At 39.0% G+C, this 72,089-nt stretch overlaps 2 protein-coding genes across 5 annotated transcripts; both read left to right on the plus strand.

Annotated features, from left to right (window-relative positions):
* Positions 1-2,800: 2,800 nt before the first annotated feature.
* RAB27A (RAB27A, member RAS oncogene family) lies at positions 2,801-30,435 on the plus strand. 4 transcript variants are annotated; one of them, XM_053462524.1, is made up of 7 exons: positions 2,815-2,913; positions 8,873-8,984; positions 20,443-20,615; positions 21,979-22,064; positions 23,981-24,084; positions 28,733-28,856; positions 29,265-29,510. In XM_053462524.1, the coding sequence occupies exons 3-7, from the start codon at positions 20,463-20,465 to the stop codon at positions 29,461-29,463; spliced, it is 666 nt and encodes a 221-aa protein (XP_053318499.1). In that variant the 5' UTR covers positions 2,815-2,913; positions 8,873-8,984; positions 20,443-20,462; the 3' UTR covers positions 29,464-29,510. The 4 variants fall into 4 exon arrangements, with proteins under 4 accessions (XP_053318500.1, XP_053318499.1, XP_053318501.1 ...); XM_053462526.1 differs by lacking the exons at positions 2,815-2,913; positions 8,873-8,984 and adding exons at positions 15,178-15,330; positions 29,996-30,435 and having other exon boundaries at positions 29,265-29,357; XM_053462525.1 differs by lacking the exon at positions 8,873-8,984 and having other exon boundaries at positions 2,801-2,913.
* A 4,885-nt stretch (positions 30,436-35,320) lies between these two features.
* On the plus strand, positions 35,321-39,747 carry RSL24D1 (ribosomal L24 domain containing 1). Its single transcript, XM_053462527.1, has 6 exons — positions 35,321-35,473; positions 35,856-35,969; positions 37,185-37,257; positions 38,946-39,009; positions 39,105-39,190; positions 39,508-39,747. Exons 1-6 carry the CDS (start codon positions 35,393-35,395, stop codon positions 39,579-39,581), a joined length of 492 nt encoding a protein of 163 aa, XP_053318502.1. The 5' UTR covers positions 35,321-35,392; the 3' UTR covers positions 39,582-39,747.
* The last annotated feature ends 32,342 nt before the right edge of the window (positions 39,748-72,089 follow it).

The following is a 72,089-nucleotide window of genomic DNA, read 5'->3' on the forward strand; positions in this document are numbered from 1 at the left end:
TTTAGGGTTAATTTAGGAGCAGCTGTGGTTAATTGGGTGTTTGGGGTTAATTTGAGGCAGTTGTGGTTAATGGTGTGTTTAGGGTTAATTTAGGGGATGCTGTGGTTGATGGGGTCTTTAGGGTTAATTTAGGGGATGCTGTGGTTAAGGGGGTGTTAAGGGTTAATTTAGGGGCAGTTATGGTTAATGGGGAGTTTAGGGTTAATTTAGGGGAATCTAAATCCTGGGGGCAGTGAAGTGACATATCTGGGGGTATAAGGCATATACATTATATAAGGCATATGTGGGGAGGGCAGTGTGGCATGTCTGGGGAGGACGGAGTGGTGTATCAGGGTGTACAAGGCATATCTGGGGGTAGAGTGGCATATCTGGGGGTAGAGAAGTGGCATGTCTGGGAGGCAGGGTGGCATGTCTGGGGAGGATGGAGTGGGGTATCAGGGGATATAAGGCGTGGGAGGCAGCGTGGAGTGGCAGATGTGGGAGGCAGCGTGGCATATGTGGGAGGCAGCATGGCGTGGCAGATGTGGGGAGGGCAGGGTGGCATGTCTGGGGAGGATGGAGTGGTGTTTCAGGGGGTATAAGGCGTATCAGGCACAGTGGCATGTGGGGGGTAGAGTGGAGTGGCAGATGTGGGAGGCAGCGTGGCGTGGCAGATGTGGGAGGCAGCGTGGCAGATGTGGGAGGCAGCGTGGAGTGGCAGATGTGGGAGGCAGCGTGGAGTGGCAGATGTGGGAGGCAGCGTGGAGTAGCATATGTGGGAGGCAGCGTGGAGTAGCATATGTGGGAGGCAGCGTGGAGTAGCATATGTGGGAGGCAGCGCTGCATGTCTGGGAGGCAGCGTAGCAAGCCTGGGCTCAAATGTGCATATATTGGGGGGCTGGTTGGGAAATAAAGACAAGAAATGTATTATCAAAGTTTTTTTTATTTTGCTGTTTGTATTTAACATCATTTGTTTAGTAAATTATTTTAAATAAATGAAAAATTTACATTCATTTTTTTTATCCGATTAATCGATTAATCGAAAAAATAATCGGCCAACTAATCGATTATTAAAATAATCGTTAGTTGCAGCCCTAAATAAATGTTATTTTGGACTTTTACGACTTTAAATATTGTTTTAACTTTGTGTAACTGGTATATAAGATTGTTTGAGTGTATAGCAATGTCACTGGAGTGTCATCACCATGAAGACAAACCGAACAGAAAGTTTCTTAGCAGTGCCCAGGATCCCTTCCTAGTGAAGAATTTACGTGCCAAAGATATGGATAAATCTGTTCCGATGTCTAACCCTTTAGATTATTCTGCGTGTCTTCAAAGGCTCATTTTCAAGTGGTTACATTTCTTGTAGCTAATCCAGAACAATACAAAAAAAGAAAGTCGGCATTTGTGTCTCCTTTTTTTCATTAAAATCTCTGGTACTTTTATAGGAAGTTTGCTAGATATTGTCTTATACGTGTACACCCCCATAAAAGAAACATTGTGAAGAATAGCAAAATTTAAGGAAGATACCAGGTTATAAAATATGTCATGACCCAGTCTTTTTATACGTTTCTTTGCATAGGGACAAGAACTGTATGAAGGGATCCTTGAATGTTACAGCGGGTGGCCAATGGCTATATATTATGTATATATGTGTGTGTATGTGTGTGTGTGTGTGTGTATATATATATATATATATATATATATATATATATACTGTATATGGGACAGGTCCCGTGTTGCCTTTTTATGCTCGTGCAGATGGGCGCTGTAGCAGATTAGGCTAGTATGGAGTGCTGTCTGCCAGCGACCCAAGGGTAAATCATCCTAGTACTGGCCAGGCCTCCTCCTGCTCAACTTCCGAGATATTACAGGATTCAGTGCATTCAGGCCATAATTGTGTAATCATTGGCCTGTTGTGTCAGATGGCCAGTCCCAGTCAGGTTACAGACCATGCATAAACTTCCTTTAAGCAGTGCAAGCCATGTTTCTGGTTCTGTCTTAAATAATGTGAAGCAGGGGATTGGTCTCCCGCATCCCCTATGGTCTCTCTGCACGTTCCCCAACAGACACCATTTACTTATATGTTCTGCGTAACAATTAGAGAAACAAAAGGTGAAGGGTGACCTTAATGCTTATGAGCTCACATCCCGGATTGTAAAGAAACCCCTCCGTGAATCTGCATGAAAAAACGGAGCTATAAGTGGACAGCTGTCCAATGTCATGCGCTCCTACAGCTTTATCCCCCAGCAGTTGGATGCAGCACCCAGATCAGCAGTGTCCAGCCTAATGGGCTCTAAGGCTGGGGGTCAGCGGAAGGGACATTACACAATAATCTGCAGGGTAGGAGGGGGCTAAAATGAAATGTTTTCATCAAAGCAGCCAAATAAAACATAAAGGCATGTATGCAAACAATTGTTGCTTGAAAAGGACGAAGCGATTCCCTTCAGAGTACTCAAAATAAGGAAATCCACGTGGAATTACACACCTGCCCTGTGCTGGACCACAAACTAACACGTAATGTGTAATAGCCTAGTATTTATAGACGCGCACACTCAAACTTAACAAATTACACCGGAAGAAACAGTGTGCAATCCATTCCAAATAACGTTACAAGACTCTCGAACTAAGTGTTCCACACACCACGCCCCAGATAGGCGTGGCACTGGAAAAGGGCGCGGCCTCCTCGGCATCATGGAGCTGTTTCACAAGACCTCCTACATGTATGGGCGTGTCTCTGTGCTAAAGGGCGTGGTTTTCTCGGCAGCATGAAACGGTTTGACAAGCTCGCCTACATTTGTGGGCGGGGCCTGTCTTGGGGCTCGGGAAGTGATGTCCGTGGATTCTGGACTCTGCGCTTTTTCCCTTTTTTGGGTTGTTTCGCAGAGTGCCGGCGATGTGCGCTGGTGACGGTGGGAACTCCGGGCAGTAAAGGTAAGTGGTCCGGGGCAGATATATGTGGATCGTGCTGGTGGAGATTGAGCGCTGAGCATGCTTCCTCTGCGTGCAAGCTGGGCATCTATTGAGTTTCTGGGACACAGGCGTTCTATCTACATGTAATAGGTTACTTTTACTTCTCACTCTATTATGATGACTACTCATTTGGAGGCATAACCTGGCTGAGGATGATTGGAATTATAGTCAGCAGCAAGAGGACACTTGCTGAGGACCCAAATATAGAAGGAGCAATAATAATAATAATTATTGTTAATAATCTAATATCCCATACAGTCCCCCAGGTAAAGGTTCTTTATAGCGCCTCCAATTACAGAATATATTTCACTTTATCCCTGTTGACGGCAGCCTTTCCGGCTCCCCAGCACTTACTTTCCTAGGTAAACACTCCATGACGGCCCCTCCTGTGGGTTCTGTGCCCTGTATAGCCACATACGTTGCCTATATGTGAGACCGGTCCTGCATATAGTACACAGACATCCAGTTTAGAAAACCGTATCCTTGAAATTTGTCGAGACGTATTACTGGTATTTCCAAGACTGGAAAACAGGTAATAATGTTCCAATAGTTTTAGTGCTTCACGTAAGGATTATTTGGGTATATCCGTCAATGGCTTACAGAAACCACCTTTTATGTATATTGCCATAGAAACCGTTAGAATGTTCCACGTCTGACCATTCCGCTTGTGGTTATAGTGATATTAACAATTTGCGCCATGATCCGTTTTTTTAATTATTCCAAACTCATCATAATGTACTCTTTTAAATACTATTGCAGCTTTAAACAGTGACATCACTTGTAATGATCAAGGCATATGTTATTTATAAACACTCCACGAAACTTCTGCCTACAGGTGTCTCAGTTCCATTATTAAGCGTGCCTTTGAAATGCAAAGCATTCTCGGCACATCTGAACTGTCAGCTGTTTGAGAGAATAAAGATGCTTAGCGTGAATCCCTGACTTGAGTGGGTCCGTAATTTGACATTTTAATCAGCATTATGCAAAGAAACTGAGACTGATATATATATAGCTTTTGTAGAATTGAGTAAACATGTCAACATGTTAAAGTAGGGGTCAGAGAAGCCAACCTTGGGTGACCACATTGGCCATGTTTTCCAGGATACATATACATATCATTGTAGGGCAAATGTAAAGTGCTGCCCTACACCTTGCCAGATGTAGAAACCTCCTATGCTGTGGTGCACTATGTCCCTGGTCCACAACATGGGAAGTCTATATGTATCAAAAATGGCTGATGTTTGCTTCAATGTTGCTGTTCCTAAGGTAACTTGCCTGGTGCTGGTTATTTAGATGGGTTAGTGTTTCTGCATATGTAATAGACATGAATAGTTCCTCATCCATGAATTCAGCACACAAGTCCCCGCTAGGGAAGCAGGGCAATGGGGGCTTGATGTTTTCTGAAAACAGAATCATTGCAGTATGAATTACTGAATGAATCCCTTGGCCTCCTGCAGTCAAGGCCACTTGCCCCAGTGCATATCTTTGTGGGTGGCATCCAGATTGCATTACTAAGATGAACCACTGTGACACTGTAAGTATCTCCTTGCAACAACCCCTTTTAAGTTAAAATTATCCACGTGAAGACATCTAAAAGACAATCTTACAGGAGAAAGGGTGGTAAGTTTTTGTAACATAATGGTTGCCTGCCAGGGGGCTAGCGTGTAGAGATTATCTGATCAGATGATCTTTCGCACTGTTGCCTGCTCTCTGTGTGTGACTGATCCAGCATGCAGGAGGTGACATCACATCCAATTCCTGCATGCTCGATCAGTCTGAACACAGCACAGAGGAAGAGAGAGACACACTGTGGGCAGGGGAACAAGTGGGCTGTTTGGGGTAAAGATAGCGCAGGCAAGCTGTTTGGGGGCACTGATGGCATAGTCATGCCATTTGGAGACAAAGCTTGCACTGCAGGACATGTTGCTTGGTTGGGTGGGGTGAAGTGAGGGGTCCTGTGATGTGTGTGTGTTTTTAAGTTTTGGAAAGTTTTGGTGGAACAAGAGATTTCTGTAACGCTACTTCCTGTAATTGTCACAGAAACATAAGATATGCATAATACATGCTAAACATTGGTTGAGAACACATTCCTATTTTTTGGTGTAAAGCATTTTCTTATACGTGGCTGAAATGTCCTGCTGGATAATGATGCTTGAAGTGAAGTCTGCTCACAAAGTCACATTGGCAGACAAGGATGCATCATGTGGTTTTTAAACGGGATTATGTATATATTGTGCATCTAGTTTGAAGCACAAAACCCTATTCATTTTTTCTTAGTGATAATCCCTACTAGTCCCAACATATAGAATAGATTAAAAGCTTGCTAGTAGAAGATATATATTAAAAACCCACCTTGTGTGCCTGGCATTTATTCCAAGTTTTACTTTGCTATTGATATATAACCTCTGTTGGATTCACTGTATTATCTTACGCAACATGTTGACAAATAAGTGTGTATGTATGTGTAATATATAATATATAATTAGCAGTGCATCTCTGCCCTATTGTTGTTGATCGCTTCAGGCAGCCTTTGTAACGGAGACATCTTAAAGGGCAAAATAATGGATAATGGCTAGTGCTGCTGATCTCGGCTTCTATGGAATGAAAGTAAATATCCCCAAAAGAAGCTATAGGTAGAGTTAATGAATTTGATTTGCTTTTGCTAAAAGCTGTGTAGGTGACAGCTCATGTTTAACTCAGAACCGTACAGCAGTTTGCACCGGTAAAGGGAGTCTGCCGGTACTTTAGTGGATGTGCTTACAGTCAGGTATCAATATCTGGAAACGGCTACCGTCAGCTTAATTAAAATAAAGGGGATATATTGTGTACTACGTAGCAGGAGGAAAAAAGTATTTTAGCCAAGGGGGCTACTGCCTTAATGCAGCTATTTCTCAACATAGAAAATGATTTAATGCTAACAATTCTGTATAAAAAGTGCAGTTATTTCTAACGTGGACAAAAAAATCACAACATAAAAATAGCTTTCTGCTTGAGGACAAAAAGTATTTTCTATAGGCACTGGCAGTTAACCCCTTAGCATCTTTTGATGTCTGCCTGATTTTCAAGCTACATTGACTCCATCATGATGATCCCTACTGGCTCACCAGTGTTCAATCCCCGTTTCTCCTTGCCCTACTCTGATGGCGAGGCTGGGAGAGAATAATACTTTTTCATTTTCCTTTTATATTTTTTTTCTAGTAATGGTACATGTGTGTTTCTACACGTGCTTTTATAAACATGAATAAAACATTTTTCTTTTCTTAATAACTATGTTTTCACCCTAAATTACCAGCCAAATATGATAAGTGACTATGGTACCAACACAGCGCAGGCCGTCATGATGGCATTATGTAAACAGCTGGAGAAGTAGATGGAAAATGAGTTTAAAATGTTCGTGTGCTTTTTATACATTAAAAAGTATGTTTTTATATACCATATTTACACACACATATATTAGTATTATGGCATGATAACTGTTACTACGCAGGGACACTGCTAATCCATTGCCTCAATGAAAACACTACCTTGTTTACTATTTCTTTTTGTCACACAATGGTTGGTGTTGCATGTTGCTTAACTATTAACAAATCAGATGTTCCAATCAGCTTTGCAAAATGAGTTAAGAGCAAGTGTGTTATCACTTTGAACCGCCTGTGGCGTAACAGGAAGCTGTGGCACAGAGAGGACAGTCTTGTGTTAAAGTTTCCACAGATAAAAACCCCAGCCTTCCATCAAATTATTGCAAAGACTTTTTGTCATTTTAATGACTTAGAAGGGCCTGGTAGCTGGGAAGGTATAACTGGAAAGTGTTTGTTTCTCAAGGAAACCAATATAATCTTGCATTTGCTGATCACATTTTTAAGTACTTTTTAATTTCCCTGTGCTAATTATTTTCAAACCATGTGTACCCACATCTCGTATGTGTTGGTGTATAAATAAAGCTGCACATGATCTCCAATCCTTCACACAAAATGGCTGCTAGTTGGCATAGATGATCCAGCCAGCCGTACATGTGCAGCAAACTACTGCTAGCTCTGTCCTATGGCTTATAACCACTTGTTGAAATAGTTTTTTAATCGCTCTTTTAGTGTCTCCCAATGTTGGCATCCCCGCCCTTCTTTCTCTGTGTCGAGTCCCTCAAAAAATCCACTTGTGACACAGAGCATATTTTGGGTTTCTGTACTACAGAGTTAATTATAAAAAGTGATTTTCTCACCCACTTGGGCCATTTCATTGGTTGCTAAAATACTGTTGCTCAAACTGTCAAAATCACTTTTTTTTATACTTAACCCCACCTGTGTTTCTGGCCCAACCATCAGGTCACCATCATCATTGCATCTTTTGTGTCTACCATTACTTAGCCCTCAGATAGGTTGCTTCCAGTTGTGGTTTCAACTATTGTACTCGCCTGTGTCTGATTGTTTCCCTGATAAATGGGACAGAAATCCCAGCTACATCTGAGGACCCAAATATAGAAGGGTAAGAAGGCTTATAGGCTGGCTTGGCTCCAGTCAGGTCCAAGGTTCAAGTCTACTCCGGCTTGCTGGGCTATAGTATGTATGGATCTGCTGTAATGGCATTTATATGGTTGTAAACGGAGTTCAGGACTTGGATTGATTTTTTTTTAATAATTCTCTTATTCCATGAATCTGCTTAATGCAGTGAGTTCTATGTATTAAGAAATTTCCCAGTATTTCCTTCCAAGCATGACCACAAAAGTTTGCGTTCACACACAACTTTTTGATCCAAACATGAGGAGGTATTTGCACAAGATGACTTGGGTTCTGCAATGTCACATCCCACTTATATTCATTTTATTTGTACAAGGAACTTCTTAGTGCACATCATGCATCCTTTTCCCACACTGTGTAGGAACATATTTCTTAATCCTTCACAGGGAGGGACAATTGAAAGAAGAAAGAACAAACAGAACCACATTCATATGTGTATAGAAAGAAAAAAAGGCCCATTATGTTTAATACAATAAAACATGTTACCAACCCATTCAGTATTTAGTCTTACTAGTTGTTCCCACTTTACTTTTGATTCTCTAATTGTGATAATTTCTGGACCCAGAAAAATGAAATTATAAATGGGATGCTTCTGCCATCATAACGCACATGAAATCTGAGAGTTTCCTTTTTTTCCCCAACTTTCATCCAAATCCACTCTATTATTTTATATAGCACCATCATATTGCACAGCGCTGTATAATGGGGTATGCCATTGTCCTCTTTCCCTGCACCCTCATTTGTGTCAAACACAGCTCTTGCATACCAGTGTGCATGCAAGTTATAGTCTCCATCAGCCAGTTAGAGTGCAAACTAGATGCCTGAGCAGGTATTGCGCTGCAGCTTCTTCCAAAGATAAGCCCCTCCCACTTTTAACAAAGCTTATCAAATACTTATACTTTTTTGTTTTTTGGGGGGCTTTATAAGGCACTGGAGTGTCCCTTTAAAGGCAAAATACAGAATTTAAAGGTAATTCATAGACTTTGCAAGGGATCAGACATGAGCATTTACCATCCAATGGTTAAGAAAACCTTAATTCTGTAGCATATTTTAATAGAAAATGAGATAAACCGGGTACGCTTCAGGGTGTGTCATTGAATTTAATTATTGGTATTGAGTACAGAGTTTTGTCTTCACATTTAAATTTATTTTAAGCTTGGAGCATCCTTTTTCTGGAGACTCAGAGTAAATTACACAGTTAAGGGAAAAATGGATTTCATTGCTAAGCTTGTGAAAGGAAAATCACTTGATCAGTCAGCAAAGGCACATGACAAACAGCTGAGAAGAATTAGATGGACTTTGTAGCAAGAAAGAATGGCATTTATGCATTTCTATAGATTTCCTGCAAACTTCAAGATCAGATGCTGTTATTGATATATATTTTTTTTCTTTTTAACTGTCTCTACCAGTAACAGTGAAGCCAATGTTTTCGATACTGATATGCGGCATGTATACGGAACTTTAAATAATTCTACGAACTGGAGCTAAGGACGTAAAGAAAATTTCTCATTTTAAACACAGGTTAGTTATATAATCTGTACTAATCTGTGTGTGTGCATATGTACAAATATGTGTATGTAATAAGTATTATAGTAGTATAATACAAATTACAAATATTATTTGAAGATGAGTGTTAAATCTATTTTATAGATGGGTTTGGTACGTTTTTATATTATAGAAATGAAAATAAATCTGTTACAATAGGTATATTATGTTTTTGTTAGGATTCTTTATTTAATTTTCATTCAAGTCTACTTGGAAATAAATATATAGATACATAGAAAGCTAGATATATGGATAGTTTGATAGGTTTGATCAGGGATAAAATTGCTCCTGCATTAAACAAATTCAGTTTTTACTGGTTATGCTGCTGAATGCCTCGTTGCCGAGACATTCAGCAGCAGGGGCGCCATGTGACTACTCCCCCAGATAAACCCCCGGACACACTGTGACCACTCTGGAGAGCAGTCACAAGTGCCACTGCGAGAGATTTTGCCTCTTGCAAGATAGCGGTGTCCTTGAAAATAAATAAAATAAGTTCTCAAGAGTGTCTCTCCAGACCCTCCTGGGAACTCTGGGCTCTGCAGATTGAATACAGGTACTGCAACCATGCAAGTCAATGGAGCCCAGCTTTCTAATCACAATGTGATTAGCAAAATTAATTTATTATACTTACTATATTTTTTATAAGAACAAAAATAGCTTTAAAAAGGTGTAAAAATATTTCCCCATTGATGTCACCATCAGGGGAACTTTCCAGTTCCAACAAAATGTAAAGAAAATATAATACAAAAGTTTACTTTTATGAGCCGATAATAAAATGAATGCTATATCTTCACAAAAGTTCACTCATGGAACAGGTTAAAAAAAAACTAGCATGTTTAATGCCCATGAGGTGTCTGGGTTAAGTCGAATTGGCTGGGTTCAAAGATGTCCCAAAAATAGGACATGTGCAAAGACTGACCAGATGTCCAAATTCCCCAAAATTCACACCTTACAAAGGTGGCCTTTTACCTCCCAAATAACCTGAGGAACCCATGGCATGGGTGTTATTACTTAAGAAATGTTGCTGAACACATATTGGGGTGTTGTTTGATACAATAAATTCATACCTGAACAACAATGTGTGTGGAAATGTTTGACAGCGACATATAGCAGGAACAATAAAATCATATCTGAAGTACAATGTGTGTGTTTGTGTGGGGGGGAAACCACAAAAATACCGCCACAAATTTTGACAAAGGCTGGTGGAAAAATTAGTGAATGGAGAGAATTAAAATACTAGCATTTGAAATGCCCTGGGGTGTCTAGTCTTTTAACAACATATGGTTTGATGGGGTGAATTGCATTGGCTGGCTTTAAAGATCTCCTAAATAGCATATGGGGCAGAATAACCAGATTTGGAAAAAATGGTTTTGAAATAGCAAAACAATACTTGTACTTATTGCCCTATAACTTGCAAAAAAAACCTGTGAAAACATTTTTAAATTCAGGACAAATGGACAAATAGTCTCATTTTTTCACCATACTAAATACTTTTTGATAGTATATTATATGATACAATAAAAAATGGCATCTAAAGAAAGCCCTTCTTGTCCTGGAAAAAAATATTATATTATTTGTATGGGTTCAGTTAATGAGAAGATTTTTTTTTCTAAAATCAGCCATTGTAACTGAAGGGTTAAATTAAGATTTCAAGTATAGAAGGGAAAAAGCTATCCAACTCTACCTGGCCGTATGTGAAAAAGAATTTGCCCCCTTAGTTACTAAATCAAACAATTAACCAAATGTAACTGATAATTGGGTTCAATTTCACTAAACATACACACAGGCATGATTACTACCAGCCCTTTGAATCTAACCATCAATTAAATAGAGCCTGTCTTGCAACGTGTAAAGTAAATTAAATTAAAAGGTCTCAAAAAGCAGCACATGATACTGCAATCTAAAGAAGTTCAACAACAGATGAGAAACAGTCATTGACATCCAGCAGTCTGGAAAGGGCTACAAAACCATTTCTAAGGCTCTGGGACTCCAGCGAACCAACGCCAGAGCCATGATCTACAAAGTCATTAAACTTGGAACAGTGGTGAACCTTCCCAGGAGTGGCCGGCCTACCAACATTCCTCTAATAGCTCATCAACTCATCAGGAGGTCACAAAAGAACCCAGACTAACATGTAAAGAACTACAGGCCTCACTTGCCCCAGTTTGAAGGACAGTGTTCAGCATACCACAATAAGAAAGAGATTGTGCAAAAATGCCATCCATGGGAGAGTTGCAAGGCGAAAACCACTGCTGACCAAAAAACATCTTGATGACCCCCAAGACATTTAGGATAATATTTTGTGGATTGATGAGTCAAAAATGTAACTGTTTGGAAGGCATGAGTCCAGTTAATGTGCCGGGGCTGCCTCATCACCTCTGGTTTGGCTCTGGTTTTTGTAAGTGTGATGGAGGAAGAGGGAGATAACCGTAGGACAGAAAATGTATATAACATGCTAGCCACCTGATCATATTTTACCCATCAAGAATGTAAGCTTGCGAGCAGGGCTCTCTCCACCTAATGTATCGGTTTGTCTTAGTCTGTCGATTCTTGTCTTGTCATACCCCTTGAATTTATGTATTGTATTAAGCGCTGCGTAAACTGTTGGCGCTATATAAATAAAAGATAATAATAATAAACACACTTTTGTATTTTAATTTAAATATTTGTTTGAATTTTTCAAAGTATGGAAAAAAATAATTCTATTTAGTCACGTTAGATGTTTTGTCAATGTTTGGAGCATTCCTACTTTTAGTAGCGCTTATTTATATGACATCTTTGTGTATTTTTACATTCCTTTCTTCATGAGCATTTCTACTGTTCAGTCCTTGATGTCACAATCCGGAGTCACAGGATCAGGCTGTGGGAAAGTGTTAGAGTTTTGACTTTCTGCCAAAGGGATTGTAAGGTAGGGAGAACAGAGCGCTCCACAGTGCAGTAGGAGATAGACTCGCCTAATTAGCTTCTGTATTATGTCTACATCATTAATGTGTCTCAGACTTGACAGGAGTAAATCACCAACGTATTGGCCACTCTTTCTTCTACTTCTATATATCGTTTTCTTACAATGATTTTATTATGAAGTGTCGTATATAATATAGTAATGTAGTTCTATTCTATGTCACCATAAAGAGAAACTCCCGTCATTGTATTACTAGTATCAGATTAAAAAAAAATCTATATTTTTGAAATGTTGCAGTTTTTCAAAATTAAATGGGTTCCAGATCCCTGTATGTTAGTAATTTGTATGTGTTTTAACTCTGTAATCCTTAGTCTACTAGACAAATAGCCTGACTCTGTATCACAAAAAATACAGAAAGAGAAGCACACCCTAAAAAGCATACACATTCAGATTCCAGGGTGCTGCTGAAATGACCACACAACACATCAAGAGATCAGCGCACACCCAGCAAATACAAGTTAACCCTTTGGCAACAATTGACGCGCCTGCCACATCATGTGTTCATGCGGGTGTAGAAAGCAACCTTACTTCTCCCAAAAAGTATTGCTGTAATGCCTCAATGTTGAATTCATAGTGGTGCCAAGAATTGTGCCACACATATATTTAACATTTTTTTTTTAAATGTATTTATAAACTTTTGTTGTATTTGCAATTGCTTGCTATCCACGAGAGTATTTTTGTGTATTTGAAGAAAAGATCAAAAGGTTGATACTACAAAGACATTTTTCACAGACGCCTTTGCTCATATTTACTAAGGATGCCAATATTTGTGGAGGGCATTTTGTGTGTGTGTATTTGTAATATATATTCATACAAAATATACACACTGACTCTAACTCACATTGCATGAGGTGAGAGCAGTGAGGTCGTACGCCCTGATGGCAGCCCTGGTGTTGGCATAGAATGAGTCATCAAACCTGTTGTGGTCCTGCTAAAGAAACAAGCACTGCATATTATAGTGAGACTAACAGTTTCCTTGCATTATAAAGTAATTTAATAAGTATTTATTGTACCTGTAATTACATCTATTCTGCAGGACAAGCTGTAGCGCAATGCCTCTTGCATGGTCTAATATTTTGCACCGCTGATTGGCAGCTTGAAGTTAAAATACAGAAAATGTTGTTGTATAAAAAAAAACCTTATCAAATATGATTGTTTGTATTTATGCACAGCTGACAATATAAAAGAAACTAAATGGCAATATACTCTTGTTCCAGTGGGACCCTATCATCATGATCATTACATTCCTCATATCTGCATTAAAATCAGTTAAACTAATGTTTTCTTTTTAAGGATAATAGAGCTTGATACATTGTATGCTCCCACTAGGAGGGTCCTCTTCTCCTACTGTAGTAGCGTGTCTTAATGTGGTCCATTTTTATCTGCCTCATTGTAATAGCGTCATGAATCTGCTGGCGCTATAAAAGTTACAAACAAGTGTGCTAGAAACCACTAGATGGCATTGTAATTATCTGCAAGGGGTAAATATCACACACACAAGCTATGTAATTTGTATGGTTGTGACTTCCATTCAAATGCATAATCCTATAAGTACTAATTTAAGGGTAGATTGGTCATTTTAGGGCAAAACATTGATGTATAATGTATAGCTCTAGGATATAGATTTTACCCCCTTGATACCAATAGGTATGCAGTAGGTGTATAAAAGAAGCAGCGGGTGTATAAAAGAAGCATCAGTGCTGCCCCCCCAAAAAAAAAAATCACAACTGCTGTGTTTTCAGTCTCACGTGGAATTTGTGCACCTAGTGCAAAGCAGTTTGGACCACAAATTTTGTATGTGGAGTCACGTGGCTTCTCCATTAGGCAAGCTATCAGACTAGACCGTAAAGCGGGGTGGCCTATACTATGAGTAGGTAAACCCAGGTCAGGAAGGAAGTATTGAAGAGTCTACTTCCAGTAGCGGATGTGCTGGTCAAAATGTCTATGGCAGGTATTGGAAAGTGTTTCTGTTCATCCATCTGGTGGTAATGGGAAGACCTTGCTCACTCAGAGCTGATTGGACCTGTTCCAAAGATGATTTTCTGTGGAAGCAGTGCTTGTTCCTGTGACATGAAACATGAGTATTCTGCAGGCCTTGACAGTTAGATTCAGCAGAACCTTTGCCTTTCTACAGTGATGACTCCAAGCTGTACGATAAAAAAAAAAAAAAAAGTGGTCCTTGCCATCTTATGTTTAGTAATATCACAATAGTTATCAAAGGATCATATGACTTGTAACATAACACCATGTCTGTTTTATGTCTTTCCTTTGAGAGAAGCTTGTAACACCCACACAGTGCATCAGTTGTTTAAATGTGCTACACCCCAGCACACAATGGAAGGCTGTCCGTGACCCTGCCTTACATTTCCAGAGACAGGCGCATTTATCTTCCGGCTATCAGGTCCAGGCTGGCTTCATACTTGACGGATGTGAATAACCAACGTTGAATGAAACATTTTATTCTAAAACTCCTGTTATTGAATATGTGTGTGTGTGTGTGTGTGTGTGTATATATGTATATATATAATATATATATATATATATATATATATATATATATTTTATTAAGATTGAGGAGACGTGCAGAAATGCTGAAGACCAGGTTGTGACTCTCGCTATTAACGAGTGGCAGCTCAAGTGCCATTAAGTTAAAATGAATGGCCTAATAATGTGTACCTTGGATCTGCCAAAGACTCACAATGTTTTAATAATGAACTTTCTAATCTGGAGAGCAGTAAAATGCCTTTTCCTTCTGTTTTATCACATGAACTATAAGAACGTTGGAATTCGCTATCGCCATGTGAACACTCAATGGACAGCCTCGTACTTAGATGTGTGAAAATTGAAAATAAGTATTTTATTTATTTTATTTTAAATCGGCTGGAGCACATTTTGTCCTTACTGTGGATTCATCAAATGTTTTAAATATATAATGGGAAAACTAAAGTTAAAATATTTATTTATTGTTAATTGTACGTATTGTCCATTTTACTGCGATTGAAAATTTGTATTCTCCCGTATTGTATGGAATCTGCTGATGCTCCTTAACTATATATATATGATCCTGACTATATAACAGAAGTAGGCTATGGTGACACTGAAAGAGTTAATCGTAACCATCTGTAGAATCTGGTTATTTCACCTTTTAAAGTGACAGGAGCTACCCGTATAGCGACCAGTACGGCTTACATGCAGCAGGCACACCTATAGCAGCACAGAGCCCGTCATCTGTGTGAGCAGGTGACACGTAGGCTGGCTGACTGTGTGCTAAACAGGTGGAGCGAGAAAACACTTCTGATTAAAACTTCCACCTTAGATTACAGCCCAGCTGGGGTTTTCCTCTTGGTTTCCAGAGTGGAGGTGAGTTCCCAAATTGCTTTCTTGGGACTTGGTGCATTGCGTGAACTCCCACCCCAGCAATCTGCGGTGCGGATAGATGCCAGGGTGGGCATTACACTACAATCTGAACCCGTGCATTTTATTTCCATGGGGATGTGTTTTATATTATACTCTATCAAGTCCAGGGGCTTGAAAAAAAATTGTTTGTAGAGCATGATGTGGTTCAGTGCACTGAGCAAACAGTTCTGCATGAAGGCGCCTTCGCTTTGCTTAGCTCTAATATAAGTGAAAAATGCAGTATCCAGTAACATTGCCGATGTCACAGTGTTAACCCTGTCTAATGGGTGCATGTGTTTCGTATTGCATTGAATGTGCGGTGACGGTGCGCGGAGACAAAAGTGCATCCTTTATCGTTTTCCACTGATTCATTTCTACGGAACTTTTCAATGTAAAATGATCTGTTGTATATACCTTGCTGTTGCTACAGTCTAAAGATCCACTGTCCTGTACATGCACTGTTAATTGTAAGTGTACAAGCTACTCATCTAATGTCTTAGTCTGGCTTGCTTTAACATACCCTTTGAATGTATGTAATGTAAGAAATGCTGCATAAATGTTGACTTGGCCACCAGCTCTCCAGCTGTCTTGGCTGAGCCTTGAGTAGTTGCTGGTTTTGCTGCCGGCTTGGAAACTCTTGGTGTTTTCTCGTATTGTTCTCGCTATTAATCCATCTTGGATCTAAAGAGTTAAATACAAGAAAGGTTGAAACATCAACTTCACTTGTAACACACATAACTCAACCACCCATCTTTTTTTTCTTTCACTTAAGGACATCAAAAGGTGGAGAGGCTTCTAGTATTTGTGTAAGGAGGAGTCGTGGTTTGATTGTTCTGGATTTTACATTCAGGATAGAAACAATTTGTCAACTAGCTAAAGGAATCTCGGCTGCAAGAGGGAGGTGACTCTTTAGATTATACATGGGGAGGGGGATCCAGTGAAAGATGTGTTAATATGAATATAATCCCCCTAATAGATGCATTCAGGGGTCCGTTAACAGTAGACATCATAAAGGTACCATTGACTAAATATATATATATAATTTAAGTAAGAACCATTTTCTTTAGAAGATATGTTAGTATAAAATCTGCCTGGAAAGACTCTCTTTCTTGCCTCAGCAAATAAATTATAAAAAAAGGACTTTACATTTTTCCTTATTTTGTGGGTCAGGCTTAATAATTTCCTGCGTATCATTTTATATTTTTATCTTATGAACTACCAAGTGCAAACATAGCACTGAATTTTATTAATAGCTAGGAAAATAAGTAATCATTTCATATAGTGCCAGCGCATTTTGTAAATATTAGCCTATTTGGTTCCACTTCACAGGTAGCCTCAGAGAAATCTCCTTATCATCCATGCATTTTCCTTATCCCCCAGTTTTGTGTATTTTTGCCTAGCTGTAGAGTAGTACTTTGCAGATTGATATCACAGTAAATGCCTTTTTGTAGATCCAATTTGTAACAACCAATTGTTAACAGTTGACGATAACATGCATTTGTCATCGGGAGCATGTGAGGGTTTCTTTATTTTTTTTTTAATTTTATTTTTGTATCGTTCTAAGAGATACCTATTATAGTGATATAAACAGTTCCTCGCCTTTGTGATCGGAGACAGAGCTTGGCAATGAAAAGTTATAATGCAAAATAGATGCGTTCTATGTAATATTACTCAGCCCCTGGCTGTACATAACTGCATAATTACATAGTTAATCAAGCCAAAGAATACACAAGTGCACTTTTTTATCGCCATATGTTAAAATTTTAGATGAATGCTTATTATATTACTTAGAGGTAGATAATATCAGTCTAAGTGTTTCTAAAATTGCATGATATTGCGTAAGCCACTCCATTTGCTGCGACTGTATTAATACCTGATGTCTTGATGTAGTGGATATCTCCTAAATCTTTAGCGCACCATAACAAAGACAGAGCATCAGAGGGTTAAATCCTGTAGGTTACAAGTTACTTAGGGGTGCACATATCAGCTCTGCTAGGCATTAGTGTTCATATAAAAATACTATAAGCATTACATGCTGGCACATAGGCAATCTCAAAATTTAAAGTGTTCTTAGTGGTATTAACCCTATTAGTGAGCTCGCTCTGAAATGGTTAAGAAGATTTATAATTTTACAGTATTGCCTTTATTCTGGGGCTTTTTATTCTTGTTAGTTCCTTGTTAAGTGGTAGAACTTTGTTTATTCATGTTCCGTGGTTGAATTCAGAGAAGCACAGACATCAAATAGGATACAATTGGTCTTGTGTATCCTTTTGTTACTGTGGTTAATTTACCATTATTAGTAACTTACCTGGTCTTTTAGAATGTATTGATGCGGTCATGTTAACAGCATACATATAATTTAAAAGTTAAGCCGTCTGTTGTCTAGAGGAATTAACTTCAAAACTATTTGGGAGGCTTTTCTAAACTCTACTTAAGGCTACTTTAGTTGTTGCTTAACTTGTTTTGTGACTTGCGGCTAATGATTAACTATTCACAGTAATTTCAACATTTTGCTACTGGTTGGTGAAAATCCTGTTTTCAATGCAACAGAGGGGATCTGCTGTGCACGGCTACACCCAGCAATCATAGGTGAAAAAATGTCCCTATGTTGTCAACTTACATTTTCTTCTACAAAGGAAAGCAAATAAAACCGTTTTTTTATTATTATTATTAATTTCATTAATACGTGTCACCATAGCACTGTTGCAGATATGTGTTTTATATACATATTTGATTTGTGTATGATTGCAATACTAGTTCAAAATGTTCAAGGCTACCTTCTGGCCTGGGTCTCAGGATATGTACTCGACTGTAAGTGTAAATGGATACATTTTAGGATCACAGTCTCGCATCCTATTGTGGCTTAATATATAAAATATATATTTTCTGTAGGATACAACACTTCCAAAAGTCTCAAATTTGCCAGGACAATACCGATGAGGTTTACGTCCTGGTTGCCAACTTTTATGTAACTTGGGACTGTCATCAGATTTTGCATGCACGCTGTCCCAATACCCTGCATGTTAGAAAAACAAAGAGATGGAGGGTTCTGAGGACTGAAAGCCCCATGATGTAACACTACCCCCTACTTAATGTCACTATGATGCCCAGTCATGGTGAGTCATGTCATTTAACTTTAAGTCATAAAAGTATAGAACTTCACAGCAGATTAGAACCCAGGCTATCTAGTTTACCTGTTTTTCCTGATGTAAAGACTCAGACTTCATTCTTCCAATCTATACATATCGCGCTCCCTTAGTGTTTCCTTATTTTTACCCTGCAAACCATTCACCATTTCTGTAGCCCTCCTCTGAACTCTACATTCAATATTTTTCTACAGATGAGCTCCAGATCTGTCCACCCTACCTCTGAAGAGCTTCTCTCCTTCTGAAACTAATGTCTCTAGCTATACAACCCAGCACCCTGCTTGCTTTCTCCAACACTATGTTTTATTGCATTGCCTGCTTATGGGGCATGCAACAATTCTTTCTTGTGCCTCTTTGCTCCTGTGAGTTACAGTGAATGTCAAAATTGAAAGCCATCCTTGAATTGGAATAATTTAATGTAATTCAGAATATCTTCACATCCTAACAAGTAACGTTTGCTATAAGAATTATTCAGAATCTGAAGCTTTATTTCTTTATTTACACGTGTGTGTTATGTACCCATAATACAGATGCATGCCATCACCATCATGTACCACCAGAGGGCATTCTGGTCTATTACCACCATAGGAAAATCATTGGACATTTATTTATTTGGTTTGCCATCCTGCTGATATAATATCAGGGTGCATATATAACCAATTCACTGGCATACTTGTATTTATTTGAATACTTAACCCACAGATATTGGCTGAATTCTCATCCCTAGCAAAACTGATCTGTGTGTCCCAAAACGTCATATATACGTAATATTTAACCTTCTATCTGACTGTTACTTAGTCCCTGCAACTGTATTGGCTGAAGCAGTGTAGTGCAATTTTAACAAGTCCTGTATGAAGCGTTATGAAGAGCTTATGCGGCTATGCACAGCCAGATGCAGCCCTTGTTTTATTAGTTGGGGTTGGAATAAATTGCTAGTTGGTGGTGGAATAAATTGACTTGTTAGCAAAATTGCGTGCAATGTGCATGCATAATTGATAAGTTCAGGTGTTTTAATGTAGTCAGATCATTAAACATGTCCAAATAGGGTTTTTTGTTCTGTGCTTTATTTCCCCATAAACAAGTAGTAGCGGACATTTTAACTCTTGATGCAATTTTCAAAAACCATCCACCAAGTCAGATTTTTGTTTCTGATGAGATGCAGCTGGTGGCCCTGGCACATTTTTCATAGTCTTAAATAGGATGGCCAGGTACTCCCCTGAAGCTCGGAACTTATAGTACACTATTCAGTATAGCCAAGATATTAATGCAGCCCTATAGTATGAATATTTCAGGTGTGTAACTGGTCAACGTCACCCACATGTTATAGAGACTGTTATTACAAATTACATGTATTTACATTGCGTCAGCAGATTCTGTAGAGCTGTTACAATCCGTGGGATAATTGAAAGTCACACATAATAACATTCTGGTACAAAAGGAAGAGGGTCACATGAGCTTACAATCTAGTAAACGCTAGCAGATGACGTTTCTCTTGCTCAAGTATCCCAGGTGAGGTGGTCCTGTGGGAAAATTGAGGGCCAAGCATTGCTTGTTGTCTAACATTTTAAAGACCTCTGATCAGTGATCACAATCTTTAGTCATTGTACAGCTGCAGTAAGAGGATTGCTTGTGAAGTCATTACCTTTAGTAGTCATTAAGACATAAGTGCCATAGCTCAAGCAAATCCAAATTTCAGGATGTCCATTTGTTTTGTTGTTTTTCTTTTTTTTCTCCTCCCCTGTGACATCTAACCCACTTTCATTCTACAGGACGATCGTCAAATAGCGTACGTGGTGGGCAAGCAGCATTAGGCAGCACCGAAAAACATGTTTGTAACAGTGCCAGACTTTTACTGTATAATATAAAATGCATGGAGAAGCATAAAAGACAGTCTTTCTGAATCTAATTTTCTCTTTGATTTTGTTTGCAGGTCACCAACTAGTTTTCACAATGTTTGATGGGGATTATGACTACCTCATCAAATTTTTAGCGCTAGGGGACTCTGGAGTTGGAAAGACAAGTTTTCTCTATCAGTATACAGATGGGAAATTTAACTCCAAGTTCATCACAACGGTCGGCATAGACTTCCGAGAAAAGCGAGTGGTGAGCTATAATTAGTTTACTTTTAGTTTGCATAAAATTTTACATGTTTGTATTCTGTACAATACCCCATGTGTTTACGAGGAGGACGTTGTGGAAATTAAGGGCGTATGATGGCTGTCTTGTCCCCTTAACCATCCTTTGGAGGTATAGTTCAACAATGATTGGTGAGCAGTATACTAAGCAGGGTAGTTGAAATAAGTTATTTGTTTCATTTCCTTCTGGCAAGAGAAATTGATGAATAAGGCAATAACCCACCTGTGCAAAGTATAACCTTCAGAGGGATACTGTGTTCCCTGTGGGGTATCTTTCAGAAACCTTCCATGTTTTTTTTTTCCCCTGAGAAATATATATGATTTCAACAATCGTTTATCTTCCTTAAGAGCATGACCATGAACTATTTGTTTGAAAATACATTGACGTTGTTTTTCCTGTGAAATATTTGAAAAACGGAATATCTGTGAGGTTATGGCTTACGTTGCAGGCAAAACTATACCTGCCCACGCAACAGCCTGTATAGAAGCGTAAGGTTCTTAGAACGTTTGGAAGCTTAGGTAGCGTTCCTTGCCTTCTCAGCCGAAGCCGTTCTGCAACTGGTTGCCTAAGTATAAGAATTGTTTCATAGGGGACTGTTATAGAGCAAAGGCTGTTTCCTGTAACTCAACAGTTGCTATGGCTCTCTGAATTAACCAGTCCAGGATGATGGGAAACCACAAGCTGTGAGACCATGAGTTAGTTTCCCTGTCATTAATTTGTCTTATCAGGAAACCAATTCAAAAAGCTCCCAAGGCAGCAAGTACAGGCAATCTAGCTGCTGTCACTCTCCCTCTGGTGTAGTTAGTGGGAAATAGTGCATTCGTTTGATGCCTTGTTAATTTAGCTCGTACTTGTGAAGCATGTCTTGTTAACACCAGCCACTGACTACAGTTAACAGTTGGTTGCGGTCTTAAGGGTTTCAGCCATGTGGGACGTTTCTGCAAATTACTTCGCATCAGCTATTCTAAACTATTCCATCAATAGTAGACCTCAAATCAAATGTTTCTAAGTCTTGGTTATATATATGTGTGTATGTATGTGTAAAATATTAAGTGTATGTTGGCTATCACGCATAATACCTCCAACAAACTGCACTCTAATTGGACCATTGCCTCAAGCCTCGCCCAGTGTGACCAACCATTCCCACGATGGCATGCCGTTTACATGTATAGGTATTGAGGTAGCTATGCTGTCTAATTGGGAGTATTGAAAATACAGTTGCGCCTCTATGTACCTTGTAATATCATTGTTTCATTGTTATTGCTTTAGTTGATGCAGCCACACTTCCCATACAAGCCTGCATATGATTTTGTCTTTTTTTTTCCCTTAGGTATATCGATCAAACGGTCCCGATGGCATGACCGGCAGAGGACAAAGGGTTCACTTACAGTTATGGGACACTGCAGGGCAGGAAAGGTGATTCTGATTGCATATTGTTCATTTAATTTCAATGATGAGTATTATGTAATGGCATCTTTATAGCTTCAATGAATGATAAAGAAGAGATGAAAATATCACAGAGCTGTTTGCATTTCTGTGGTTATGTGGCTAAGCATGACCCTTCGCTGTTTCCCACTCAACATGTAGTCTTCAGATTCTGCAGTGCTGCAAGACCTCAAGTTGAACCTTAATCTTTTCTTTGTGTGTTGGCTTGCTTTAAGCTTATGCTGCACACACTTCTTTTCTTTTTACTCATTATATCGGTGCATTTCAGCGGAAGGCTAGAAAATACAGCAAGGTCCAATTGTTAAACACTTGCACTGGGATGATACTTGTACTTTGATCAGACCAATGTATTTCTAAAACCTACATCTGCTCTTTGATGTCTCTCTGTGCACAGCTTTATGGATAGATTTTGCGCTGGTGGCAGATGTAAGTTAAACCTTCTTTCAGATACTTTAAAGAGAGTACCACTTTGGTTTTTAAAAACTCTTGGATATTGTTTTTGTAAACTCTTTTGTAAAGATCTGTTTACAGATTTAGATGGATAATTGAAACCTAATATATTGATCTTAATTAGAGCCATTTTTATTGAGAATTCTCTGTGGAGTTGCAATGGTCATGGACCATATCAAAAGTGCATTAGTCCCCCTTGCTCAAGTTGATTATCCCCATGGTGAAGCTTATCAGGTGCAGCTCATCTAGTCTTAGTAAAAGGATCCTTACAGTCTGATAAAGTTGAGGATACTCTTGAATCTTGATAGCTGTTCAATGTTCCTAAGCAGTCACCTTTCCATACAAGAAGACACCAAGGTTAGTTGCATACATTAAGTGATGTCGGTTTTAATTTTGTTCTTGCGTCTAGATGTTTTAGACTTATAACTATATATCTGTCCCCCTTTCTTTTATAATGTATGTCTATAACTGTGGTACAATTTGTCAACCTTTCCGAGCGTTCTCCTTTCGTATATTTGATTCCCGATTTTCCTCAATAAGCAAGACACTGTATGATAAGATACTCATAGAATACCTGCTTGTCCTTTTGGGGAAGATAAAGGCAGTACCCGTGTGAGGCTGAGGAGGCAAAGCGTTTTTTGAAGTCCCCAGGATAGGTCCATCTGGGCACTCTTTACTGTGGGGTGATGGGTAGGGACTGGAAATGCCATAGTGGTGCCCAGTGCCCCGAGACTCTGCTTTTTGGTGCGAGGTATGGATTTACCTTTTGACACATCAGTTGTTCTCCTCTTTGTAGGGGGACCAAGAACATCTGGCAATCCCTTGGTTTTAACAGGGAAAAGGAAAAAATGTTGGTGTGCTAAGCTAGTCTCAGGCTCAAATAATACAAATGTATAATGTGAGGCCTACCAAACAGGTGTAAGCATGCTGCAAATACAGTGTGTTGGCTGTACAATGTATACAAAAAAACAAAAACTGTCTAATAAAGTTGGCAACAAATATATAAACATAATATAAATGAGAGGTTTTGGTTATATGAATTGGCCAAAGCATAATTAAGCTCACCCGCCACGTCCCTTGGTTTTGCCAGAGAGGGTAGGAAGGGGCTAATTATCCTTTCAGGGAGTCTGGCCCACGAAGAAGACTGGGGAACTGCTGTTCCTCTGTGGCCTTACAGTGGTACAGACACCTATCGCATTTTCTTCGCTGATGTAGTAAAGTATGACACCTTGGGCTTCTAACTTAAATCCATTTGCCTGCATGGTTTCAATTTATGGTGGTTGGAGTGATGCATGCTCAGCAATGGATAAGTGTTGCTCCAGCGTTGGTAGACTATTATTTGACAGCCAGATGGTGTTCCATTAGTCTGCTTGCCTTTGCCTCAAGCTTTCACTTAATGCCCCCACTTAAACTGTCTTTTTCTACTTGTTTTATAGGTTTCGCAGTCTGACAACTGCATTCTTCAGAGATGCCATGGGTTTTCTTCTGCTTTTTGATTTAACGAATGAGCAGAGCTTCCTCAATGTCAGGAACTGGATAAGTACGTGTTTCTTCTTATAAAAAAACAAAAAAGAAAAAAGAATTTGTGAACTTTATAAGGCTGTGGTTTAAGGTATTCATATGACATTTCTTAATACTCCAAGCTTCCATAGTGTTTCATGTTCACAGTGAGGGTTCCATGGCCTCTGGAGAGCTGGAGGTAGAGGAGATGTAGTGGCTGGATTAAAAGCACCATTATGCCAGAGCTTGCAGCGTTTCTGTTTGCAGGCTTTGGGATGACAAGAAGCTAGCAAATGGATTTGACATGTTAATAAACCATTAACAGAAAATATAATTTGGAGGGAAGAGGGGGGAATGCTTTTTTGGGTTCACATTTCTGGTTTTCTACCGTTTATATTATGTTTGAAGATTCATGTGAGATACCTTGATTGCAACCATATTATGGTTTATATAAACGAACACAAAAGAAATACAAAGTAACCTTGCATGAACGAGAGTAAAAATGAATTTGCAGCATCGGGGGTAAATAAAGTGTAATCCTTTTGAACCTACAATGGATAGTGGGTTTATTTCTGGATTCTGCATATATTCAGCATCTTTGTAGGCTGCATCTTTTGTCTGTTGTGTCTAGCATCTGTGAAAAAATGCCACACATTTTAACATAAAAAAAGAGAAAAAAGTTCTGCCACACTATTTTTTCATATAAAACCTGCAACTCTGGGGTTAAATCTGGATTATCTATTCACACATTGAATCTACTTTATCTTAATCTTGTTTGTTAAAGGAAGCTTAACATTCTCTGGACTTTTCTTTATGAATATAAAGGAACACCCTTACCTTCTGCAAACATCTTGCTGTCTGAAAATCAGTATAGATTTCCACCCAAGATCAAATCTTACATGTTAGGTATGGAATGTGGTAGATCAGCAATGTAAATTCATTTAAACCATAGGGGCTCATTTACTGCTAGAAATACGAGAATTTCCGTGTTTAGGTCTATACTAGATACGGTGGGTGTTTTAGCCATTGTATCTTGGGAAACTAACAGTATTTTACAATCTTGGTTGTATGGCAGAGGGAAGGCTGTAGCTACTGCTGGAAGCGAAGTAACAGTCCTCTGCAGAGGAAAGGTTGTAGTACCTATTACTGAGAGGCTGGTTGAACTTATTAACAAAACTTTCCAAAAAATGTTTAGCTTTGGTGTTCATTGTACTGTGTGATTCCTTTAATTTGTCGGGATTGGAAAGTACTGTCACTTAAGCTTGTCAGCGGTGGTTATGGGTGACAGGCTGGGATTGTAGTACTAAAACCCAAGACTCAGTTGAACAGACCAAAGGAACAAAAATGATTTGGATGAATTGTCCACTTTGTTTTTGGTCTGCCTTTTGGCTTCTCTGTTTTATTCTTACTCTGGAGTAGAGGACTGCATTGGGAGGCAGGTCCCGCCAAAAAAGTTGCGGGCGGTCTTGCTGGGATTGCGGGCGGTCAGGCACCCGGTAATCCTGCGCGGTCCCGCAAGACTGCCTTCTTGCTGCTCCCTTACAGTGTCTCCTCTCTTGCTCCGCCCAGGAACAAAGCAGAGTCACGTGATGGGACGTCCCTTCCCGTGACTCTGCCTTGTTCCTGGGCGGAGCAAGAGAAGAGACGCTGTGAGGGGGCAACTCGAGGGCAGCCTTGCGGGACTGCGTGGGAAATCTGCAGTTCAGGTAAGGAGGTGGGCTTGATTGGCCACAAATGTGGCGGGAGCGGGCGGGATTGGCCACAAATGTGGTGAGAGTGGAATACTCACATTGCGGGAGCGGGCGGGATTGGGCAAAAAAAATCAGCGGGAGCGGGATTTAAAAAGTAGTCCCGCGCAGGGCTCTACTCTGGAGCTCCTCTTCTTGATCTCCCGGCTCTCCTCTTCATTATCCTTGCCTTGAAGAGATACGATTGGGCGGAGCCTCTCTGCACACCATGTGGACAGCCTCCAATCAGGGAGAGGGTGTGCGCCAAAGCTCTGCCCTTTTGCGGAAGTACTACATCAGGCCAGAATAATGCCGAAGGATCCGCGGAGGAGCGTTTATGCACTTCTCTCTCCGTGAATCTCTCCGTGAATCCGTCTGCATTATTCTGGCCTCTAACTTGTTGCAGAAACACTACATCAGGCCCGGATAATGCAGCAGAGACATGGAACAAACGGACCTCCAGAGAAGATAGAAGAAATGGAGAACAAAAAGCGGAGTGAAGGAGAAGAAGCAGCAAAAATTTTATACTAGGGACTAAGTAAATTTGAGATCAATCCGAATTCTCGAGTTTAGTCGACAGGGTCCTATCTCTTACTGTTACCTGTCAATCTTTAAGACATAGAGGTCATGATTTTATAACTCAGCACTCTGAGACTCTAAAATATATATATATATATATATATATCTATATATATATATATATATATATATATATATATATATATATATATATATATATATATATATATATATATATATATATATATTCGTACGTATCTCTACATTTAGCTAGACGTTGCAGACACCTGATGCTTACTCCATTGTGCAGGTGAATGTGAGCATAGACATTGTGGAAGGGAGTCTTGAGGACGGGGGCCTCATCAGGATTTAGTTTTCCCCCTGCCTTAATGACGCAACATAAAAAAAGAGTTCTGTTTAGAACTGTATAAACATTAAAGCTGCAGGTTCCTGCAGACGGGGACGTAGTGTGGTTTATGATGTATTAATGTTGTTGCTATTCCCTCATGCATACAGATTCCCAGAGGGAACATACAGAACTTGACAAATTGATGGTCTTTATGTGACCCTCTGGAAATACAAGGTTTCATGAGAAATGCATGTGAACCTTTTATGGATGTTTTCGGGCATTTCTTTCAATGGCCTCTTGGTGTTATTGTCCTTTATGGAAAAAGCTTACTCAGATACCCTTCTAAACAAAATAACCACATACGATATGCAGAAATAAAGTAGCCATCATCTAACCTTCAAGATGTTGCTGCACCAGAAACATATTTTCTATCCGGCATTAGTTCCTCGGCTTTGCTATAAATATGTACTGTGTATGAATAGAACCCAATTAAGAAGTTCTCATAGTTGCATTATTATTTTTGGAAGGGTCTGGCCATTCGATAGCACTGGGAACGTTAAACTTAGCAGAGTAGATGGAACATCAACGTTAAAGGAACCCACCCGTGTAAAGGCATATTGGGGGGGGGGAGGAAAGCCAGCGCGCACTCAAAGATTATATCATGATTTTATTACTCAGTGGTGTATTTGCCTTTGGCCCCCAGCCTCCTCCTCTGTTACTGCCGTATTCACTACAGGGTGCTGGGATATGACGTTTTATCCTGGCATGGCCTCCATCGTTTATATTGGACTGTTGGGGCCAATATCAGAGGTCCGAGATTTCCCCTGTAACCGGCCCATTAAACAGCAGCACACCGGGGTGTCTGATCACCCTAGAGGACAAATGCCACCCAGTTTTGCAGCAGGGTGACTGCCATATTAGGCTCAATCAGCCTAGGCTAGTATACATCACTGGCACTAGTGCCTCCAAAAATGTATTGGTATATAACTATGCTGAGCTTATGATAACTCATGTTACAGGGCACATCGTGTAGAAGTATGCAATCTGCCCCGCTCTGTACCACTGAAAATATAATTCATTTATTGTAGGAGAATTAATTTATTTGGCTTGGCATGTATATTTTGTTGGGTTATATATATATATATTTTTTTATCGTTACCCTTCTATCATGATTGATGCGCAGTTTGTGTTATGAAGCAAAACTATGAAAATTGGCACCACCCTCCCATTAGTAAAAATGTGTCTGAAACCCTAGCACTGAAGGGGTTAAGGCAGACATGCTTAGATTTTAGGAAAACATATCTGCTTGTGTATTTACTTCAAGGTTAGAACTTGCGCATATCGTTTATCTGATTGTTTTATGGGGAAGTTTCACATTCAGAGGAAATGTTTTGAATAAACTGCTCCAACCTGAGTTATATTGGGGATTATGTATGGTTGCATTGTGTATTTCTTACATGGAGTCCTCCTTATATAAATTAGTGATGCAAATCCGCTGATGTTGGCTTTTCATTGTGTACCGTTCACTGCATAAGGGCTTCGTTCATGAAAGCTTTACAGCTTCAAAGGGTCGATCACCGGGGCAGATGCACTAAAGATGACAAAAAGCCCTAACACTCACATTGGGTTATGATTCAGGAAAAGGTAATAGAAATAGAATGTGATATATAAATTATTTTAGATCTACGTTACTTAAATTACATTATGTTCCTGACCTAAGGTCTGATACCCAGATTTCTTATATACATACCTGGGAACTTCTTCACTGGCGGGACTTGGGCAGAATTGCCTGCTGACGTCGGCGGGAAAGCCCCCCGTTTAAAGGGAAAATTGGCAGGGAGCGGGTCAAACCTGGAGAGTTCCCAGGTTTATATAAGTGACTTTGTTACACAGATATTTTAAACGCAATCAGCACACAGTTACCCGCAGCGGTGATGGTGATGATAAAGTTTCCAATTTTACCTCACAAAGTCAGACATGGCAGAGTTGCAGGGCTATAGTGGCAAGTTGACTCTAGTTAAAATCTATACCAGCTCTTTCCTGTTTTTTCTCTTTTTATTTAGTTAACCATTGCTTATTTTCTTTCCCGACAGGCCAGCTGCAAACCCATGCATACTGCGAGAACCCAGACATTGTGCTGTGTGGAAATAAAAGTGATCTGGACGATCAGAGAGTGGTGAAGGAAGAGGAGGCTAAGGAATTTGCAGAGAAATATGGGTGAGCGGTTTCCTTCCATGTATTGTTCAGTCGGAAACAGAGCATGCCTGCTTGGTCTGATTACTAACTGGGTACAATGTGTTCGGGGGAGGAAATCTGAAATAGTGATATATTATAATAGATAGATATATATATTTATTATAATATATGACTGCCAATGAACAGTTATGTAACGTATACTTTCACAAATAATGCTATTATTCTTATGATTTCTGAAAGCACCGACATGAACAATGCTGTACATCAGACTACCACTTCCCAATACTTTCGTACATGCTCTTCATATTACACGTTAAAGTAATGTATTTGGGAAGGAAGAAGGTGCTAGAACATCCCTTTTCACTGATACAGGTATATTTTGTGAAATTCACGCCAACGTTCATTTTTAAAATGGTATTCTCCTCACAGAATTAATTACTTTGAAACAAGTGCCGCAGACGGGACAAACGTCAACAAAGCAGTGGAGACCTTGCTGGACCTGATCATGAAGCGCATGGAACGGTGTGTGGACAAGTCTTGGATACCTCAAGGGGTGGTACGGTCCAATGGCCACAGCTCTACAGAGCAGTTAAATGAGGACAAAGACAAAGGAAAATGTGGCTGCTGAGACCTCCCTTTTATTAAAAAACCAAAAACGTGAGATGAAAAAAAAAATCTACAATTCTTTACATTCTCTCTAGTGTGCAGCTGAAATTCAGTGGTGATGAGTTCATGGTCATTATTTCAGAACTTAACCCTTAACAGTGCCAACTTTTTGTAGAGAATCCCCGAGCCTTCGAAGGGTTCATTCTAAAGTATCAAAGCACTGGTGCAAGATTATTTTTTAAAGAATATGTATTAAAATCACCCATTACTACTAATAAGCACATTTAAGCCTCTCATTAACCGTTTCTGCCAAAATCATTATTAGCCTTTTTTCCCCTCATTTTTGGAAAAGCCAGTTATCATGAAATATTGCTGTGGGTCACTTCCTTTACGGAAGAAGAAGTGCTAATCTGACTATACCTACAAATTACACTTCACCTAAATATATGGAGTATTGTAACCACCTGATTTTTCACACAGTGCCATCCCAGTTTTGTATGTGCATACATATAAATGCATGAATTATATATATACGATGTTTTATGTTTCAACAGGAATATAGGGCAGAATAAATACCAGCACAATTTCATCAGGGCTGGTGCTAAGCGATGACATTGTATGTGCCAAGTGTGCTTTTTGGGACCCTTTTTGGATAGAGACATTTCCTTATTGGTCCTGGTGAGACATGCTTCACAAGATCTCATGTTACGAGGTGCCAAATTATAAAGCTTGGGTTGGAAATGGTTAATGAGGATCACAATTGTCTTGCTAATTGTGCTTTTCAATTTTCTTTTGGTGTAAAGGTGTTTTTTTCCCTTTTCACTTTGATTTCTTGTATGTAATGTGACTGAATTAGGATAGTATAATATAAATGTTTTGAGTCATTTGACCAAAATGGCTTGACTCTTAATGTACAATAATCTTAGAGTAAATTAAATAAATAAATTCTGACCAAAGGTCTAAAAACAGCTTCAATTAAAAGGTTTCTTAACCATTTGTGTGTCAGTTGGAATAACACTTGTATTGGGCCAAATTTACACCTATATGTTACACAGATGTTAACTGTGCAATATTTTAACAATAAGTTATGTGGTTATTTGAAATATCTTCTGCATTTGTTTCAATATAAATATTAGCCTGCTCCGAATAATGAATTTTTTATTCTGTAGAGAAAACATAAGTGGTTAAACAAAGCATTAATGAAGTGCTGCAGAGCAATTCATATTTGGAAATATATATAATCTATATAATGTAAACGTATTCATTATATGTGTGTTATTTACTTACCACACAGCAACACAATATATTAACTGTAAAATGTCTGCAAAACTGAACTAGTCCCAAACTTTTTGATTCTTTAAACAGCTTTTAACGATTTAGTTATGCACACAAAGTTTAAACTAATGTATAATGTGGTCTTGTGAAAATGGCAACCCATCGGTTGGTCTTGCTTAATGGTCCGGCACTTTGGTTGCTATGGTGATAACTTCACCTTTCAACCACTGCATCTCAACTCCTCTTTATGTATGGGCCTATAGTGTGTTTGAAAGCTATGTCATAAGAAGGCTTGGCACATTACCTACTTGGAATGGCTACTTGAAATAATGAGCATAAATGGACCCCCTAGGCACAATTTACTTATTTGAAATGCGTGACAATCTCTGTTTATTCGGCTCTACACTGCTTTTATGAACTCGTGTCTGAGAAGCGGTCGCAAGTCAACTGAGTGTAGCACTGCGTGCTTTTGTGTTAAACCAGCCGTCAGGAAATAAGAACAGGATGTATGGTATTGGAGGTCTACAGTATTTATCATGGTCAGGAGATGTTGTGCCGGTTAATTACCATTACCGTTTCCTTACTACTCTCTGTACTGATTAGGGACTGGTTGTCCGATGCAGCAGCAGTTCCCAAACATACCTTTTTATAGTTCCTGGCTCTAACAGCTTTTATGATAATCAAAGCATTTCTCACTTCTATGGACAGCATAGCCTTTTTTCAACACGAGATTCAAACTCCTGAGCGATACGGATACTTGTGGAAAGCTAGAATTGGAATCCAGTACCACAGTGACCCCGAAAGAACACCGCAGTTTGCTTAGCTTTGGGTCACAGCTGCAGTTCCCATTGGAAATATGACTATATATGAAAGTACTTTTAATATCAAATTTCATATTTATACTTTTGTAATTAAGGCAATGCATAGTATATCCGGATTGTGATCTGTCAAGGATTTAGCTGTACATAATAAAGAAAAGCTGCATATATATACTGATACTAGATATGTGCCTTTTTTCCTTGGGCAACCTTTCAAAGGGTAAGAGTATATTTGCTTTCACAGTAACACATAATACATTCATTTCAAACAAATTATTAAAATTAGTTGCCATAGCATCTGCACATTTTAGTGTTTGTACTGCACAGATTTTTATTTTTCATCGGGGCATGCCAAGGAAGAAAAAATAAAACTTTGAAATTACTATTGGAGAATATTTAATACCTAAATGCTATATTTTCTCATGTCTGGTGTTGTAAAAATAAAACCTTTAAATACATGTTTTGCAATTAATTAAATATATATGAAACTTTATTCTTGCTTAAGTCTGTTCTTGCTGTTGTATTTGTGTCAAATAAAGCTGTCCTTGTAAATGTGCTAATTTGAGAAGTTTTACTACCTGTAGCTTTATCTCTGTAATTAGACATGGCTACAATATATTTTTATTTCGAAGCCATGACGCTGCCACCAGTATGCATGACTGATTATATGAGGTTCTTAATATGAAAGGTACTCTATGCTTTTCACCAAAGATAAATAGACACATCATATACAAACTTCCACTTTTGACTCATCTGACCACAAAAATGTTCTGTCAATATTGTTGAAGAGCATCCAAGTACTACTTGGCAATCTCTACAGAAACATGCATGTTTTCTAAAAGGCAGAAGTTTCATACTTGCTACTCTACCATGAATTACATGTTTATAATGACTGATGTACATCAGTTTAACACCTTGTTGAGTCAGGGGAACCACTTGCCATCCGGTAAATACATTTTGCATGCTACCCACAGCACATGTAAAGTGCTGCACATCTACATGGGTCTCCTGAAGTTAATGCCACTCCACCTTCACTAACTTATTTATAACTGCTATGGAGGCACAGGCACCTAGCAGGAGACATTGGGGTCTATTCACTAAAGGGAAAGTTTGACAAGCCAACCCCTCTTAGGTTCTGCTGCAAACAGCTTGGCTGACCCTGTATGATGTGTAGTTAAATCAGTAAGATTTTGTCAGTCTCCTCATCCATTGAATAATGCAATACACAGGGCCAGCTAAGCTCTTCAATGTCTGTTCTGGCCCTTAATAATGAATAGTGAAGCAGGGGTGTTGAAATCACAACGCTTCTGGAAAACTCTTGAAATATGGAGTATAAATAACTCCATATATATTTTTTTACTTTAATAGTGCAAAAAGGCCTCTGTTGTAAAAGGCCAAAAGTGGTCACGAGCAGTTATGCACATTCTTTACTGTTGCAAATTGGTGTACTGAGCTCCTATGGCCTTGTCATCCTGCCCTATGGTACAGTTACACAAAGTTTCTGTCAAGCATGGTGGTCTCACGAAATGTGTTTTCGTGAGACCACCATGTGTTTCGTAAATTGAAACAAGGAAGAATTAAAAGAGGGAGTAGCAGCTCTCTTGTAATTAGAGATAAGTGGTTTCATGATGCAAAAGATAATGTAAAAATAAAATGAGGGGAAAGCGAAAAATAATAATAATAAAAAAATTTCTATAAGAAAAGAGGGTGGCGTTATCGCTGTGAACAGTCAAAAAAGATCAGGAGGGGAAAGGAATGTGTTTTAAAAAATGTAAACATCATACACCGATCATCCATAACATCATGACCACCTCCCTAATATTGTGTAGGTCCCCCTTTTGCCGCCAAAACAGCTCTGACCCGTCGAGGCATGGACTCTACTAGACTGCTGAAGGTGTGCTTCCAAGAAGGTGTGCTGTGGCACCAAGATGTTAGCAGCAGATCCTGTAAGTCAGATATGCATCCTCCATACTGCAGGTCAGCAATATGTAACAATTTGATGTGTCCTGGAAAACGTAGCTGCCCTAGGAATTAATGTCTGGCATAATGAATTAATTCAACACCATTCTCCTAATATTCACTGATAATGATTTATAAAGGCTTTCCAGCAGGGCTGGACTGGCCTGACGGGGCAACAGGAGATTTTCTGATAGGTTGCTTGGTTTTGGGGCCTGCCATCTAATTATATGTGTGGCAGTGTAGATGGTTGGTCTTGATAGATTTTGCCCCTGCAGCTGCATTAGCTGCCACATATATATTTACTCCCACGGCACATGTGCCAGTCATATCCTGCTCAACACTGACTAGCAGATGCGTAAAGAAAGAACAGACTGGGAGATACAGACTAGAGGCTGAGGATGGGGAGAAACATGTTAAATTGTATTAATTAATACATATTATTGTTGAATATGAAGGGGGCATGCTAAGGAAAGGGTATTAAGATGATAGGAAATAAAGGATGGGTAAAGAGATCATGCAAGGTTATGTTAGGCAGCATGAAGATGGAGGGGGTGATTGTGGTGCGATTGGGGTGATAATTGTAGGGAATAGAAATAATGGTGGGGAGGAAAATGATAATGGTGGTTGGGGAATGATTGTGAATGGGTATTGGAATTAATTAGGATGTTGGGGGTATGATAATGGTCGGGGGCCGCTTTACACTAGTACATACATAGAGCCACTGTAACACCATAAACATACATACATATACACATACACACTAGCACTTTACACATACATGCATACACACAATCAAGAATATGAAGGCTAGGTAGAAGGGTTGAACTTAATGGACTTGGGTCTTTTTTCAACCTTATGAACTATGTAGGAATCCAATGTGCACATGCATAGACACAGCCACATTATACACTTACATATACATAAACATAGCCACTCTAAACCTGTGCACTTACACATATAAACATAATACATGCATACACACATGCACTCAAACACTATACACTTAAACATACATGTACACACAATCTAAAACCATACACACATCCACTCTAATAATATACAGTTACATATATATGTATATATACGCTCACACATGTTCCCCTCAGACTATACCGGTGCTCTCTGTTGGTCCCAGACTATGTGCTTTCATACGTATCTTATTTATGACCAATGTGTTTTTAAAAGATACTTTAAAATGCAGGGTTTGTCCCTGTTTTGGAAAAACTTTTGGAGGCAGAACGCGACAGGTGCAGTGTACCCAAAAATGGCATCATGAAATACGGAGCTGGTATTCAATTATTTCCAGGGCTGGTTTTAGTTCCCAGCCCTGCTTTCCATAAGATGATTGGAATCGAGACATGTGCAACCGAGTGCCATAAAACATAAAGCATACTTAAATGTTCATAGCACTGCAGAATATAATGATGCTATATAAATCAATAAATAATAATCATTTACAGAAAGACATGGGTAGAAAGGAAGTACAGACTGTGCAAGCCCAAAACACAAAAGGCTTTCAGGTAAATGCCCAAAACATGCAAAGCAGAGCAGCCTAGGGGCAATGGCCAGCCCTTTCCTGAGTGTTTGAGTCAAAGCCATTTCCCAACCGAGAGCTGTTTATTAGACACGGGGCCCGTTGTATCATCAATATGCAAATAAAATAGGGAATCTGGCCCTGAAACCCAAATACGTTTAGTAATGGTAACTGATCGTCCTCTGGACCGCTATTTTAGGCTGTAATGCCCTCTGGTCAGCAGGTGGCGCTGTGAGTTTAGGCCACAGTATCGGCACTCTCTTACTCTTTGACCGAGGCGGAAGTCTCTGTGATATCGTAGATGTCACTTCCTTTTGGCCTGCGTGCTTTTCCATCAACGACGGGCTCCGGTGTGAGCCGTCGCCATGCGTGTCGAGAAATGTTACTTCTGCTCCGCTCCCATTTACCCGGGGCACGGGATGATGTTTGTAAGGAACGACTGCAAGGTATGCGGCGACCGAAACTGCGTTACACAGATGCTTGTGTGAATATTTGTAGCTTGTTGTGTGCGTTTACCGTGTGCTTACGTGCGTCATGTTTAGCTCTCTGCGTACGTTAGTGTATGGATATTCCTTCCAAACATCCCAATACTTACTGACTCTGTCTCTGTATTCGTAAACTTGTCTCTCGTATATGTGCATTGATGTGGGTCTGGCAAGTCGTTGGTTTGTTTCATTTAACCACTGACGATCTGGTATTTTTTACTTATTCGAAGTATATCTTTAGAGTGTTTTAATGATTACTGAAATACCTGTGTTAATGCTTGTCAGGATCGCTTGGGCTCAACAAGACTTTAAACCTTTATTTTTGTTTGTATTCTTGTTATAGGCGTTTAGGTTTTGTCGATCAAAATGCCACAAAAACTTCAAGAAGAAGCGTAATCCCAGGAAGGTCAGATGGACCAAAGCTTTCAGGAAATCGGCTGGTAAAGAGTTGACTGTGGTGAGTTGTGAGCGCTATAATAATTAGTAAGATGTATCTTAATCATGTATGTATGATTTTGAGATACTAGATAGAGCATGTGATTTTATTTTTAGCTCAGTCTTGGGCATTTTTTCCCCCAGAGTGTAGGTGGGTGACATTGATTAGATGGCTTACTGTCCAATGCAGACTTGCTAATATAATGTATATTAAAGTACTTTTCATTTGTGTTACTTGACAAAGAACCAACCCCCCTTGCTGTCTTTTGGGAGGGTCTTAGTGTTTAGAAGGTTAAGATAGTCTTTCTCTACAATTGCCCTTAATGAGAATACTGATGGATTTGTCTCTGGAGTAATAGTGGTTTGTGTGAAACTGAGGGCATTACATTTGTATTAATGTATAAGTATTAATACTCAGCAAAGTTTTATATTGTAAAATTACAAGGCCAGTCTATAAAGGATAATTAGAACTAAGAGGGAGTGTAAGTTATAGCAGTTTCAAGTCTGATAAGGTACTCTTCCTTTTAAAATAGTATCTTGCTGTTAAAGGTGCTATTCTATCTGTTCTATAATAAAATAAAAAAATTAAAAATGTTATTCTTTCTTTCTACTGTTAACTGCGCAGACATGCAACAAACCACTGTTTGAAAAAGATCTATGATTTTTTTTAAATATCTAACAAAAAAAGGCACAAGTTGCTGTCAGATTTGCCAAGGTTTGCTTACTAAAAGGTGCTCTGCAGCCGTCGTTTGTATGTTAATGCATATGATTACTGCATGGTCCCTTTAAATTTTCATGTGTGTTTTTCAAACACATTGGGGATACTACAGAATCCCCAGATAAATGCCCTGCATGAGATGTATTAAGTCAAATGCATCTCCCTGTGCCTTGTGTACTCGGATCCAGCACTTGGTGTGAGGAACACTGCATTCCGGGGCTGTTTTGACTCCAGTGTGCATGTGTAAGCTCTTCCCATTGATCAGTTGCAAGAAACAAGGGGAAAACATTTACCTGACACAGAAGTTATAACAATTTTGCAAAATATTCCTTGTTTCTCTGTGCCAGGTAAGTGCTTTTTCTGTTTAACAGAACTTGCTATAGAGATCGGTGTTTTTGCTTAAGTAGAACAGCACCTTTAAATAGTAGTCCTAGGGATTGTATGTTGGCATTTTATCAAAGCAATGTAGCTTGTCAAGTTGGTTTGATACTATCTTTTTTTCCTCTTCACCGAACACAGGACAATGCATTTGAATTTGAAAAGAGAAGAAACGAACCTGTTAAATACAAGAGGGAGTTGTGGAGCAAGACAGGTATGCGTTATGGTTATTGCAGACTGATATCATGTAATCATTCTTAAGTGAAGAATAGTTAAATACATTCACCATCAATCTGGGGCTTAATCCTTAACTGTTTACTGTTTATTTAAACCTGCCATTTTTGGGTATTTTTTTACGCATGTAAAGTTGTGTGTCAGATATGTACTGTGTGCTAGCATACTAAGTCTCTCACTGAAAAAAGTGGAATTGTTGTCAATGGAATGTACCCAAACTGTTTATTTTTTGGGGGGATATATTTAGTCACATATTGTTTAATAACAGTATGTTGGTTCACAATCTTTTTTTTTTCTTTTGTTAACTATTGCATTTGGTAATTAAGCTCTAACATTTTATATACAGATGTATAGAAATGTCTGCAACGCAACCAATAGATCTTAGAACCCTTTACCTAATCAGTATTCAAAAAAGAAAATTCTTTAGTAGATTCCGGTTAGGGTTTATTTGCAAACTGTATATTTCTTCCTGCTCTTTCTCTTCTATTTCCAGATCAATTTTACTCCATCTGTAGTTTTGTTTGCTTTTGTCTTATTACTTTTTATATTTGCCTTTACCTATCCCTTTTCCTTCAGTTAATCTGTTTGTTTTGTCCATTGAAGGACGTTGCCTAAATCTTTAATTACAACTGATGTGGGCCAGCAGCAGAATGCATTGTCCATTCATTTCTTATCTATTGTAAGGCTAGGTTTCCACTTGTTTTTTTTTTTTTTGCTAAAAATGCCAATTCAGCCACACAGCGTTTTTTTTGTGAAAGAACGCTGCAGCCAGATGTTAGCTGTTGTTCAATAGGAAATCGCACGATGCCATATCCACTTGGCGTTTTTCTGTTTGGCGGTTTTTCAGTCCTCTCTGCTTTTTTGGGCTCTGTGGCAGTTTTTCAAAATCACAGCATGTTGGCACGTTTTTTGCAAGGAAATCTTGGCGGTTTTCTCCAATAGAAGTCACAAAGTTACAATGCAGAGGATGGACCCAGTATCTGTGTGTCCTACGAGAAATAGGCTGGAAACAAACGGTTTCACACAAAACAAAGTTCAGATTGAATTTTACACCATTTGGAACAAACATGCCATTACAAACAAACATACCCAACTGGATCCTGCGTGCCAAAAGCAACAGCAAACAATCTGCACCATCATTTGGGGCCAATCTTCCTAGAGGAGCAGATATTCGGAATAAAGCATGCCTTACAAACCACAGAAAAGAGACAAAAGGGTCCGCCGGGGCGTTTAAGAAGAACTCTACCAAGGAGATGACATCAGGAGGGGGCAGATACTTGCCATTTTTCCGAATCCCTTTTAGCTGGGTGACAATTCTAACGTGTAAAGGCTGGAAAAACTGCCTGAGGTCAAAAAAGCAATTTCCACAGAAAGGCTAAAACTCCAGAAAAAACGCCAAAACGCAGGAGAATGTAGTGGCAGTTTTCTTGGCGTTTTTCCTGGTGTTTTTCATCAAGAAAAAAACGCAGGACAAAAACCCAAGTGGAAACCTAGCCTTAGTGGGCAAACCAGACATGTTGAGTTTCATATTAGTCTATGCAGTGCTTTATATATTATGTGGTGTGAAGTATACTAATGCATGTGGTAATAAAGGGCCCTGCTTGCATGCTTACAATCTGGAGGCTTTGATAGAGTATTTACTGACAAATTTGCATTAATTGCTTGCAGTTGAGGCAATGAAGCGCGTGGAGGAGATCAAGCAGAAGCGGCAGGCACGGTTTATCATGAACAGGTGAGTGCAGTAGCTTACTTTCATATACTGCAGATTAAAATGGTGCTGTGCTACAATATACCAATCGAATAATCTTTAAACGTTTTCCTTTGTAGACTTAAAAAAGGCAAAGAGTTGCAGAAGGCACAGGATATCAAAGAAGTCAAGCAAAATATCCATCTCATCCGTGCTCCTCACGCTGGTAAGTGCTGTAAACATTTTAAACATGTATAGGCCACAATAGGTACTGCCCATTGCCACTTAATGTTACAATAATGACACTAAGTGGGCTTAGGTGCTGGGTGTAAACCTTTTATTATTTTCATTGTTTTATGTAATTCTGAAACATGAGTGGATATAAATGGGAATTACTGTTGCATTGATTAGAATCGTACAACAGCTTGTACTGTAATATATTGTAAATTTATCGGAAAAGGCCCAGGTATTGTGTGGCACAATAAATGTACGTTTGCTTGAGATTTTGGCCAATACTAAATAGCCATATTTAATTTTTCTTAGGCAAAGCAAAAAAGCTGGAAGACAAAATGGTTCAGAGATTGCAGAAGGATGTGGAAATGGAGGACTCATCTTAATGTACATAACGTGCAAGATTTTCTTGTAATTCACCATTATTCACGCACTTTGAACAATAACCTTATGGTCTTGTTTGCTCAGAGATTTTGGTAGAAGCCAAAACATATGTTGCCAGACTATTAGTTTCTCTGCCCAGTTCTTGAGAAATAAACATTTTTTTTATTTTACTTCCTTATGCTTGCCAGTGTGTTTTTTTACAATTTAGTAGTATTACAATTTCTTTGTTACAGCCTTTGAATATGGTGCAGTATGTTTTAGCAAAGGAGGCTTCATAAAGTTTAGTAAAGTTAATTTTTATATGAGCAGAATACACAAGATAGTAAGGACATGTATCAAAATTATTCTCTCTAAATTCACAACAGTGCAAAGGCTCTATGGATTTTAGGTGGAGATAAGGGCACAAAGTATGCTACTTTGATTCCTTACTGTCACATGGGTGTGTTTACACATGCCTGCTATCTCATACACTGCTTTGAGCATAGCACTGGGTGCAAATGCATGAGCCAAAGTTGGCCATCTACATGCAGCTGTTCAAATCACGTGTGATCTACAACAAAGATGAAATAGTTTGCTAAGTGTCCACCAATGGTTTTGAATATAATTCTGGAGTATTTCCTCACCCCTCAGTGTATGAGTAAATGATCTGTTAAGAGCACAGATGTTCCTTGGCTTATGTAAACACCAAACACAAGCATGCCCCCCCCCAAGTTGCTTTAAGACCATCAGCAACCTAAAAAAGGTATGCCTTTTAGATAACTGAAAACTGCTTCAACAGGTTTGTGAATACATAGGCTTAATTCCATTCGCATCATTTTTATTCCTTTTGAATTCTCTGTAGATTTTTTTTTTTGTGCTGTTCAGTTAGTCGAATGTTGAAGCTTCCATAATGTTTATTCATGTGCTGATAACTCGATGTTCTTTCTGTGATAAATCCTAAAATCAAATTCCAATACCTGAAATAACTGTTTGCTATGTGCAAAGCTTATACCGTATTTGCTCGATTATAAGACCCCCCAAAATCAGAATATTAATTTAAAAAAAGAAAAGGCCTGATTATAAGATGACCCTATAGGAAAAATTTAATTCATGTAAACTTTTTATTTGCCACTCTGCCCCCAGAAATGCCTTATACCCCCTATGTGCCACTTTGCCTCCCTGCTATGCCTTTTACCCTCCTATATGCCACTCTGCCCCATGTTATGCCTTTTAACCTCCTAAATGCCAACCGGCCTCCAGAGATGCCTTAAAAGGCATATCATGGGACAGAGTGGCATATAGGGGGTTACAAGGCATAACATGGGGCAGAGTGGCATATAGGGGGACACTTACACACCCAGACACTAATATACCCACTTACATACCCACTCTGACACTTACATACCCAGACCCTAATACACACTCAAGCACTAATATACACTCAAGCTTACTGCAGCTCCCACGGGATCACACACAATGACGCTGTGTGACCCTGCTGGGCCCCGCCTCCTCCAGAAAATTACCGGATCTGCCGATGACTTTGGGACGGCACAGTGCCGCCGGGGTCCCGGTCTTTCTTCTGATCTCTCCGACCGGGTCTGCTTCCCCGGTAGTGGGCAGGCTATCCCGGCAGTGAGAAGGTATGCACATATGCAACTTCTGCCGCTGTCTGCACTTTCGCCAGCGCTCTGTGATAGACGCCGGTGGAAGTGCCGGCAGCAGCTGAGGTTATGAAACAGGAGGATCCAGGTCCCCTGCAGTGCTGCAGGGGATCTGGATCTTAGTCTCATAGTCAGACCTCTATTTGAGGTCTGATTAGAAGACGACCCCGATTATAAGACGAGGGGTATTTTTCAGAGCATTTGCTCTGAAAAAACCTCGTCTTATAATCGAGCAAATACGGTATATTTTTATAGAATATTTTAAATCCTTCAATGTTTTAAGTAACACCAATCATCTTTACATTTTCAAAGCAGCTTTACGTTCTAGCTTTCTAAAGAGCATCATGTGTGCATCATATGAGCTGCAGTGGTTTTCTAGTTCAATTAACGGAGGGTTTAAAAGGCAAATCAATATGCTTACAATTAGCATTTCTGGGTTAAATATTAAGTCTTATGTTCACTGTACTCTCCACTGCTATATGGCCTTCAAGTTCATTTGACTTCCATTTGATTTAACTTGCCTACTTTTAGCTGTTTTGCTTCAATTAAATAAATTGATAGGCAAGGTAGGTTATAAATATATATTTTGTGATACAGAAGCTAATTTGATTGTAATTATTGTAAAGGCAGGAAGCTGTTATAATTTTGCTGAAATGTATGACTTGAGTAATTCTCCCTACTCTGATCCCATCTTTGATTTGTTTTATTTTGAGGAGCTTATGGTTTTATTAACCCCATGCTCTGTGGTAGGTTAAAACAACAACAAAAAAAAAGTTGATGGGAGGACATCCCCTTACGGTGTACTGAGCTTATTTTTCAGTTTTATGTAAAGAGCCCAAGTTAGTAATTTTAACATTTTGGTTACTGTTGCAACTTCTGCACTCCTGCAAGGTTTCAGCATACTAAGGTTGTTTGGAAAACTTACTTTTTAACTTACAAAATGCTTTTCTGGGTAATCATTTGTTTTCCTGTTATTGCCCCTGCATGGCAGGGGTATTGTTGCCAAGACGAAAAATTATAAAGTAGAGGGAATCCATGTCATGCCTCTGTATAGCCATGGGGTTAAAATGTTCCTTGTATGTACCTGTGGTTTTCGCTAGATTGCAGATTTTTGTCAGCAGTTCTTTATCTCAATATTTTACTAGTACAACCTATATAGAATTTAGAACAAGGAAAGAAGTACGGTATATGCACAACAAATTCCGAAGAGCGATTGAATTATATATACTCTCTCCCCCCTAGAATAAGAGTGATTTGTCCATTTAGCTGGGTGAGTAATACTACATTGGGTGCTATGCCTATGTTTATAATTCCCTCTGGGTGAGGCTGGGAACTAGCTTTTAAAGCATGATTTATGGGGTCTAAAGTCGATTTGTCATTCTATGTTATATAAATTGTGATACCGAAGCAAACTTGGTCAATTTAGATTGCTGCAATAAGATATGCTAATGCTTATGTACAATATTTATTTTGCTTGGTAGTGGTGAAAACAGACATAATTCTAATATGATTGGCTGGTAGCCTTAATGACCCTGCCAAAAGAGTATAATATCAAGGAGTCGGTACCGCCCTAATATGTTGAAGATTTGTAGATACAAAATCCAACATATAGGTTTGCCAGGCTTGGGTCCATCACTGCGAATGTGGTACTTCTGCCCACTGCATGAAAAAAACTTGTTTCGAAATGTAAGATAGTTTATTGTTCAATACTAAGGAAAGTAATTCTTATTAAAAACCGCATTTAGGCATATCATCAGTCAATGGTGCTTGAGACAAAATGCCAGAAATAACCGATAGAGCTTTGTTGTATGGTGTATTTGTATATAAGGGTTCTATATCTTTTGCTTTTTCAATGTATGTGCTACTGGCTTTCACGCTGTACCACCTGAAGAAATAAGTTTCATGCTCTACTACATGAAGCAGCTTTGGTGCCACTTTGATGTTTGCAGTTTCTATTGCTATTTTGAAACCATGTTACTGTTGGAAGCAGCTGTTGTGTGGCAAGTCACCCCCAAAATGATGTTAACCAAAGATTTCTATTGCAACTTAATATTAAACAAAGAGGCTGCAGTTACAAATAGTCCAAATAAAGATTTGTTAATTTCCTTTTTGAATGACATGGAAAGGGTATATCTTTATAAGATAAATATGTTCCAGTTTTTTGGTGTTTTTGGTGTAACACAAGGGATTATTTTAGCAAATAGCATACTAGCTTAGCATACTGGCCTTAGTATGGGTGAAATCTCTAAAATAACCTGGTAATTTGACGTGTTACTAACCTGTCCACCGGAGAAGGAGGCTTCCTGGTGGAGTTATAAAGGTCTGTCCTTCCAGCACGCTGGCTGGAAGGGCCGCCTGCCATTGCTTTGAGTTTCATCCTTCTGATCCGCCAACAAGGACGTCCCCAATCCTCTGTCCCATGCCAGGTGGAGGATCAACAAACTCCTGCTTCCTCCATGGACTCCTCCGATGCCTGCTCGCTTCAGTGGCCGCATGCAGCTGCACCACAACCAAGATGGCCGTGAATAAAAAACTGAAATGGGATTATTTTACAGCTATTCAAGTTTGTTTTTGGTACTCTATTTCATTCCTAACCCTATATAAACCCCAGTAATACACTACATCTGTATGATTGTCATACCTGAGTTGTCATAGTGTATCCTGTTCTAGTGCATTCTTCAGATATCAATCCATTTATTTGACCTGTGTTGACCCAGCTTGACCATGGCATGTTTGTTTATCCTGCGTGTGCATTCCTGAGAGTGTCCCTGGTCTTGGAGGATCATCTGAAAGTCTCACCCAAAGGCTCAACATGAAAGAGAACAGGTTGGAGGGTAAAAAAACTCTTCTTGCACTGACAGGTTTCTCTTGTGACTACAGATCCTCATATCCTGCATCAGTGTCTCTTTCAATACGCTGGGCATGACAGCAAGATCCCAAAAAATTATCCAAATATGAACATGAAGGTTCCAAAATTTACCCAATACTGGCTAGTATCAGCCTGCCATGAGGTGGAGATATCCCTGCATGTATTTGAACTGTAAAAAATAGGGGTGATTGGAATATCCAATTTTTCATTTTGTACAGTTTTTATAATGTAACATTATATAATGTATATAGTGTAATGTATTGGATATAATTTGTAAAGATATATCCAATATAGCATCTAACTTAGTTTTCACGTGACTAGACATGTCAGTCTCTAAAGGATAATAAAAAGAGGCTATTTGAGTTGATTTAAACATTCCGATTATTGTCTGTCATATTGTCTTTCTAAAACCACTCTTGTCAGTTTTGTTTAAAAAATAATGTGTGTAGCAAATCATTCAGCTCTATTTACATTATCTTGATATTTCACTGGTCTACTATAAAATAGTTTCTCTAGGTATTTTCATACAGCTTGTTCAAATACCTGTACAGGATAACTTACATTTGATCGATTTACAAAATGTATGCATTTCGTTAAATTTGCAATTCAAAATCACAAGTCTAGTGCTTAGGTCATGGTCATAGGTCTAATTAGAATTATAATGCATTTAAATCAAGCAGTTGATTTTCTATGTTTGGAATTTGAGGGGTAAATAATATGCACTTCAGTGGAAAGGACTAAGCCAGCACGTGATGTGATTTCACCATCCGTTGTGCTTCCCCCCATGCAGTTCCTTAGGAGGCAACCACTGAAAAGGTGATTGATGATGTGTAACCATCAACACCTCGTGCAAATTTCAGTGGGGCTCGTTAAATCTCTGCCTGCCTTTTGGAAAGTGCCCATACGATTTTTTCTAATGCAAGAATAAATAACAATGACACTTCATATGGCACTGCTGGGAGCTGTAGTAAATGGCTGTCGTTCTCCCGGAGATATCCAAGGCAGCCATTCACAGAGCACTGTATTTAAGTGGCTGTGCTCAAAGGTTTCTCTGCATTAATAAACTACATTGAAGTGGACCTGTCAACTAAAATAATGTTTTAGTAATCAATAGTGCCATGTAAAGGCCTCAGGAGGCAGCTGCAAGGGAAGATATTTTTCTTAAAAGCATGTCTACAACAAATAATGACCTAACACCACCAAAAGAACAAGGTTATATAAGACCACAGAGGAATCACCCCCTGGTTTGTTCCTAGTGGAAGGTGTAATTAGTATGTACTTACTGCTATTGTGAGTTAACTAATTTGTATAAATGCAGGAATTTCACATGTTCCACCACGGTACAAAAATACTCTAATACCATCAAGTAAAGTTATGTTAAATGAGGGGTTAGCTTCAGACTAATTGCCCCCAGAATCTGAATGAGACAGTCCTTATCCATTCCCTGGAAATGTCTCTGGACACACGCTTAATTTTTCCAAACCAGAAAATGTTTGAGGTTTTTTTTGTTAATATGCTACTATACGCTTTCACACATAGCTTTTTTCCTATACCATATAATTCAAGAACTGCCTCAGTCCAAATAAGGAAAAATCTTAAAAGCAATGAATTCTGCTTTGAATTTTACAATACCAGTAGGTCAAATATAAAAACAAGAAAGTTATGAAAAGCCAAGGTCTGTGTTTTCATACCAACTTCTTAATTTATTCCTTTTCTCCACTTTTAACCGTAGTTTTACTTTAGTCAGAATAATGTTTTAGTGACTCAGTGTTGATTACTGGTATAACAAAAAAAAAGAAACACAAGAGGTACCAGAGGGCAACAGATCTCCAAGCAAATAAATCATGTTTGGAAAAAGAAACACAAAACACCATTATGTTACTGTTTACTGCTCCCCTAGAGTACTTTGTAGTTGTGTACATGTCTCTGTTACTTCAATTTCTTTACCAGCGTTATTCTTTTTCATTCCCATTGGAATGTCACTTGTCAAAAGGTGTTGTCCTTTTTTGTTTTAGAGTGATTCTTGGCCCTACGTTCACAATCCTGTAAGAAAAGAAAAATTCAAATGAGGAAATTTGTTATCTTGAGAAAATTAGGCTGCCGATACAATTCATATTTCGATACAGATATCTACTTTAGTTTCTATAAAACTAGTTTTATTATATAAAATATGATTTTTGAAATGGGAACCTTAATAGTTTTTATTATAAATAAATTCGTTTATTACAACTATCTATAGTTTGTGATGTCTTTGATCAAACTGTGTAATTGTTTTGGCGGTATTTGGTATTTTACCCTATGGATGCTCAGGTCTTTGTGAAAAGTGGTGGCACTATGCTGTCAATTAATTAAATATTGTGATACTATCTCCCCTTTCTTTTCTATAAGTTAAAAACCTACGTGAACAGGTCTTGTGAACATATTGATATATATGGAGTGTGGGATCTCTTGGGAGATCAGGCCTACTAGTGTTCCGTGGATCCATTGACTGGTTATAGGGTTACAACCATACCTGGGAACTTCTCAGCTCCGGCTACCCGGAGCCTTCCCTTGCGGTACACGGCCAGGACTGCACACTAACGTCGGGGGTGTTCCCGCTGACGTCGGGGGTGTTCCCGCTGACGTCTGGGGGGAACACCCCCATGTAAAGGAAGAAATGGACGGGGAGCAGGGCATGTCAAGACTCCGCTCCTGCGACCCGGAGGATTCGGGTCTTGACCCGGAGAACCAGAGGAGCAGCGTTCACCCGGCAATCTCCGGGCCAATCCCGGAGAGTTCCCAAGTATGATTACAATGAGCCCATTTACTCTATTCAATGGCGCTGCTTGCCTTTAACAAACAGAGAGCTGGGATATGACTTCATATCCCTGCTCTCCATTATAGGATAGAGAACGCTGAATGGGTGGCTGAGGGCACTACCTTGGGTTAGGCCTAGGGCACCACCAGAGGTAGATACATCTCTGATAAAAGGTGCTACTATTTTAAAACACAATTACCTATATAAACACCATTGATATCTGCTGTCTTGTATTTAAATGATGGAACACATATCCATAGAATTATGATTATGAACAAAGAGCAATACTAACGCAAAGGGATCAGCAATATATAAATGGTTGTAATGTATATTTGTATTTAAAAAGTAAGAGGAGCACTACTGATTTTGCCATGGACTCCCAGACAGGTACAGCGGGTACAGAAAAGATCATGAAAATGTTTAGACAAGATAAATGACCATCTCCAGTCATTTTTAAAGATAGACTATTACATTTAGTACCGGAAAATGCCCGGCCATTTCAGCTGAAACAGCTGAGGAATATAACCTCTCACCATAGCTAAATAACCTGTTCTTATGGACCCTAGACTCTAGCCTTTCTTACGGGTAAAAGGTACGTTGCTTTGAGCTTTAACATTGTTTTAAAACAGGACTAAAAAGATTGAGGGATAAGATGAGCACAACATCACAAAAATATTGACCATGTCTCCTAGAACATAGACACACGGCTGACTTTATGAACCTTTCCCAGATAAATGACATAAATGAAATGATGGACTTCCATACAACTTGTAGGACACATAATATAATAATATTTATTTTTGTGAAACAGCTGAATAAACATATTACCATGCTTTAATAGTAACATATTACCATGCTTTAACATCTTGTAAGTCTCACAAGAGCCGATTATTCAATCAAAGTGTAAACACAAAGTTATGCAATATATATATGCAATGTTAATAGTTCAATTAAATCTTCCCCTGCGATATTTACTTTGACAAAGTTACGCAAAATATTTACCATCTCTTAAATTTTGCGCAGTAAACTGGCAAATACACACATATATATCCTCGATAAAGGTCTCCGTGGAGGGACCAAATTTTTTTTCGATGTGAATAAAATATATTTTATTATTGATACAAGAAATGTGAGTGCTTTGAATTATCGGTGGATGTTTTGATGCTGTTTGAATACAGCAGGGCACTGAACATTTATGTATTTATTACATAGCATCTATTGCATCATTCCCGACATCAGCACAAGCACTTTGCGCCAGGGACTTAATGAAATAGGTTTCCATGGCTGAACAGCTTCACACAAAACACATCTGTGAGTACCTACACGGAGTATTTAAGTTCAGCATCAACTTTCTGATTTAAAGGGGACATTTTACAGGGTAAGCAACCAAGCATGAAAAAAGCTTTTCAATTAAGATCAAGGTTTCGTAATCCGGTATATTGGAGAAATCAATGACAATAACATGGGTTGCTAGCAAAATCAATACTGCTCATCAGTTCTGTGCTAATATCTGGCAAGACACAAAGTAGCACTTGAAATCATATAAACTAACAACTTTTATGGGTTCATGGTCAGACTAGCCGAAATGAACATCGACAACCAGCGAACGGGATTAATTTACTTGCACATCCTATTACAATTCCTTATGGGGTTGGTCCAGCAATAGAAAACATTCAGAAACATCTGTTAATGATATATTTTCTACCATCTGGCTAGTACTGGATACTGATCATACTTACTGTGCAAATCAGGCTGTATATGTTAACTATAACAAACTAGAGACTCAAAATGCTGCATAGCAAAAAAAGCCCCAATGAAGTCTTCATAAAGTAATATATTCTCCAATGGACATTTTCTTTTCTTTTATTTATTTTAAAAAATACATACTGGAATCAGAGTGAGCTACTTATTAAAGCAAGAATTTTGAGGACTAGTCATCAAAATAACCTAATGTGGCATCTTCAAGAAAAGTGCTGGATCTTAGAAAATGAGGCAGTTCCTGGGGAAACCAAAAAATATTACATTTTATTTATAATTCTAAGAAGGCTGGCGGATTTTTAATTAGAGAATGAAGTATTGACGGCTTCCTATTCATTAAAGTCTCATAATTTGTATGTGTTTTAATTTAAGGCACCATAAAAGTCATTTGTTCTCTAGATTTAACAAGAGTCCTGTTGGTTACAAATTATTTGCTTTGCATGCTGCCTCGTCCTGATGAAATCATTCTTTTCCGCGCTCAAACACTGAAATTGTAGTAGAGATGTTCCACCAGACAGTCGTTACGCAGATGACAGCAATGCTAAAGCTGCCATCATTTGCTTTATTGTCTAAAACATCAATGCACAGGAGCAGGCGGCTTGGTGGAAATTTGTTCTGGGATTTGAAATGAAGGATCATTGTTATTGTTATATGTCTGACAGCAATGTATTTTTAGTAGTGTCTGGATATTTCCATTTATGTGTGTGCAGAAACTGAAGTTCTGGTACATAACTCCGGAATAAAAATGCTAGAAAATTATGTATAAGCCCATTTATATGGTACTTGTCACTGTATTACAACAAACTAGATTTACAAATGCCAAATGTTGTTTTATAGGTGCAATTACCCTTAGTCTGTTTAATGTAGGGCTGCAACAACTAATCGATAAAATCGATAATAATCGATAATGAAATTCGTTGGCAACGAATTTCATTATCGATTAGTTGAATCGATTATTATCGATTATAAAATGAGGGTTTTTTCAGAGCAAACGCTCTGAAAAATCCCCCTCATTATATAATCCGTTTAGTCTGACTCACCGTCTCACAGCAGCAGCTCCTACTTACTCCCCCTCCCTGTAATCACTGTGACAACTGGCCCCGCCCCTTCCTTCTCCAGGCCAGAACCACATGGCTGTGACACTCATCTAACTGTAAGTATATATATATATATATATATATATATATATATGTGTATGTGTATATATATATGTGTGTATATATGTATGTAATATATATATATATATATATATATTTGGGCTACTGAAAGTTAGGGGAGGTGGGGGTTAATTTAGGGGCAGTTATGGTTAGTGGGGTGTTTAGGGTTAATTTAGGGGCAGTTATGGTTAATTGGGTGTTTAGGGTTAATTTAGGGGCAGTTATGTTAATAGGGCGTTTAGGGTTAATTTAGGAGCAGCTGTGGTTAATGGGGTGTTTGGGGTTAATTTGAGGCAGTTGTGGTTAATGGTGTGTTTAGGGTTAATTTAGGGGATGCTGTGGTTGATGGGGTCTTTAGGGTTAATTTAGAGGATGCTGTGGTTAAGGGGGTGTTAAGGGTTAATTTAGGGGCAGTTATGGTTAATGGGGAGTTTAGGGTTTAATTAGGGGAATCTAAATCCTGGGGGCAGTGAAGTGACATATCTGGGGGTATAAGGCATATACAGTATATAAGGCATATGTGGGGAGGGCAGTGTGGCATGTCTGGGGAGGACGGAGTGGTGTATCAGGGTGTATAAGGCATATCTGGGGGTAGAGTGGCATATCTGGGGGTAGAGAAGTGGCATGTCTGGGAGGGCAGGGTGGCATGTCTGGGGAGGATGGAGTGGTGTTTCAGGGGGTATAAGGCGTATCAGGCACAGTGGCATGTGGGGGGTAGAGTGGAGTGGCAGATGTGGGAGGCGGCGTGGCAGATGTGGGAGGCAGCGTGGCGTGGCAGATGTGGGAGGCAGCGTGGAGTGGCAGATGTGGGAGGCAGCGTGGAGTGGCAGATGTGGGAGGCAGCGTGGTGTGGTATATGTGGGAGGCAGCGTGGAGTGCTGTGGTAGGCAGCGTGGCATATGTGGGGGGGCAGCATGGCATGTCTGGGAGGCAGCGTAGCAAGCCTGGGCTCAAATGTGCATATATTGGGGGGCTGGTTGGGAAATAAAGACAAGAAATGTATTATCAAAGTTTTTTTATTCTGCTGTTTGTATTTAACATCATTTGTTTAGTAAATTATTTTAAATAAATGAAAAATTTACATTCATTTTTTTTTATCCGATTAATCGATTAATCGAAAAAATAATCGGCCAACTAATCGATTATTAAAATAATCGTTAGTTGCAGCCCTAGTTGAATGAAACACTTTTGCTAGCTAAACGAACCATTAAAAACATTAGTTATAGCATTGTTGACTGTTCAGATCTTTCCCCCCAAAAATCATAATTTTACAGGGATCACTTAATAGTCATGTGACGAAAAAGCAGGCACTGATGGGTTGTTGCCACAGAAACCGAAAAAGCTTGTGTGTTGTTTTACATTATTACCTTTAAAGACTTCCAATATCTCCAGAAGCAGTTGCTTTTTGTGCATGTTTGTTACATTGGAGCCAAATTGGACTCCAATCCACTCGCACTGCATGGATGACATTATTTTTGTTTATGCATTGTGCTTGACTTGGAAACTGTATTTCAGAGCATTACCTCTTGCCCCTAGGTTTCCCTCCTTGGGACAAGGAGAAAATGTTCTCTCTTAGGCTATTCCTATTTGTCTCTGATTAAAGGTTTAATCTACTGAAACAATCCTAGTGTTAGGCAGCACTCAGATTCTTGGTGCAGGACTCCAACCGATCAAAAACAAGTTAATCAAATAATACAATATAAATCAGATTTCCACAAATTCAGATTTCCATTTATCAAGGGCATGAATCTTAGCTAATCAATTGAATCTATGATATGCATAATATTAAATAAATATAAATTAAATGAATCACACCAAAATATACCGGTATTTTATAGTTTTCTTCATAATTCATATACCTAAGGTTACATATTAGTGCATAATTCATTTGAGCAAACATATACCATAGTGTTGTGAATTCATATCCCAATTCCAAAATCCTTTAACATATAATATTATATAGCCATGTGTAGCCCCCAACGATTTTGGCACCATTACATGCCGTTTTGGTGCTCCTTGATGAGGTAAAGTGGAAGAGACAGTGTGTAGGAGTTTACATATCAATATCTGATAGGAACAAGTAGCCAAAAAATGGGGCATGGTCTCAGCATGGTTATAGCTGTGATTGATGGGTCCAACAGCCTGTAGGAGCTTTTGCTTACTTTTTTTCACTCTGGCCAATCAGAATTTACAAGGGGAAGGGACAAGCATTAGAGATATAAGTTTGCGGACGCCATTTTAGCTTGTCAGTAGCAGCAGTTACAGAATGATGAGAGCTGGTGTGTGAGACGGAGACAGTTTAGCAGAGGCTGAGCTTGGACATTTACTGTTGTAGGTGGAATGGAGAAGCTGTAGTGACTTCTGTAGTGGATGTATTTAATTTATACTGTATACCACTTACAGGGACTGCAGTACACATTTTCCCCTGTTCCTGAGTGGAGCTTATTAAGACAGTTGCCCATTTATGTTACCAGCCTCACCTGCAATTTTTCTATTATATCATCTATTATTCTCCATTTATAAAGAAATATTGGTTACAAAACCAGGCATTATAAAATATAATATTGGGGTAATTCAATCCGGGCTGCATGTCCCTATCATGTGCTAGTGTCTGCCTGCCCAGGCCTACTACTATTGCTGCTGCTGCACCTCTTTGACTGTTCTATCTCTATTTTTTTAAATAAATTCTATAATACAGGGGAAATCCAGTCTTGCTCCACGGGACTGCATGTGCCTATGATCTGCCAGGCCCAGTGCTCTACTACTACTACTACTACTGCTGCTGTCCCTCATAATGTTGTTTGGAAGAAAAAAAGGCCTCTTAATTGCGTCCGAAGTGAACGGCGAGAAATCAAATTCGTCTGAAGCTGTTTTGCCTGCCGTGCACATGTCTAATATCTATCTATCTATCTATACATATACAGTATATATATATACTGTATATGTATAGATAGATATCTATGCATATACAATATATATATATACTGTATATGTATAGATAGATATATATATCTATCTATACATATACAGTATATATATATATATATATATATATGTATATATATATACCGTATTTACACAATATATATATACATATATATGTTTTTATCATAACAGTAGAATCCGGTAGGAATACCTTTTCACATTGGAGTTCCAAAAGAATAAATGAGATTTTGATATCCAATATTTTTTAATTTTTATAATTATTTTACAACCGTGGAGCTTGTATCTTTTATTCATATGACAGGACAATGAACTACAGATATCCTCTAAAAGAGTAACAGAATAAAGGGAAATACATATTTTGTTCCAAAAATCAAATAAAAAGCATCATTAAGTATTCACAAATATTCATCATTGAGTATTCCCAGGAATGGAACAAAATTAAATTCCCTATTCATACCGTTAGATTCTAAGCTATTTAATTCATGTATCCACCAAGGGTCCCATTTCTTAAGCAATTTCTGCCTATAACCACCCCTTAACATTTGAGGGATGAAATCAACAATAAGGAAGCGTAATTAATTTAGTGTGTGATTATGTGTAACAAAATGTGTTTGTTATGTGTTATTTATTTTTGCATGGATGTTTGAAAGTATTCCATTTACCTATACTATGACAGGCTATACATTTAATACAGGGGAAGTTACCGTCCCTACGTGTCTCCCCCAGATAACCCCTACTTACTTTTTGGTTAGAGAATTTAGCCCTAACTAATGTGTCCCTAATAGTCCTGCCACATCTATAAGCCATTAATGGTGGTTCAATAGTAGGATGTGCACCTTGTAAAGTATACCAATGTTTCTTAATTATTAGAATTTTTTTTTTTACTATGAGTACCGTAATCTGACACACATACCAATCTCTTTTCAATTGGCTTATCTTTATTCCTGTGTAACAAATTATCCCTCTCCAGGGGTACCACAGAATTATGAATTTCATTAGTTAAATCTTGCGAATAACCTCTCAACAAACATTTGTAGCCGTCTCATGTAATCTACTGCTTTGTAATTCATCATCCTGGACAATAGGTTTCACTTGTAAGATGTGGCTGTTTGGCAAAGATTGTAAAAGTCTTTTTGGATGCGCAGAATCATATATTACAAAAACTATCATTTATCGTTGGGTTTTACATATAAATCTGTGACTAATTTTCCTCTACATTTTTTAATGACAGTATCCAAAAAGCTGATATTAGACAATCTATATGTCGTTTTATATTTTAATACTTTCCGAAAAGGTATTGAAGACCTCTAAGAACTCTTCTAATGATTCCAACGTGCCACCCCATATTGCAAATATGTCATCTAAGTAAAGATGCCACTGTAACAGGTATTCAAATTTTTTTTTTGTTCGGATATACACATTTTCTTCAAATTCTGGCATAAAAATATTTGCATATGTGCGTGCCACGCAGGAGACCATCGCTGTCCCACAGGTTCATAAATAAAAATCCTTATTAAAACAGAAATATTTGTCCTCTAAAACAATAGTTAACAGTTTAAATACATTTAATGATCTATCTTTATAGCCCAATTTTTCAGCCATACATTGCATAGCCATCAGGCCCTCATCATTTGGAAAACACATATAGAGAGCTATATCAACAAAATATACTCAGTTACTTATATAAGTCTTAATTTTAATTCCAATATATCCATAGCGTCAGCAAGACATGATTTAATATTTATTAATGCTGGTATAAATACCTGATCCAAAAAAATGGTTAATAGGCTAAAACTTGAGTCCACTACTATTATCAGTCTCCCTGGTGGTTTCTGGGAGGATTTATGCACCTTATCAGTGTATATAATACAGGAGTTATAGGATATTTATTTAATAAATAATTAACTAAATCATCATAATCAGTAACATCATTATCATAAGCCCATTTTAGGGTAAATCATTGGTTAATTTTATTTAAGAAAGAAATTCCAGAAGGACAAAACAGCGGGTACATCATAAGACATATGATTGTGTGTTTGTTCACACAGAAAATGTTAACATTGGACACACTTCCAACAGGATTGAGTATATATCATCATAACTCATTTAACAACTTGCCACCCCAAATGAGTTGATCTTACCATTGTGGCCAGCAAGAGCAGCCATCAGGAGCAGAGCTGGATAAAAGGGTGGGGGGAAGAGGGAGAGGAAAGGAAAAAAATCTATAGTTGGGGGAGAAGAGTGAAAAAGGAAGAGCGAGAAGAGAGGGAGAGAGAGAGAGCAATGGGGTCTGAGGGGCTGGTTTTGTAATATGTTACAGTGGGAGCCCTATTTAGTTGTTCGTCCGTAGCAAAGGACGGATGTAAGGCCTGGCTATAAATTCCAGCCAATGGAACCAAGTGTTCCGATATCTGTCAGCAGCCCCCCAGCTGAAAGGGCCAACACCTCCAGTACAGGGTTACGTTCAGCACGAAGGATCCACTCTCCAAGAGGGGGAGGGACAGGGTCACCCCAATATAGGGGGATCAAAGCTCTTGCTGCCATCAAAAGATGGCGGAATATTGTTTTTTTTGTACCAAGAAATTGAGTACCAAGAAGTTGACAGATGTTGAAGAAGGAAGAACTTCTGTAAAATTTGTATGAATGAGTGGATGTTGGTCCAGAACGGGAATATTTTAGAGCAGTGCTACCATAAGTGCAGAAGGGAGCCTGGGGATACCCCACATCTTCAACAGGCATTGGTTGTGCCAAGGTGATAAGTTGATGTAGTCGATGGGGGTCTATATCAGTTGGCCAATAATTTGTAGGACATATCTTGATCTTTGTTACTTTGTGAGCAAAGGTGAGTGAGGACACAGATTTTCCCATTGTGCCAGGGTGAGGGTGACTTGCAGTGTGTCTCCCATTTCCCCATATAGGTGGGGGGACAGGGTGTAGGGCAGCAAGCAGAAGCTTATAGAACACAGATATGCCGTGAGCCGGAGGCTTTGCGGAGATACAGAGTTCCTCAAAAGGGATGAGGTCCCTCAATAAATGATATTGCTGGGCTATTAAATATATTAAAGGTAATAGGTCTGTTTGAGACTAGTTGGTCCAGTGGTCTGAGGCCATCTGTCCAGAGAAAGTGCCGAATCTCGGAGCAGATAAGAAAAGGCCTTAATAGGAGTGAGAGGGGATGGGAGGGAGGAAATTTGTGTATCCTGAATAAGGGAATTCCACATTCGGAGGCTGGGCAAAATAAAGGGGTGGGGTGAGGCCTGCCTTCTGGCAGTGTCCGCTGCAAGCCATGCAACTGCTCTCATCTGGATTCCCACCAGTTCTGCTTCGGGTTGTGAGACAACTCCAATAAGCAGAGAAGATGGCATGCTCTATAATAAGAGTGCGGGCAAGGTAGCAAAAGACTCCCTTTAGATTTAGGGAGGATTCATGTGCAATGTTTTATTTGCAGAAAGACTGAATGGATAGGAGTAAAAGAGTACGGTGGAATGTGTATAGGAAGGGTTTGGAACAGATACAGGAGACAGGGCATTATGTTCATCTTAATTGTGTTCACTCTACCTAACCAGGAAATTGTTAGCTTTGACCAGGAGGACAGATCTCACTGCAGAGTGGCTAGCAGTCAACCAGATCCCCAAGTATTTCAATTTGGAGTGACACCAGGTGAAAGAAAAGGAGGTGGCCGATGAAAGGTGGCTAAAGAGCCAAATTGGAGAGATCACCGTATACAGAAAACTCTCAGAGCATTACCGGGGGGGGGGGGGGTCTGGGTTCGATGGCTTGCATCAGTGGTTCTAGTGTGGTTCTAGTGAGAGCACTCATTTTACCCTCCTTAGGAATAGAGGAAATTGAGGCTGCCAGAGTATGAGCATGAATCTGGCCACCAGCAAATAAGCTCTATGCATTTTCTGTTAAGGATGCATGCCAACTCCTGCTGAAGCAGGATGAGTCGCTGCTGGTCGCCCTCAGTCAGGGAGGTTTTGTGGGATTGTCCTGCGGCCACTATGTGAGACCATGTTTTTATCCCAACACGAGCCAGGCGCAGAAGAGAGAGGTGCTGGTAAGAAAGGAAAAAGTAATCAATGCGGGGGTAGGATTGGTGTGGAGGGCAGGGCTCTCTAGCAATCAACTAAGCGGTATGTGGAGAGTTAATCTTCCTTGTAACATGTTGGGGAGTATGTGTGCAATCGTGGAGGTGTCGATCACGGGGTTCAGGGCCACATTAAAGTCACCAACCAATATGAGGATCCCTTCGTGGAAGATAAGCCCATTGTTATCCTTTCTATAGGTACAACTATCATTTCATTTACATGAACCACTAATGAACCACCCCTATCGGCTGGCTTGCATATAATATTATCATTCATCTGCAGTTCTCTTAAAGCCTTCATTTCTATTTTGGACGCATTATTAGTTGGTTTTTTTGTTACACTGTTTTTTACTCATAACATTTCTAAGTCCATTCTCAACCAATTGTATAAAAATATCAACTGGTGGTATGAAGGTGCTTTTTTATTTAAATTAAATTAATTAAATAAAAAACATTTATCCATTTTAACCAAGTCTACCTTTTTTGAAAATATAGAAAAACACACTTTTAACTTAATATTCCAAATAAATTTAAATAAATCAATCTTCGGTTGAAAAGTATTAATGGCTCTAGTAGGATGGAATGAAAGTCTCTTAGACACAATTTTTACTCCATCTGGGGATAGTTCACAATATGATATATTCATGATTAATGTCTCTTATTCCGTGTTCTTTATAATGTTTTTTAATAATTGGGGTTTCTTAGGTAGATATGGTTAAAAGTTCATTACACATGCCCAGACTGGTAGATGTATCCTCAGGCTGTTTCCTCATACGCTGTAAATTTCTCTTAGGTAATGGGGAAATGAATCTAACTTTACAGCGGTCTCCAGTATAATTAAAAACATAACCTTTTATATAATCATCTTGATCCCTCAATTTTTGTTTCTTTTTCGTTCCTCGATTTTCTTACGGTATATACATCATCTTATATTATTGGCCTGAAAAGAGCCGTTAGTTGAATCGAAACATTGACACGTGGTGGAATAAACACGTCAATTCACAATATATCGTTTTAATTTCATTTTGACTAAAGGTTTAGCCTCTGATTAAGTATATTTTACATTGCACAACTGCCATGAGTTCCAAGTTTGCTGGAACTGCTGGCAGCTGTCAATGCATAAACTTTCTCCCACAACAGAGCAACGTTTGTAGACCCAACTGTTTCAGAGAAAAACATACCATCCAACCATTGGTATAACACAAAATCTATCACCATGTATGTACTCTGCTTTGAACCCAAATAGATGTATTTTGGAATAGGTTATTGTGGATGCATGAAATAAGAAGAAACACAAATGTGCCAATTTTCTTACAGAGCTAAGCCAGTGAAATGCAGAAATATTTACGCTATTCGTTTCATGGAGGTTCATGTTACAAACATCTATCTATCTATCTATCTATCTATCTATCTATCTGTCTATCTATATACAGTAGTGTACCTAGCGGGTGCCGCTCATCAGGGGAGTGCCACCACGCCGGCATCCCTCCAGAGACGGACAGTAATGTCTGTATGAGGAGCAGGCTCAGTTGGGGAGATCAAAGATCTCCCTCCAACTGGCTTAAAGCCAATCAAGGAAGCAGGAGGTCTGTTAATGCAGACCTCCGACCCTGCTTCCTTGCGATCCGCGTGGCAACTGATGCTGTGCGCCGAGATTTGCTGTGATATCCCAGCGCACAACACGGAAGCCACGCCTACCGCCTTCCGCGCTCACTGCATTGGAAGGACAGGACACAGAAGAAGAGGAAGAAGAGCCAAGAGAAAGGATGGAAAAGTGACAGTGATAGAGAAAAGGTAAGAAAACATTCAGTGAGTGGATTAGTAAGTGTGTGAGAGTCATGGGTGTTATGCTGTAGTTTATGCTGAATGTTTGTGAATTAATGTTTGTGAATGAGTGTGTGTGATAGCATGGATGTGTAAGTGTGTGTGTGGGGGGATAGCATGGCCAATGATAGGAGTGTGATTGCTGTTAGCAATTATCTATCTATCTATCTATCTATCTATCTATATATCTATATATATATATATATATAGTATTGTTGATTTTTTTGTCCAATTTTGGTCCAACCACACTTTTTTTAAAAGTAACACACCAAAATTGGACAGAAAAAAATCAATAACAATATTAATATATATATATATATATATATATATATATATATGATTGCTAACAGCAATCACACTCCTATCATGCCCAGGCAGCCAGTACATGCTAGAACCTGGGCATGATAGGAGTGTGATTGCTGTTAGCAATCACACTCCTATCATGCTAAGTCAGCCAGTACACACTGGAATCTATATATATATTTTGTCTAATTTTGGTGTGTTACTTACTTTTAATAAAAGTTTTTGTTTTAAAAGGTGTGTGGGGGGTCATTTTCGGTTTCGGACAAGTGAATGCTGAATTTACAGTTTCGGTCCAGAATTTTAATTTCGGTGCATCCCTGCTATATACTAAGCCAGACACTGAAGTGGTAGGCCTACACCACATCAATGTTTGGCTTAGTATATAGTGATAGGGGTTATGCTGTACCCCCGTCAATGTTTGCCTCAGTACATAGTGAAAGGTGTTATGCTGTACCACCGTCAGTGCGTGCCTCAGTATATAATGATAACAGTTATCCTGTACCACTGTAAATGTCTGCCTCAGTATGTAATGATAACAGTAATCACATACCACCGTCAGTGCGTGCCTCAGTATATAATGATAACAGTTATCCTGTACTACTGTAAATGTTTGCCTCAGTATATAATGATAACAGTTATGCTGTACCACCGTCAATGTTTGCCTTGGTATATAATGATAGCAGTTATGCTGTACCACCGTCAGTGTTTGTCTCAGTATATAATGATAGCAGTTATGCAGTACCACCGTCAATGCTTGCCTCAGTATATAATGATAACAGTTATGCTGTACCACCGTCAATGTCTGCCTCAGTATATGGTGATAGGTGTTATGTTGTACCCCCGTCAATGTCTCCCTCAGTATATAATCATAACAGTTATGCTGCACCCGTTTGCCTAATGATAGAAGCTATGCAGTTTTAAAGTGTGTGTGGGGGGGTGCCACATACAGGATCCGCTCCAGATGGCAAATACTCTACTACAGAGTATCCTCCTGCATAATAAGAATCCAAATGATTAGAGTATCAGGTAGATGACATCACCGAAAAGCACCACTATATTGCCCTCACGTGAGGGCAAAATGATGGAGCTTGCAGTGAGGGCAAAATGACAGAGCTTGCAGTGACATCATCTCCCCCGATTGGAGGATCAGGGTGGGCACATCACCACAAGCGCTGCCACATTGCCCTCAGTTGGCGCTTTTGGTGACACCCCTTTTCTCTGGAAGATCGGTGAGAGGACGTCACTGCTAGCACTGCCATTTTAGTGAAAGTCCCCACTAAGTTATGTCCGCGGAGATAAGGAGGAAGGAAAAAAAATAGGAGATTGAAGATTGAAGAGGTGAAGAGAAATTAGAAGATATAAGATAGAAGATGAAGAAAATGGTGAAGAAGATGTGAAAGCAGAAGTGGTTGGCAGAAGCAAAAGTGGTTGGCGGAAGTGGACAGCAGGTAGGGAAACATTTAGTGAACATGAGTGAGAGAGTGAACAAGAATGAGAATGTGAGAGAGTGAGTAAGAGTGTGAGAGAGTGAATGTGAGCATTGGGCAACAAATTTCCTTCCCGAATCAAAAATGTAACCAGATTTTTGGCTGAACTGAACTGGGGAGTAAACGAAAACGAATAGGCCAAAAATGAACCAAATGGGCCCATTTGCACATGTCTATTATTGAGTACTTGTAGAAATATTTTAGTTCACTATGTTACGTTTCTGGAACAGAATATCTACCCAGCAAGATAAGGCGGGCTGGCCTGGGGGTAGGGGTTTAAACGTGTTCACTGGTATTTTGTGAATAATTTTCTACTGGCCTGTGGAGGAAGGAATGTAGTGGAGTCATGTATCACTGACTTACCCAGGTGGGGGCAATGGACCGATAGATAGGCTGCCAGCCCTCCCCTGCCAGCAAACCAGATCACCAGCACACAGAGCCTTTCACCAAATATTACAATGAAATGTCACAGTGCCCCTATGCACCCAAGGCCACTGGAGACAACCCTTAGTTTCCCTGCCCGTGTGCCCAATGCACAGTCCATGTTTGCATACAAGAAGAGTCGAGCTGGCCTTCTATGGTTATATCAGTCAGATTTTAATGACACCTCACCAGTTTCACCATGGCATTATACAGAGCCAGCTGAGCCTTTACCTCAGGAGAAACTTATCGAGGTGAGCCCTTCATAATGCATAATCTTCACAATGAGACTCCTACTTTGCTGTGAAATTTGAAATTATAAATATCATGTTTAATTCTGTCATATACAATATATAGATATAGTCCTGTAGATTGCAACATGATACATACAGCCTCATCTTTAAATGGCACAGTAACATCTGTCAATGTGATCTCTACATATTTTCAATTGCAAAGGAAAGCTAAAAATAATATTAATACCTATTAGCCATGCATAATAGATAGATTACCCAAACATTCTAAGATATGTCCCAGGCTGCTTAGCCAATCAGTGGCTAGTTTGAGGAATTTTAACTGATGCCCAATGATTTCAGCCATTATCTTTAATCCCTCAGTGTGTTAAGAAGCAACCTCCTTTGGTCTGATTTTCCCTGAGCATGGGAATAAGATAACCATGGAGAAAGGGAGCAAGTACAGCAAACATCAGAAAGAAGAAGAGATGAAGAATTGGAGAGATACTGATCCACCTGCCAAGAAGATAAACCTTGGGGTTTTTACATCTTTTTAAAACAGCCCTTTGATAACACAATGGTAATACCTGCAGTAGCCAACAAGGAACAATCAGCAAGTGAAAGGAGGAGAAAGAAAAAGGAAAAGAAGAAAAAGTAGAGGAGACATACAAAGAAGGAAAAGAAGAAGACGAAGAAGAGAGATGCAGAGGAAAACCCGGGGCTCAGGAACACCTAATTCTATAGAGAGACTTTCTTTTCAGAACGTGCTTGGAGAAGACAGCTACGGAAAGGTATGGAAGGATTTCCTTTAAATGTAAATTCACAGACACTATGTACTTACATCGATGACACCATGTACTTACATTGCGAAGGTCTTTGGAGATTGGAAATTAGAGCCATCGGTTAGTGTTAATGTTTGTAGTCCTCTTATTATATCTAATATGTTTGTTTTATATACCAATATGTATTAAAATCAACTTATTTCAGGTTATTTACTTTTTAACGGTCCCTTTTTAGTCTGCTACTTGGTCACACATCTATGCTGAAGGTACAGCACTATACATATCCATACAGCTGTGTACAGTCCCAATTCTACAGGGTCTTCGGGGCAAGCAAGTCCTTTCAACATACCCACTACCCTGTCATGCAAATGACCACATGAAAGGCAGTGCCCCCCCGCCTAACAGTGTGCGATCATGACATCATTTGATCCCAACTGAGCTGGAATCACCTTGTTTTCAGCGTATACAGCTTATATAAGCTCAGAAACTTCAGTATCTCATTGTCCGTGGTTGGTGTAATACTCTTGCATTGTTCCTACCTGATTTTGATGAGATTACTTTTTTACTCAGATTGTCCTGCTACTCGTCTTCCCTTTTTGGCTTGTTGAAAGTGTCCTCTTGGCTCTTACCCAGCTACGTTTGACTACGATTATTCTTCTGAGATTTTGGCCTTGTCTTCCTGCTTCACTGCAGTCTCCTGTTCATATTTCATTGGAGGTCCAGCATATCCTGCCCTTAGGGATTCTCATCTACTAAACCGTTACAAGGCAGAGGAGTGCCATCTATAAAGTAGGACGTGCCATTCGGTCCATAAATATCTCTGCCACATCATTCATCACCAACAATGATTGCATAGCCTAACTCTGCACCTTCACTTTTTTGTTACACTAGTTTTATCATCAAAATACAAACTTCACATTTTTTCTTCTGCAATAATAGGACTGACCTAGTAACCTACATATCCTTGTCTGTTCCAGGTCTTTTTGGCATCAGACCTGAGGACCAACAAACAGCTGCCAGCAAAAGTTGTGAGGAAAAAGGCCATGGTGCAACGCCTACAAAGCATTTTTGTAGAAAAGAGGGTCCTTGAGGTTGCCACTGGAAGTGCCTTCCTAACACGTCTATGAAACCTTTCAGACCAAGTAACCAATAGAAGTGTCTTTCCTCAGCCTGCCTTTCTTCCATTACAACATAATTTGTATGATCATACGGCGACTCTACTCTACCCTTGTCCTCTACTTGCTCTGGTTTATATTTTTCATTCAGGACTCCCTATCTGTTACATCTTTCATTCTTTCTTTGTATTACCTTTAATACGGTATCTAACTCTGTTAAAGGCATTTGAATAATGTTTTACTGGAATATACAATAAGACAATACCAAGATTTTTGATAGTTTCTTTTAGCACTAAATGCTAAAAAAATCATATCTTTTTCTTAGTGTTGTTGGAAACATTGAGAATCTTATAGGCTAAAAAAATGCAGTATTCGATAATGAGATTTTTGAAAAAGACAAGATTTTAGATTAGATATTATTAGCATCATTCTTGCTCAATGTAATGCTTACACGCTTTAGTAAAATAAATAGCATCACATGCATTTACTTTCCTGTATACTCATTATATATAAGAATTAAGATATCATGGTATGTTTGGTCTTCCCTTTTATAAAATCATATGTTAATTTTGGGCAGATATCTAACTATAACTGGCTTATTACACAGGACATCTGTATGTTGTATCTAGAGGAGAAAAGAAGACGATCTCTGCACTACATCGTAAGACAACATGGCAATAACAACAGGGGAATGGTATAGAATAAGCACAACGTAGATATTATTATACCACTGTCCTCATTATAAATTAAAATGTTAACCCCTTTGACACATCATTTTTTAATACTTGTGTCTGAAAATGTACTGATCTTTGGCAGATTCTTTGCTGTGGAGTTTGTATGTGGGATGCAATATCTCCATGAGAGAGGGATTATACATCGGTAAGCAATAGCGTACCTTCTTTCTACATTATAAAATGTATTTTGTTCATCTATCTAGCAATCAAATGTATTTATTATCTAACCCCTTAAGGACCAGACTGTTTTTAAAATGTGTACATTTTCACTAAGACTGTTTTAATGTTTTAAAAGGGTGTTTCAACTGCTAGTATTTTAACACAATGAACATTCTATATAACTGAGGTATTTCAGGTAACCTGAATTGATGCATTTTGAAGGTATTTTCTGTCAAAGTAACTGACTGAGAAGAAAATGTCCCTAGTTTTTGCTAAAGAAAATCACTCATCCTAATTTTTCAACTAATCTTTTAGCAAAAGAAAGCTCCATCTCTCCTTGAAAAGACAATATCTAGTTTAATGGTTAATGATAGTTTAATGATGACATTTTGAATACATTGACATTAATATGTAGTTGGTCCCCCCTTTGCAGCTATAACAGCTTCCACTCTTCTGGGAAGGCTTTCCACAAGACATTTGAATGTTTCTGTGTGAATTTATGCTCATTCATCCAGTAGAGTATTTGTGAGGTCAGGCAGTGATGTTGGATGAGAAGGCCTTGCTTGCAATCGCCGTTCAAGTTCATCCCAAAGGAGTTCGATGGTCAGGGCTCTGTGTAGACCAGTCAAGTTCTTCCACATCGAGCTCGTCCAACCATGTCTCTATGTACCTTGCTTTGTGCATAGAAAAAGGCCTTCCCCAACCTGTTCCCACAAAGTTGGAATCATAGCGTTGTTCTAAATGTCTTGGTAGCTGCCCTTTACCATGGCAATACATTTTTGACAATACTATGCTTCCAACTTTGCAGGAACAGTTTGGGGAAGGCCCCTATAATATTTCACCATGGCTGTACCCCAGTGCGCAGAGCAAGGTCCATAAAGACATGGTTGGCTGAATTTGGTGTGGAAGAACTTGACTGGCCTGCAAACAACAGAGAAAACTGAATAGTTACAAACAAATCATAGGTCCTATTGTGAGATGTATATGCATATACCTGATGGATACACAAGGCAACTCCCACACATTCAGAATGTGAATGTGTTAACATTAGGCACAATGTTTGATGAATATTCGCAAGCTATCTATGCCATGAGTAACCAATATAGGAAAAAGTATAGAACTTAAGATGTAAACATAATAGAAGAGGACAACTTAACTGAATCGAATGGATGGTAAATGTGACACCAATGGATATTTTAAAAGTATTTTAATGAACTTAATTTGTTGCTGTTGATTTTGGATCAACAGCAACAAATTTACAGATTTAGGAAAGGCTGAACTTGATGGACGCATGTCTTTTTTCAGCCTATGTAACTATGTAACTATGTAACTGATATAAGGGATCCCGTGGGTCGCTCTCTGGGGTTTTGTCACTTTGCTATTAACTATAACCAAGAGAATGGTAGACCAAAATATGTTTTCCAAATTTCCTATATTCAGAATTGATTTAGAGGATTACTTACTTCAGGGCTTGACAAATTTGTTGTGAATCTAGGCGCCAGGTAAAAAAGTTAGGAGCCAGGATTTTTTTTAAACTAACAGTTGGTCAGGAGGGATCCGATCATCATCAGCCCACTTACTAAACTCACAGCGTTTGACCTGGAAGCACCCTGGACTTTCAGGTCAGTGCTGTTTGTTTTTTTTTTTTAAATACATTTTTTTCATTTTTTTAACTCTTTCCATTGGAGCACAGCATTGACAGATATTTAGTCCCCAAAAGCTTGTGGGGACAAATGTTAACCCCTGCAATGCCACGAATGTGTCATACACAATTGTGGCATTGAAGGGGTTAACGCTGCACTGTCGCTCTCATGGAGCGATCAGGCAGCAGGGGGGTGTTGGGGCTGGTCTCCACACTCATGGCAAACCAAAGAACCCTCTCACCCTGTCCCTGAAGCTGCCTCTGGCAGCTGGGAAGCAATTGCTGGTCTACAGACCAGCCACTGCAGGGGGAGTCTATGATGACTGCTGTAGGCTTCTATGCCTACAGGAATCATCAAAGGGCTTGTGGGGGCTCGTTTTTTTTGCTGTTGCTGGTCTGCCTGGGCTTCCAGGCAGACCACCGGCAGCAGAGCCCCTTACAAAACAGGAGTTAACCCCTAAAACGCCGCGATCGCGGCATTGAAGGGGTTAACGCTGCACTGTCGCTCTCAGGGAGCGATCAGGCAGCGGGGGGGGGGGTTGGGGCTGGTCTCCACACTCATGTGGAGACCGAAGAACCCTCTCCCCTGTCCCTGAAGCTGCCTCTGGCAGCTGGGACTCAATTGCTGGTCTATGGACCAGCCATTGCAGAGGGAGTCTCTTTGATGACTGCTGTAGGCTTCCATACCTACAGGAGTCATCAAAGGGCTTGTGGGGGCTCGTTTTTGCTGTTGCTGGTCTGCCTGGGCTTCCAGGCAGACCACCAGCAGCAAAGCCCCCAAAACGGGAATTAACCCCTAAATGCCGCGATCGCGGCATTGAAGGGGTTAACGCTGCGCTGTCGCTCCTATGGAGCGATCAGGCAGGTGGGGGGTGTTGGGTGAGGTCCCCAGACTTGTGTGAGGACCCAATCAACACACAAACCCCTTCCCTGAGGCTGCCTGTGGCAGCTGAAAACACGATTGCTGCTTTTCCAGCAACCGCGTTTTCAGCCTACAGGATCACTCCGTAGGAGTGATCTCAGGCTCGGGGGCGGGCTCGGAGTGGCTGTGCTGTCTGCCCAGACTTCTGGGCAGACAGTAGCAGCAGCGACCCCGTGTGGTGACTCAGCCTCTTACATCCACAATTTTTTCTGGATGTAAGAGGCTGACAAAACCTAGGCGCCAGGACAAAATTCTCTGTCGCCATGGCGACCTGGCGCCTGGGATTTGTCGAGCCCTGACTTACTTTGACTGCATGCTTTATAAAGAATCAGCCATTTCCCCAATGAGTCTATTTCCTTGACTCATCCTAAAATGATCAATATACTTGCTTCCGCGCATGGGCTATTAAAGTCTGGCATGAAACAAAATTATTGGTAAACAACCTCCTCTGACGTAGTGGAAATTCTTGAGGGAGCACACAGCTGGGAGACATCTATCAATAACAACCAACTTGTAAGAGAAAAAAATGATGATCCATAGGAAATTCATGCAACATTCAATCACTCCCTAAGCAGATATGTTAGACTATGGTGTAGTTAAACTTCTATTGTTGCTCTTGGGTAATTGTTTCTGTCTATGTACCATATGAATATGTCTGGTCATCTGGCTAAAATTGCCCCCAAATCTGTTCTATTGTGAGCCATAGCAATATAGCAATATGCCTACTAAGCAATGGGATAGGATAGAGAAGAAGTACACATGACTGGGCCTAATTTAGGTAACATATGTGGCACCTGATGTGCTATTATAAGATTTTCTACAGGAGGATGACACCAGAGACCAGGGGCGTACCTAGAGTATTTGGCACCTGGGGCGGATCCTGTATGTGCCCCCCCCCCACTTTAAAACTGCATAGCTTCTACCATTATATACCGGCGCAGACACTGAAGGTAGCATAACACTTATCACTATATACTGAGGCAGAAATTGACGGTGGTACAGCTTGATCTGGGGTGAAAGCAGGTATGTATAGCTCCTGAAGGTATATACCCTCTTATGGAGAGAGAAAAAAAAAACAATGCCAAATTCAATTTGCCTGCCTTGCAATTTTTGCTTACAATTTTTATTCATCTGTGTAAATGTTTATTGCATTTATGCTTTCTTGATCCTACATTATGTGACCCTACCATTTATCTAGGAAGGATACCCTCTTGCCTGTCTGGGCCCAGCCGAGGGTTGATGGAGAGATCAGAGGATCTCTAAAAACAATGTGCATGATGGAGTCCAAACAATTGTCTTTGTATAGGTTTTGTTATTTTTCATAGAACGGACCATACTTTTTGCTTGACATTATAATCGAACACAAAAGAGCCACTGTTCCCAAAAATTGCGTAAGCCACAAGACACTTAATTAGCAACTATTTATAATACGCAAATATGGGTGAAATAACTGTAATATCTCTTGAATCATACAAATGTGTCCTATTTTTGTTTTTTGATTTTGTAGAACTGGGTTGTGCTGGTAGACATCAAATGCAGTTATAAAGAATTATGACACTAATCGACACACATATATACATTACATTTTAATAGAATTTGCTGTATGGTAATGAGCATCATGTGTGTAAATAGCAGTTTTTGCCTGAGCATATAACTAGACTGAAAAAAGGATTTGTTTGCTCCCAGTAATAAAATAGATAAGGTGACTTATCTACATTGGTGAAGGGTACATGAAGTTAATATGAGTTTGAAAAATGTGTTTTGTCCTTTTTTTTCTGTAATATGCTCTTAATTACACTGTAATTTTGTTTACAGTGAGCATTATTCATTTTTTACATATTACATTCATTGTGATGGTTCATGCATAATTTAGTCATCCCCTATGTTAGATAATGCAGTATTTCTCAAGAGAATGATTTGCTTATACAATAAATATCCCAGTTTTTTAGCATTCTAATGTTTTATAGGGAGAAATTGTATTACTAAATTCTAGGAATCCTGTTGATACCTAACCTCTTATCGCATTGCATATGTAAACCTTTTATTCCAGTGAGAATACTGTGACAACCACCTGTTGAGTTACTGGTGAGCCTTGAGTTTGAAAATAGCAGAGCTCAGAAATTTTGCGGTGCTCAGAGAAGATAACCTATTGTGAATTTTATACAACAAGCAGTAGATGACCTTAATCCTGTTACAAATGTAAGCTTTGCATCACTCTGACTGCTTAAACGGAAGGTTAGTATAAATCTGCTTTAGTGGGACAGCGGTTCTTTTAATCCTCCCAAGCAGTGTTAATAATGTATCATTTTTGTGATTCTTTATAGTGCTTAAAAGAGACAATAACCCTTATTGACATAGCAGGCTTGAATGGTTTTCAAATGTATTAATTTCTTGATGGACATTCATTTGTGTTAACTTTTTTTTTCAAAATATTAAAAGATTTTTAATAAATTTGGTTACATTTTGCATTGATTTTGTTTATATCCTGATATTGATTGCAGAGGCACCTCATGCTTCACTTAGCAAACCCCATTGCTATGAAAGACTTAGAGGATATGGGGGCTAGAAAGCCAAAAGAGTAAAAAAATATACAGTAATAGACGTGCAAATAGGCCAGAAAATGATTCAGACACATTTTTCGCTTTGTTTTTGGCACATTTGTTTTTGGGCAACAAATTACATTCCCTGCCCATTTGGTTTAGATGAAAATTGGCATGGGGGGGCACTTTTAATTCAGGAAATAATAATAATTTGTTGCCCAGTGCCCACTTTTATTCTCATTCACTCTTACTCACACTCTCACATTCATTCCCTTTCACTCTCTCTCTCATGCTCTCATTCTCTTTTGGAGCATTCAAAGTATACATATTTGTCAGATTTTTGTTGCAAATTTCTACAAAATAACACTGCCACATCAGAAGTGGTAGTATCACATCTACAACTGAAATGTGCATAAAGGCTGGTTATTCATTAAGCAGCAAGCACAATTTAGGGTATTTTACATGTTTGGTGCTCCCCTTCACCACCTTCCTCATTGATGTCTAATGAATTTAGTAAGTTGATACTCATAGTTTTGCAAACTGCCTAAGACAAATACATTTTAGTAATACATCTTGCCGTGCCCACTATGACATAGTATTTTTGCACATGCAGCTCTTATCCAATTGAAAGGGAGAGTCCAGCCATCCTGCCAGAAAACAGCCTACCTACCCAGACATCATAATCCTTTGATCATGTCTCTGCTATGCAGTTTGTACAAAATAGCCATTTAGTGATTATATTTCTAGAGAAATGTATGCTTTTAGAATAATTCAATGCATTTTTTACAACTACCTATAGCTTGTGCTTTTTGTTTGTCATTCAGAATTACACAATATATATGTATTGAAAAACAATTTTATAACCCACTTTTTGCATTTGTGGAATATGATGGTGCTATGTAGATCAATAAATAATAAAATACAATTATACAAATATAATAATGATAACAACAATAATAATAATAATTATTATTATTATTCCTACAGGGAGAAAATAACCATGTAATATTTGTTGGGATCTGTAGAGGGCACTGGATAGTTTCAAATAATGAATAGAGCCTGAAAATGTGTATTCATTGTAATATGTTTCCATCTGAATTCTAACTTAAGTCGCATTTAAAATAGATGACATTATTTGAATATTGTGGAGTATGTAATGATATTCTGTGTACTATTGTGAAATATGTAATGCTATTCTGTGTGCTAAAATATTAAATGCATTGTACCAATTCTCTCAATAAGTACATATTTAATATATAAGCAAAAAAAAAGTATTGTCTAAAACCAAAAAATACCAAAATAGTGCGTGCGTCCCTTATAAGTGAAATAAAATATATCAAGGTAATATGACTTCATATGAATGCTCCAGTAAATGCAGATGTAGGGAATCCCAATATCATCATATAAAAAACAAACAGGATAATACATAAATAAAAAATGTAGAAAAGAATAAATAGTAGGAGAGCCCCTTACAATATGAAGGGCAATCATATGCCCATATGTAGAGTGATGGAGAGATCCCTCTATATTGGAAACAAACGTCTCGCACTTAATTTGTACCGACTCTTGCAACTCGAGATTCAAAGCGGAGAAAAAGTGAAAACCGGGAGGTATGTAGAAATAGATAAACTTTAATCATAAATATAAAATAAAAGCTCAATTCTTACATAGAATGCCTTAAAAGGAGGTGTCTTTGTGGTTGTTACAGTTAAAGCTTCACCATAAAAAATGTCCCTTCAGACAGTCTCTGTGTGAGTGTGAGTCTATCCAGCTTTCTCCCGTCTCGTCTGATGTCAACGTACACTACGCTTCCTTAGGTGCATGACATTTGTCTCTCTTCTCCTCCTTAAGTATCCGTCTGTATAACTGCATTTGCCATCCAAGCCACCATCTGGTGGATCTGTAAGGTGACTTTTTTGGTGGAAATTGTGAAATCTGTGAGTACTAATAAAATACTTTATAAACTATACTAGCAAAATGATCAACAATAAAATTTTGGGAAACCACCATGTCCTTTACTTGTTTTGGTAAATATAATGGTTTACTAATAAAAAATATTAATGCGGCATCGATTTTTGTTAATATTTCTAATGACTAGATACCCATCTTTAATTTATTAAAAACAACTATTACAAGAGGCATCAATAGATCACCGATGTCCACCTTGGTGGCTGTTGTATGGTTAATATATTGTCTGAAAATGAATAGAGCCTTATATTACATTACATAACTGGTTTAATAACACATATGCTACTGCCGTCTGTATAGAATGGAACAAAGCTAGAAATCATACACATAAAATGTTTGCGATGGATTTTTCAGCAGGTAATTTCTTTAAGGGGTAAACCATGCTTATGTTTCTGAAATTAGTCATGGAAACTATCATTGAATTAACAATTTATTAGAGAGATTAGGGATTAGTGAAGCAGACACTTACAAATGTTGTGTATTTACATACTAGCGCTGCCTGATGTCAATCTTCAGTGCATACGTGTGCATGTACAGGCATTTCAGCTTAGAAATACTGCTTATTTACATACTGCTTGATGTCAGGCAACACCACAGAGTGCAGGGCTGATCTTAGTGGCAGGTGACAAGTTTAGAGGACCCAATGTGTAAAAGTTGGTCTAGTGCTTGCTAGGTGGCAACCAAGCCTTCTGCATTGTGTGCCGGATGCACAAAGGAGGTCTATGTTTATATATTGCCATTAATGTCTAAAAGACATGGCATGTTTGTGTGTAGGGTTATAGGAATCTTGCCTTGGGGCGCGAGTTGGTCAAGGACTGGCCCTCGTTCGGTGCATAAATATGTGCAGGAGGGTTCAGGTGGAAAATGGGGGACGTGGTCCTGTACTCGTGACACAATCACTCAAGCTAGATATAATAAGCTCAGAATCAGCTCTGAGCCTGGCACTTGATCCCCTTGAATGGGATGGGAGGAGGCATGTTCAGTATTCAATTGGTTGATGCCAGAGGAGGCCCCTGCAGGCCACCAATAGAGTCGCTTACACGGCCATTTAACTCCTGATGGGGAACTTGGCCTGTCTCCCTGCTCCAAGAGTTAAAGGTCTTTAACTCCTGAAGGAGAACCTATGGATT

This window comes from Spea bombifrons, chromosome 4 (assembly GCF_027358695.1).
Source record: "Spea bombifrons isolate aSpeBom1 chromosome 4, aSpeBom1.2.pri, whole genome shotgun sequence".
NCBI lineage: Eukaryota > Metazoa > Chordata > Amphibia > Anura > Pelobatidae > Spea > Spea bombifrons.

Bases quoted from the DNA above. Each gene is read 5' to 3' on its own strand.
- RAB27A (XM_053462525.1), top strand. From the start codon at position 20,463: ATGTTTGATGGGGATTATGACTACCTCATCAAATTTTTAGCGCTAGGG. The intron at 20,616-21,978 runs GTGAGCTATAAT...TTTTTCCCTTAG, and splicing joins ACTTCCGAGAAAAGCGAGTG to GTATATCGATCAAACGGTCC. The intron at 22,065-23,980 runs GTGATTCTGATT...CTTGTTTTATAG, and splicing joins GACACTGCAGGGCAGGAAAG to GTTTCGCAGTCTGACAACTG.
- RSL24D1 (XM_053462527.1), top strand. From the start codon at position 35,393: ATGCGTGTCGAGAAATGTTACTTCTGCTCCGCTCCCATTTACCCGGGG. The intron at 37,258-38,945 runs GTATGCGTTATG...AATTGCTTGCAG, and splicing joins GGAGTTGTGGAGCAAGACAG to TTGAGGCAATGAAGCGCGTG. The intron at 39,010-39,104 runs GTGAGTGCAGTA...TTTCCTTTGTAG, and splicing joins GCACGGTTTATCATGAACAG to ACTTAAAAAAGGCAAAGAGT.